Source organism: Lacerta agilis, chromosome 3 (assembly GCF_009819535.1).
Source record: "Lacerta agilis isolate rLacAgi1 chromosome 3, rLacAgi1.pri, whole genome shotgun sequence".
NCBI classification, from domain to species: domain Eukaryota; kingdom Metazoa; phylum Chordata; class Lepidosauria; order Squamata; family Lacertidae; genus Lacerta; species Lacerta agilis.
In genome coordinates this window covers 2915774-2987862 of record NC_046314.1, presented here as the reverse complement: position 1 = coordinate 2987862, position 72089 = coordinate 2915774, and the positions used below count along the sequence as shown (strand labels likewise).

General features: G+C 42.7%; 1 protein-coding gene and 1 pseudogene across 1 annotated transcript; one reads left to right on the top strand and one right to left on the bottom strand.

The window, feature by feature from the left end:
• Positions 1-6077: 6077 nt before the first annotated feature.
• On the top strand, positions 6078-20833 carry LOC117044526 (annotated as a pseudogene).
• Positions 20834-49365: 28532 nt separating this feature from the next.
• Positions 49366-56189, bottom strand: TMEM17 (transmembrane protein 17). Its single transcript, XM_033145625.1, is given in 5 exon segments — positions 49366-49968; positions 49971-50103; positions 52304-52417; positions 53835-53938; positions 56036-56189. Coding segments are annotated over 5 exon segments (651 nt in total). The 5' UTR covers positions 56145-56189; the 3' UTR covers positions 49366-49777.
• Between the last annotated feature and the right edge of the window lie 15900 nt (positions 56190-72089).

Here is a 72089-nt window from a genome sequence, read left to right as displayed (position 1 = left end):
CAGGAGCTGGGACCGAACAACGGGAGCTCACCCCGTGGCAGGGATTCGAACCGCCGACCTTCTGATCAGCAAGCCCTAGACTCTGTGGTTTAACCCACAGCGCCACCTGGGTCCCTTTTGCATGGGAGTGTGCTGTGCTGTAAAAAGTATTTAGCAGTTTCAATCACCAGGCTCAAGTGTGCCAGAGGGGAGATATAAGCCATTGTTGAACTGAAGGGGTTTTTTATCCATGGGGCATGATTTACCAAAGGCTTGATGCTTCTGTTGCACTTCTTCAAAGAAAAGAAAGCAGCATAATGCAAACAGAAACACAAGACCACATAACAAAGACCCCCACCCTGTGGCCTCGTTGAAGTGGTCCAAAGGAAAACAGAACAATATATTTGGCACCAGCTTGGGTGCAGGAATTTCCGGAAGGAGGCATACAAGGCACTGTCCCACTATCTTAGGGGCTCCACTCTAGATTTGTGTAGGGTTTACTCCTTAGCCTTTTCTTTTCCCGAAGATATCCTGCAAAGCACTGGAGGTTTAGGGTCAGAGATTTCCTCATTCTAGATGAGCCACCTTCTCAAGTTGGAGAGCCCCACCTGCCTCTCACTTCCCTCTGCAGCTCGTGCAGAAACCGCCTGCTTGACCATTGGACCCACTCTTGGTCTCATCCACTGAAACCTCCAGAGCCTGTCTTTGCATGCAGGGGGAGTCCCACTTACCAAGGGCTTGAGACCCATCGGCTACCCTCACCTGGTATAGCTGGCCAGTCAAAGCTGTTCCCAGAATGTGGCCACTGTCTTATGTCGACAGCTTCTAGGAGCCACAGGTGAGAGCCGAATGCAGGGTGCTGAAGATAAAGTGAAATATCAAGGAGCAAGGAAATCATCCCCATTGGCTGGTAATTGCAAGAAGGGATATTGTAGATAAAATATTTACCCTTGGGTTTATTTATTTATATTCCATGTACCGGTATTTATAGGCCACACAAAGCAACATACAAGAACAAAAGATAAAGGCAACACAAAAACAGCAATACAAACAATTGTAAAATGTTGATACCTTAAACACAATCACACGTTGTGAGGTTTATTCTATTCTACTGATTTCTCTATTTCACACAAATGTATAACATAAATTTCTTCCATTCTTTTTGAAATGTTTCATCGCCCTGTTGTCGGATTTCCCCCGTTAGTTGAGCTGTTTCCGCCTACTCCATTACCTTTTGTTGCCAATCTTCCACTGTTGGCAATTGCTGTTGTTTCCAAACCTGCGCTAACTATAGTCTGGCCGCTGTTGTTGCATATAGGAACAGTTTCTGATCATTCTTTGCAATACCTTCTCCAACCATTCCCAACAAGAATGCTTCCGGGTTTTTTTCCTAGAACGTATATCTAAAGAGCTTCTTTAATTCATTATATATGTTATCCCAATAAGTTTTCACCTTGTCACATAACCACCACATGTGGAAGAAACCAGGCAAATAATATTTCAACATGCACCCATCAAATAGAAGAAAATAGTTTTCCAAAACAAGAAGTTTCCACCTACCAAGAGAAACGAGAGAGCCAAGCAGCTTCTCTTGAGGAAGCAAACTCCATCCGGACCTTGCAGAAGCATCTGGCCTGCTTCTCCATCAACCCTGCCAGAGCAAAGAATGGGCAGTCACTGTCTGCATGGTAGGAGCCACTGCATCTCTTGGATTTCGGTCTTTCTTTAACCATTCAAGGCCCAAAGCCTCTTTGGGGGCAGGGGGGCAGGGTGGTGTCACTTAAATGGCTGTAATAAATTCCTATGGCTGCCTGATCCCTTCCACAGCACTTGTGGCTACAACCAGCAGGGCTTCTTTATTTAAATACCCATGTAGAAAGGGAAACTTTTGCAAGGGCAGCTTTTCCAGCCTTGAATGGAAAGCTAAAGCTAATGAAACACCTTCTTCTGCACAACTATTCAAACTGCAGGAGCTTCTGGTTAGGCTGCCCAGCTATTCCCGGCCATCACTACTGTTAGCATGCCATTCTTTTTTGTAATATCTGCAACGTGTGTGTGTGTGTGTGTACATGCAGTGTGGGCGTTGGCTAGTTTTCTTAGTTGTTGAAGACCCAAAATATATTCCTGTTCCCAAAAAACTGTTTAGAGAAATCCTACACTTCTTGCATAAATGTTTTGCTTGGGAGGTATGCATAGCCCATCCCAGTCCATGTTGCAATCACACACAAACATCTCATGCCTCTCCCAGCTCCTGGAACACCTTCCCGTGCAGAAAAATCACATTAGGTGCTATGTCAACAATGTCTCTACGGTACAGACGTCAGTATTCATTTCAGGACAGCCTTGCAGCAGGTTAGCAGTGAAAGGAAACAGATGTTCTCTTGTCTGAAAAACATTGGCCTTAGATTACCTTCTCTGGTCTCGGTTCAAAGCTGTGTCTTCACAGAGTAAGACCACTGTTCAAATCTTGATGAACCAGTTTTTTAGTTGTTTGTGTCTATATACCTCTTTGACATCAGTATGTACCCTACAAATATTTGCAGGGTTAGACCCAAAGTTGTGGATCAGATACTTTGCTCTCCTACTTCAGGGGGGAAATGTGCATGGCTTCATAAAACTCCAAAGCAGTTTCACTTTTCCTAATCCATGCCTGTCCCACCACAATCTCTTGGAACAAGTGAGCATGAAAATCCTGGTTTCTAAAGGAGGAGGGGCCTAGGCTCACTTTTTATGGGAAGCCACCCTTCCTAATCCCAGCTAACAGGGCTAGGTATCAGACCTTCATATGTTCTAGAGCAGGGGTCCCCAAACTAAGGCCCGGGGGCCGGATGCGGCCCAATCGCCTTCTAAATGTGGCCCGCGGATGGTCCGGGAATCAGCGTGTTTTACATGAGTAGAATGTATCCTTTTATTTAAAATGCATCTCTGGGTTATTTGTGCAGCATAGGAATTCGTTCATTTCCCCCCCCAAAAAATATAGTCCGGCCCCCCGCAAGGTCTGAGGGACAGTGGACCGCCCCCCCCTGCTGAAAAAGTTTGCTGACCCCTGTTCTAGAGCTCAGCATCAACACTGAAAAGACAATGCTGCCAAATTCCAACCTGCAACTCTTGATACGGCTGCTAGTTTTCCTGCTGTCTTCAGTCTGTGCCTTCAACAGTCGCCTGACACATAGAAAATTTAGCAGCTAGAGATTTTCTTCATCATTCATGTCCATGCCAGGGGAAAAAAGGCTTTGCTTGCTTAATTTCAGAGCAGGGCTGGATGAAAAAAGCAATTCAGTTAAATGCGTTGTAAACTTCATGCAGGGAAATTCGGTTGGCGAAAAACAGGGCTCCACAGCGCCATCTGGTGTCACAGTGTTGTAACACATATAAAGCACATTGTCTTTACAAATGTAGCTGAGACTCAGGAGGCAACTACTGAAGCCACAGGATTGGGATCAGCAGTGGCACTTTTCAATGAACAAGACATCCCTTGTCTTCTATCACCTGGTGTTTGCTCCATGAACAGGAACAGCTTCTGCCCATGGATCCAAGACTCAGGCTGAAAAGTAGTGAGGAGCCCATGGCCCTATAGGTGGCTGAGCTGATACTCTCATTTCCAACCTTTGCGCATGATATATGCTGCATGAGTCTCTTCTTCCACACGCCATCTCTGAACAGCAACAAGGGGCCAGGCAATCTAGAGAGCTGCTTTGGTATTTAGGCTTGCGGTCAACTCATAGCCTGAGCCTATGCATGTTTACTCAGAAGTAAGACCCACTGTGTTCGGTGGGGCTTGCTCCCAGGTAAGTACATTAAACTGGAGCCTAAGGATATTTCATTAAAGTTGCCAACAGTTTCCTGACATTCCATACCATTAGCTGAACTGGCACTTAAGTCATAACTAACTTTCCCCATTGTTTTCAGTGGAATGCGGGTTCAGCTAGCCTAGGCTGCATTCTGAACCCCACTTACCTAGGAGCAGGCCCCAATGAATTCAATAGGCTTTCCTGCTGTTACTGCTTGCATGAAGAGAGACACTGGGCATACAAACTTTCCCTGTGCCTTCATCTGCCAATAAAAGTCTGCCCAGCTGTTCCAGGCACAAGAATCCCGTTGAAGTGTGTTTGAAATCAGCCCCACTAAACGTTGTAAGAATACAATTTTGATCAGTCACCTACTAAGTTGTACTATATTGCAAGTTGCATTTCTTGTTGTTTTGTTGTTGTTGTTGTTGTTCAGTCGTTCAGTCGTGTCCGACTCTTCGTGACCCCATGGACCAGAGCATGCCAGGCACGCCTATCCTTCACTGCCTCTCGTAGTTTGGCCAAACTCATGTTAGTAGCTTCGAGAACACTGTCCAACCATCTCATCCTCTGTCGTCCCCTTCTCCTTGTGCCCTCCATCTTTCCCAACATCAGGGTCTTTTCTAGGGAGTCTTCTCTTCTCATGAGGTGGCCAAAGTACTGGAGCCTCAACTTCAGGATCTGTCCTTCTAGTGAGCACTCAGGGCTGATTTCTTTGAGAATGGATAGGTTTGATCTTCTTGCAGTCCATGGGACTCTCAAGAGTCTCCTCCAGCACCATAATTCAAAAGCATCCATTCTTCGGCGATCAGTCTTCTTTATGTTCCGGCATTTCTTGTTAGGAAATTAAACTCATTGAAACACAATTAGCCAGTTTTTTTTTAAATTAAAAAAATGTTAATACACTTGACATATATATAATTTGGTGGGAAGTAATACAGGAGCATGAAAAAATATTCTCATTTACTGTTAAAGTAGGGAGCATACTGATTTCTTGGGAAATGTCATCTGTGCTGAGTGCTTTGCCCACTCAGGTTATCTGCTTTATTTGGTGCTAAAACAACACATGGCCACCAGGGTGAGCTAGAGGACAAGCTTTATATCCTTTCAAAGCTTTTCGGTACTAATAATGCACCATTTAAAAGGTGGGGCTGTTGTAAGTGCTGTGCTGAAACTTACCAACATGGGCTTGGGAAATCTTAGGTTTTTGGCCTTGGTCCTTTATGGTACGTGTGTCATACATTGTTCTATTATTGACTTCAAAGGGGCTTTAAATTCATACTAAGTCTAATACAGGGGTACCTCTAGTTACGAAGTTAATTCATTCCGGAGGTCTGTTCTTAACCTGAAATTGTTCTTAACCTGAGGTACCACTTTAGCTAATGGGGCCTCTTGCTGCCGCCACACTGCCACCGAACAATTTCTGTTCTCATCCTGAGGTAAAGTTCTTAACCGGAGGTACTATTTCTGCATTAGTGGTCTGTAACCTGAAGTGTCTGTAACCTGAGGTACCACTGTACTATGTAGTAATTGAGAATGCCATTTAACTCCATGGGATTTTCTTTTAGGGAAGTATTTATTTCCTGAATAAACATGTATTTTATTTATTAACAATATTTCTATGCCACCCCATGACTGAGGTTCACTTCAAGGCATCGTGTACATAAAAATGGTTAATATATAGATAATATAAAGCAATATAAAACACATCACATGAGAGATGAATCAATAAGAGCAACAGGTAGGACTTTAAAACTTTAGGAAGCCCCACAAAATCTATTGAAAGCCCCTAAAAAGCTCAGGGTATTCCCACCCCACCCCCATGATTTGCTTGGTGCCAAAAAGCAGTGTTCCCCAATCTGGGCCTCCAGCTGTTTTGGACTACAGCTCCCATCATCCTAGCTAGCAAGGCCAGTGGTCAGGGATGATGGGAGTTGTAGTCTCAAAATCTGGAGGCCCAAGATTGGGGAACACTGCCAAAAAGAATACAGAGCAGGTGCCTCATGAACCTCTCTGGGAATGGTATAAATAGGAACAATTTATTATCAAATTTAAAGGCATGCTTTACCACAACTTAGAGAGTACTGTCCACAGCTAACAAACACCAGCTACTCCCATTTGTTTTTATGTCTGCCTGCAAACTTATTTCTTGGGAGCTTGGCTTATTAAGCAAATTGAAACTTACTTCTAAGTAAACATGCAAACATCCTCTCGAGCAAGTGAGCCCTCAACTATTTAATCAGTGCTACTTGGCACCTTGTAATCTGATTGGATAATGGAGTACCTTTGGGTGGGGAGGAGAATTCGTAAATGGCTGGCCTTGAAAAGTGAGAGAGGTTCCAGCAACAGGCTTCCCTAAGAGAGAGCAAGTGAAGCAGCTGCGGCAGACACGGAATGGTTTAGGAAAGGAGCAACTGTGAAGATGTTTAATGGAGGGACTTGGTAAAACTCTATGATGAAGTTGTTTTCCCCACTGGCATTATTTCTCCTTTTGCTTTGCTCGTGCTCGTTGGGGAAGGATACTACAATCAAGCTTCCAGGGGTTTCCTGACGCCAAACTTTGATGTAGGAAAACATGATGAATGGGTGAGTATTGGCATTGTCCTAAGCGTCAAGTCAAAACACCTTGCCCCAAGAGGGCTTCATGTAAGTGCCTCGTTCTTCCATTTATATCCCATGTTCCTCTGGTAGAAATAGCCATATATGTTAAGTAAACGCACCATTTCCTCTGTAAAGTAAACACTGCACTTCCTGGAGTTAATGGGATTTTGGCACTTAATAAGCAGTGAGCCCTGGAATGGCCGTGAGTAGGGAAGAGCACTTGTATCTGTGCTATACTTGCATAATAATAAGAGCAAATCCCTTGGTTTTCTTTTTAGGCAGACACAACTTAATGGATCCCGGGAATCAAAACCAGGTGAGCTTTAAAATTGACAGTCTGAAGGAGCAAAGATGACTCATTCATGGGTGGTTTGACAGCAATTTTGTACCGTGCACAAGTATTGTTGGGATTTGTGTACTTTGGATCTGGGGAGGGGGTGCAGTGTGGCTGCAGTTTAGGCTCAATACCAAGAGATATTCAAATGGTAATGTAATCCGTAGAGGCTAGTAAGTTGTCTTCCTTCCAGGATGGAGAGTGGGGCTGCTGCAGGGCAAGGAGCCTGTGAGCAATGGATTTCTGCTGCTGCTGTTCTTCCTGACTAAGCCCTTGGCTCTGCTAAAACGAAGAGGGAGAACTGCTAGAGAAATTTCCAGTCCCTGTTTTAATCTGGGAAGGTAGTGGTGTGTTTGTTTCGTATCCCCCACACTTTAAATGCTCAAGTGCCCACAGGGCAGTATTTACAATATGTTTACTTCTAAAGTATCACATCACTCTCATGGCAGAAACAGCTGCCTCTCCTATTCCAGCTTTAGGGTGTTCTTTGAATTTTGCAGATCTGGTGTTTTCATGCCCCTCAGATGACCACCAGTGGGATTCTGTGATTTGACTTATTTTTTTCCAGTTTTCCTCAAGCCAATATTTCAGGCTCAGCTACACAGGTTATGAACTTTGCAGCTGAGCAATGAGAAGATTCAGATTAACGGAGGAACTGGAAGGGCTGCAGCACCATATCCCTGGAATCTCTCTGTGTTGGGAGCACTTGGGAGGGAGGTGTTGGTTCAGTGCCTTGGAGCTGCAAACAGAGCCTTAAGAAGAAGTCAAGCAAAGCAAATCCCATTACTGGATGTGAGGCTCAGATGCAAGAAGATGGAGGCTGTTACTTCTGAAACATATAACCTATAGTTCTCAGATAGTTGTATTTGTGCTCCTTATAGCTTACAGCAAATAGGATAGGAAGTACAAACTTCCAACATTTTCTTCAGCAGATTTTGTCCAAGTGGCATAATGATTGACTGGTTGGTGTCAGAAGATTAGTGTGGTGTTTTCCATACTGTCAGAACCACAACAGTGGCCTCCAGTCACCACCAAGGAGCAAGCGCTGTCAGCTTTTGACTTACATGCCAACTGCACGTATATGCCGAGAAGTAAAATAAAATGAATTTTCAGCTTCATTCTTAATCCTGGATGGTGTGGAGTTGTTTTATCTCTGGAAAGGATGTGTGAAGTGGCCCTGTGATAAATCTTCAGAAATGTTTTCTCTTGCCTTGAAAACTGGCAAATCGCAAGCCACCTTTGTCCTGTTCAGCAGTTGTGTTATCTCTCAAGGCGTGTCCAGAGTCAGCATTATTTTGAAGTTACCTAAACTCAGGCAGGCTTCCACTTGTTCCCCACCAGTGATCTGTCAACATCAGCAGTCGGCTTCTGGGGTGTGTGTTGTGGGGCAGGGGGAGCTTGTCCTGAGCAGATCTTTTGAGCTGTCTCTTTGTCTATTGTAGACCTATAGTTGGCCTGTGAGCAATACGGCTATACTGCAATACAGGTAGAATGCCAACTGCCTGGCCACATTGCCATAAGCATAACTAATACAATGTATGAAGTGCTTCCAGATGCTCAAAGCATTGAATGCCAATAAAATTGCATTGCCCTTAATTATTGCATTGCTCCTTTTCTATCATTATCTAAGCCTCCTAGTGGTGTAGCAGTAAAACTGCTAGCACATTTGCAAAGCTAAGCAGGGTCTGGTATTGGATGGGAGACTGTGTGTTGAGATTTCTGTACTGCATCAGGTTGGACCAGATGATTCTTGGGGTCCCTTCCAACTCTCTTTCTATTTCCTGCCTTTCCCCCTGACAGGACTCAGTGCAGCTATTTAGAGTTAATTTGAATGACAGGCCTATCCAGGGCTTTTTTCAGCCAGAACTTGCCAGAACAGAGTTCCAGCTCTTCTCAGATGGATGCCATTGCCATTCTAAGAGAATGAGGCGGTGTTCATGGTGAGTTCTGGTACCTCTTTTTCTAGAAAAAATAGCACTGGGCCTACCTTTTTGTCTAGATACCTTTTCAACTTTTATCAGAAGCAAAACCTAGTTTTTGTTCTCCAGGGCTTTCCCCTTCTGCCTTGTCCTGTGTTGTGGATCTCTATAATCCAGAACCTAATGTGACCCCTGGAGGTGGGCTACAGATGCAGCAGCCTTGGCAGAGCTAAGCTGGGTCAGAACCTGGGTGGAATCCCATATATACCTGAGCGTGGGCAGGGGAGCAAGAGACAGATCGCTGCTTCTGCTGAGTTCCTCTTTGCACCAGCTCAGTCTCTCCAACTCACACTACCTTAAACAAGTTCTTTTTGCAAATACAACAGAAATGAAAAAGAAACATTAACAATAAAATATTCAATTGATCCTGACTTTTACAGATAAATCAATAAATCACTATGTCCAATCAGTATCCAAATTATATTAACAATTATAGGCAATAAATTCAAACATAGAAAGGGCAGTGAGCTTTCCAGACCACTGACTAGGAGGTGGTGGTTGTTTATCTTTCCATCCTCTTTAAAACCATAATGCCAATACTCCTTGGCTGCAAGGATTTGACACCCACCCTCCCATCCATTCTGAACAGAAGAGAGATGGAAATAACTTCTTTCTGCAAGCAAGTGCAGCAGTGGCTGACATGGGTGCCTTTTTCTGTTGATGAAGTGGTCCTATCTCTCTTTGTGTTATTTTACATGTGGCAGCCATTTTGTGTTATGTCGCGCTCCCATGGCACTTCCTGAACATTTGAAATGTGCACACTGGCCCAAAAAGGTTGGTGACCCATGAGTTACTGTATGTCCATTAGATTCCCTGCCGCCGCCCGCCCAGCATCACTGATTGATTAGAAGCAATGCAGCCAGAAGAAAGGGGATGCACACACCCCTCCACTATTTCTCCAATGAAAATAGGGACGTCCTCTCCTACATCAGTAAGCTTCTTCTGCACACATTGATGTCATATGCACATCGACATTGGTCACCTTGAGCCAATTGCAACCTCTCTGCCTCCCCTACACCACAGGGTTATTGTAAAAATATATTTTAAAAGGTGCAAAGGAAGGGATCCACAGATAAATGGAATGAGATAAAATTGTAGCTATAAGCTACCTTGAGTCCCTGTCAGGGGAAAAGGTGGGATATAAGAATATATATATTATAATATAATATAATGGAACTCTGAAAATGTTCAGTAACATACAAGAGAGTACACCCTATTGAATTCAGTGGGACTTAGTTCTGAGTAAAAATTCTTTGGGTTGCAGTGTAAGGCTGTACAGTCCTGACCCAGTTACCTGGGAGTAAGCACCATTGAATACAGTGGGACTTACTTCTGAGTAGACAATGTCAGGTTCCATTTACAATAAAGGAATAAACACTCCCCGCATTTCCTAAATGCTGGTGCAGGAGCATTGGATTATCACTTGTAGGACTGCTGTCCAGAAGAGATGGATTTGGGGGCATTCCCACCACATGCGGAGGTGTGTGCCTGTGGAAGTGCAGCCTCCAACATTTGGGTGAGGTTCCCCAGTTTCTATGGTGTTAGTATCATCTGTAGGTGAGTTTCAGAGTGAGTTCCTTTCTTTTGGCTGAGATGGATTTAAAGGGAGGTTTAGACTACATTCTAGCCCATTGGGCTGGGTTAAATTCACAGCCTTTGTCATGCTCCCATTGTTCTTTGATTGTGGCAAGGGGTTTTGGGGTTTTGGAGCAGTATTGTGGATATCATCCCTTTGCCGTGTCCCTCTGCTGTCAGGAGAAGGTTTCCAAAGGTGGTCAAGGGCCTAGCAGCTGCTGATTTTACTGCTGGATTGTTTAAGAAGGCATGTAGTTGGTCGTATAATAGCCAGGGTATTTGGGTGTCCCCTAGTTTGTCTTGTATTTCAAAAGTAACTCTTCTCAAGTGTAAAATGCATAAAGATCAAGCTATACAATTTATGCAGTGGATCATTAACAAGGGAAAAATGTATCTCATAGACTCATAAAATTGTAGAATTGGAAGGGACAATAATGGTCATCTAGTCCAATCCTCTGCAATGCAGGAATCCTCCATCCAGTATGAAACCAGACCAGTCCCTACTTAGCTTTGCAAATGTGCTAGCAATTTTATTGCGCTCTTCTAACACAATAAACCAACCATGCTCAATAAATGGATCATCCAAACTTCCATTTGTTCTGCCGCTACTGCCTGGGGGAAACCCGCAGTTTAGTGCTGAATTGGAACAAATGGCAATTGTTTTTTTCCGCAAATTGCCATCTATTCTGATTAGCATGAAAGAGGGGTGCCAAGAAAGCATAGGACAAGCAGAAAACCCATTGGACCCATGCTTTCTAGGCAAGAAGTGTGGATGAGCCCAAAGTGATGGTGATTGTACACCTTCTTTCATCTTCCACCTACAGAATTGGGATTCCCTTGGATGCTGGTGTATCTTCCTGTAACAAGTTGCCACGCTGTGTTGGAGGGTGACGCTGGAACTTTTTCTCCTCCAGATCTGAGCAGGATTCCGGGCAACAGCTGGTGCAACTGGACTATCTGGGCTGGTCCTCACAAGCACATCTTGATTTACATAGAAGGATTTGAAGGGAATTCACAGTGTGAAGAAAATCAGGATAAGGTCATATTCCAAGGAGTCTTGTCAAGTGTTGAAAGCAAAGTAACTTACGCATGCAGAAACCATGGTACTTTGGTGTTCGCTGCACAGGCTGTGGCTGTCCATAGTGTTTTTGTCAACAATGTCTTCTCACAACCATAGTCATAAACATTTTAAAGGACGGTATTATGTATTTGAAGATTATGAAACTTTTACTGGTGGTGAAAGGCCAGTTGTGAAATCTAACAGCAGTGCTGGACTTTCTCCTAAGTCTTTTATAATGCACTCACAGCATATTTTGGATTTTGCAAACAGTAGTAGAAAGCTTAGCAGCGAAAATGGACTTCCTGCGACTAGTAAAGAGAGGTGGCGTGGAAATGGCAAGGCTACAATCTTAGAACCATTCCTACAGCCTACAGTTTCTCTCTTGAAAACCAAAAAAAAAGTTACCTTGAAACCTCTTGACATAAAGAGGATACATGTTGCTAAGCCATCTGTTGATGACATTGGGAATGGGAATGAAACCTCTTCCAGCAATTTCAAAAAAACTCTAGTCTTAGAATCAAGCAGTTTTGAGAATGAAGAAAAAGCAATTATGTACAAGCCAATTGCCTCTTCAGCTACACTACGTGTGTCCCAAAAGGTCAGAATGATGACAAAATCGTGGCAATGAAAGGTCATGGAACTGCCACTGAATCTGTCAGTCTTCAAAATAGTGAGCACATAACCACACGCTGGAAGCCTGCATACATGAGCAATACTGGGAGAACAATATTTGGAACATCTGCCTTGAGTGACACTACTTTTCCACAAATGTTCATGGAAGATCAGAGAACTCCAGTTTCACCTCCTAAAAGTATCCCAGAGAAGAAGCAAGAACAGGTTCCTCACTCACTGCACACTAATTCTGAGTTCTCCAGGAAAATCATGGATGAAATGGAATTTCAACACTTGGAACTGCAGGAAGTATTTACAGGAGAGCAGAGGGACAATCAAGCCTATGGAGAAGAACGGCAACAGTGATAAGTACATAGCAGTGACTACTGATGTAGGAAAAAATGAATCTCGTGGAGCAGCAGCTCACTACAGAAATGCCAACATTCCTACAGCCAAGCCAAAACTTATCTGACCACTGTAGGGTACCCTAATGTGCTGCCTGCTCCTTCTCTAAGGATGCTTAATAGGAAACTCTTGGGGCCCACAACCACTACAGCTACGAATTTCCAGGCTGTTCCCTCAAAGAATTCAAAAGGTACCCAAGTAGAGGCAGTTTCTACTTCGCCTCTCAACGATCCAGTAACCAGATACACAGAGCGACTGCAAAAGAAGAGCACAAACCCAAATCCTTCCTACTCACCTTCTGATCAGGTGTCAAGTCATAAAACTTCATTGAAAGCAGAGAATAATTCCTATGGTAAGTCTTGTTACCTCTAAACTGCTTATCTATCAACTGATAAATGCACAGAGCTAATTGGGGAAAGTACAGAAGAAATCCTTGCTAGCCTGTGTGTTTCGGGAAATCTGGCTTAACTCCATTGAGCAGTGTGTGGTTTTCAGCTTTTTCTAGTGTTCCATATAGAAGGGGGAGTCAGTAACTATTAGCAGACAAAACAAAATTGTCACTCTAAATCCGAGCTGCTTCACACATTGAATTTTCCCCACTCGTTCAGTACTGGTCAGTCACTTTTATTATCAATGGTCACTGCTTTTCCTTTGCAGAATTTTCACTCTGTACTGTTAGTATTTAATTGTGTTTTTAAAATATATAATGGAACCCTACTGTTTGACAAAACGGCAACTATGTTTTCTCTCTCTCTCATTTTCTTTGTGTTTGTGTCTATATCCGCCTACCGACTGATATTCTAGTCCACAAAAGACTATGCCACAATCCATTTGTTGAATCTTTAAGATACCACAAGACAAATGCCCCCAATTCTCTGAAGGCTGTCAGGTGTCTTGTGTTCAGCGAAAAATGTTTTACTTGTGTATATAAACATGTGTGCAAGCATAAAGTATATTTTCATTCCACATGTTGCATATGGGGCTAGGGTGGGGGAGGATTATTTTACAATAAACTGTACATGTGAGTCAGATACACTTCTGACTTTTGCTGTTTATGGGCATTGCACTAGAACTCTCATGTTCCGGATACTAGATTGATATTTTTCCGTTGTCTTTCTTCCATAGAGAGGGATTCTGTTTTGAAGCCCCGTGACAATAATTTTGTACTGGAATCTGAGCACAATCCTGGAGGTAAAATTTCCATATCCCCTTCCTCAAGGGTGGAAGAACTTAAAAAAAAAACTGGCTTTCCCAGTGTAGTTTAATAATACTACTACTAATATAATACTAATAATAATAATAATAATAATAATAATAATAATAAATTTTATTATTTATACCCTACTCATTTGACTGGGTTGCCCCAGCCACTCTAGGTGGCTTCCAACAGATATAATAATATAACAAAACATCAAACATTAAAAACTTCCCTATACAGGGCTGCCTATCAGGGCTGCTGTCTTTGCAAAGTTGTGTAGTTGTTTATCTCCTTGACATCTCATGGGAGGACATTCCACAAGGAGGGTACCACTACCCAGAAGGCCCTCTGCCTGGTTCTCTGTAGCTTCACTTCTGCCAGAAGGCCTTTGGAGGTGGACCTCTGTGTCCAGGCTGAACGATGGTGGTGGAGACACTCCTTCGTGTATACTGGGCCAAGGCTGTTTAGGGCTTTAAAGGACAGCACTGGGAGCCCAATGTAGATCCTTTAAATGGTTGGGTGACCTGAAACAACACTGACTGTTAAACAAATGATACCATTGCTGCAAGTAGGCCCTTTGGGGGCAGGGAACACTTTTCTTTGTACTTATTTCTTTACTGCATTTATATCCCACTTTTTCCTCCAAGGAGCTCAAGGAGATATACATGCTTCTCCTCCTCATTTAATCCCCACAACAACCCTGTGAGGTAGGTCCATCTGAGAGACTGTGACTGGCCTAAGGTCACCCAATGAGCTTCATGGCTGGGTGTGGATTTGAACCCTGGTCTCCCACTTCCTAGTCTGACATCTTCACCACTATACCGCACTGGCTATGGGGGGCTGTTAGCTTTAAACACGAAGTGGCAAGCTGTAGGAATTGCTCTGTTTTTTCTCTATCCTCACTGTACTTTGGCAATCTTTGGGTCTTCTGCAGATCTTCTGTTTGAAATAAGTTTTGGTATAGAAAACAAAGGATGGAGCTCTCCCATTGGAAGTGAGTTGGAAAAAGCTCTCATAGACTCTATTAAGAGTCAGGTAAGAAAACAAATGGCACTGGTTGTATGATAAAGCCGATTGTGTTTGTAATGCTATTATAGTATGTCGATCCTTTTAATAGAGTAGTTTCAAGTCCTCAATTTTAGTTCTTTATTTTTGAGGTGGGGGCACACTTGCCTGTGCACATCATGTTGATGCTGGTATCATGTCAGTTCCACAAAATGAGTTTAATAAATTAAAGTTAGTTAAACATGGGTATTCAGACAAATTAAAGATAGCAGAAAGGTTGGATTTTCACCTTTTTGTGACGAATAAAATGGAAGCACACAGAATCACCAGAAGGCACACAAGGAAATAGACATCTTTGGAGAAATGGTGAGCATTCATTGTTTTTGGAATAATAAGAGGCAACCAATGTATGGGGAGATTTTGTGAAAGAGATTCAGAGTAACTAGGAGATGTTGATATTGAGAAATGGAATAAGAATTTTGTGAGTTAGAAGAAGGGAAAGAAAAGTGGAAACATATTGAAGATATAATGGATATATAATGCATATTTATTACAGGTGCAGTGTTATCTTGAAACACTTGAAGTAAAGATATAAAAACAAAGTGCTATTTTTATATTACATATACCTGCATAGGAAAAATTGAGATCCACCATACCTGGGTGAGGCTTTCGTTGTTATTTTGAACAGGCTATTAATTATGCTATTGGCTCCTTTGTTTCAGTTGCCATTGATTTAACCATTGTTTATCTGTAATATAAACCCACAGTTGGGCATTTTTTTTCCAGGTACAAGAGAAAGTGAAACTCTTCTCAATCAAAGTCAAGGAAGTCAAGTTAAAGGAAATTATAAGGAAAGAAGAAACTGAAACTGACAGGTATGTCAACTTAGCTTTAGATTGCCCTATAATGGTAACAAACTGGTTTAAAGCACCCTGAATTTGCGTGCTATTCTTTATCAGTTGCACTTAATGAGGAAAAGCCAACAAATTTTTTCCAACCCTTCTTCCTTCCTTCTCTGTAGTAAACCTTCAACTTGCCTTCTGTCTTCTTATTCCCAAGCTGAGATAATACCTTTATTATATGTGCTCAGCTACTAGAGAAGGGAATGTTAATGTACTCACTCAATTAAATTAATACTTCCATTTTTATATGTAGACAAATGGCCCAAACCTGATATTCATGTTCTGGCTCCATCTAACACCAGAAGAAAATATATCTCACTTATTGCATTTGCAACTGGAAGACCTTGGTGGAGCATCTGTGGAAGTTGGCAAGGTTCAGACAGTTGTGGTGAGAGGTGTGTAAAAAGAGTTACACTATTTATGGGTGGTATAAAACAACAAGTTAGATAGAAATGGGGAGGTCTGGGATTGGGGAGAGAGGGGGAAAATTCCACAGGCCTTCCTGTCACTAGCTAAAAAAGAAACTTTAATCATTAAGTGAATAAAATTCTGGGCTTGCTATTTTTGCATCAGTGAAGGCAGGAGGAAAGTAGCCATTTAATCCACAGAACAATTAAGCTGATCACACAGGGATGGATTCAATTGAACAATTGCATTAATGAGAGCCAGCACAAGAGGGCTTCCCCCAAATAGGCTTGGGGGGTGGGGGTGGGGTCAGGAGATCCCCCAGAACAGCAAACAGGGGGCATTGTTCTATCATGCAAGCAAAAATGCTTTTGCAGACAGAACGATTGTAATAGGGTGGTGTTGAATTACACCTTAACATTGTGTCAGTGTCTGCTAAATCAATTTAGAAGTCGATTACATGGCATCAAATGGACTGAAACTTCATTCTAGTTGATATCAGTTGAAGGATGCAATCCAAGTATTGCATGCAGTTTGACCCACATAACTCTCTGAGTGTTTGTTGTGGGGGAGGAAGGGATAGGAGATTGTTAGCCGCTTGAGACTCCTTAGGGTAGTGATAAAGCAGGATATCAAATCCAAACTCTTCTTCCCAACAGTTGCTTCTCTCCAAATCATCTTGTTTCTCCATCTGCCTTCCCCTCATGGAGTTTGAAGCACATTTGCCTTTGGCTTCTAGCACTTTATTTTACAATGACAGGTCCTGCTCCAAAGCAAGTCATTGTTGAAACCATGTACATGAAGTCTATGGGTTATCCCCTCAATGTCCATGACCCAGTTGCACTATGCATTTAAAGCAGTATCATACCACTTTAAGAAGTTATGGCATCCCTGGGGACTGCTAGGAGACCTCTATTTCCCCTCACAGAGCTACAATTCTCAGCATGATTTTGTTGGGGAAACTAGTCATTCATTTTCAGAAAACTGTCTTCATGAGTTTCTGCATGTAAGATGGTTTTGAAGCTGGATTGTTTACACCCGTGCAAAGATAAGACAGTGAAGTCATGGACACGCGCATTATGTGAGAGTGACTAAGAGAGTTTCGGTTTTGATCTGCTGAGATGATGCAAGCAGATCTGCCGCTGTAGGGATCCACAGTAGTTTCTGTAAATAGCAACTGTTAAGTTTAATGACAGGCAATAAAGTAATCTGTCTAGAACAATCGTGTGTAGCTCATCAATCAAGACTCAAGGCCAATTTCCTCATGCTTAGCTGCAGACTGTATTTCAACTCTCTAAAAGTCCGGTCGGAAGTGTGCTGGGCAATCTGTTTATGGCAGCCTTCACACAACACAACAGCCAATCCTTTCCAGGGAATTCTGAGAATTTTAGCACTGTGAGAGGAACAGGTCTTCTTACAACTCACAGCACTCTTAACAAACTACAGTTCCCAGGATTCTTCTGGGGAAGCTATGACAGTTTAATGTGGTATAACAATGCTTTTAGGTGTATAGTGCAGATGGAGCTTCAGGGTTGTCAAGTTAAAAAGCTAGTGGTGGTGAAGATTGTCCACCCTTGACATTTCAGCCAATTTTGTTGACATTCTGGTGCGCCACATGCAAAGTACATGCTTGAGCAGGATTTCTAGTGCAGCCGTAATGGAGGTTGTGCAGTGCTTCCACCTGTGAGGAAGTGGTTGCAACATACTGGTTGAGCCAGTGTGGTGTAGTGGTTAAGAGCGGTGAACCAGGTTCGCATCTCCGCTCCTCCACATGCAGCTGCTGGGTGACCTTGGGCTAGTCACACTTCTCTGAAGTCTCTCAGCCCCACTCACCTCACAGAGTGTTTGTTGTGGGGGAGGAAGGGAAAGGAGAATGTGAGCCGCTTTGAGACTCCTACGGGTAGTGATAAAGCGGGATATCAAATCCAAACTCTTCTTCTTCTTTTCTCTTCTACTTTAACCATGAAGAGATCATTGTGAGTGAAAGATTTGGGTGTGGGGTGGGGTACCATAGAATGAATGCTACAGGAAAAGTGGGAGGGATTTTTTCTTAAATGCCTACTTGAAAGAGGTGAAGAAAAGGAGAAGATGGGAAATTAATCAGCTATAATACTTCAGATACTGCTTGTAGTGCTCATATCTAAAAAGGTAGCTGGCTAATAAAAGAACAAACTTAGTTGGTCTCTAAGGTTCTACTGGAAGGATTTTTTTTTTTTTATTTTTTGCCTTAACATCATGAGAAGCCAAAGCTTAAGGAAAATCTATTTTATTCCATATATATGGAATGCCATAGCATTGCACACCCCAACATTTTCATTTATATTTTTATTATTTTGACTTGTCCTCTGTTTTCAGAATTGTTTGTATCAGTTGTTTCTAGTTTATATCTGTCTAGCTGGGATTGTGTAACACCTTTTTCTTCTTGCTTCTCCTTGCACCTATGTGACTTAGGGCTGTCGTCTTGGAGTTTATTCTGCCAATCCATGGGAGACAGAAGTAATGAGTGGCCGTATACTAAATTCCTACTTAATTGGTTAGCTTTGGCTTATATGACTGGTAGTCTGAAATGCTATTCAAAGTTTATAACCACGTTACTGCAGAACAATGTTACTCTCTCTTTCCTGCCAGATGTGAATGAATGCAGCTCTGGGATTGGGCTGTGTGGTGACAAGGCAATCTGTCTCAATGGATATGGTACATATATGTCAATGTAAAGAGGTTATGAGGATCATTCTCCAAAAAAATCAGGAACTCTGTGCTTTCATAATCCACGGACAGGTATGTATTTATAAATCTGCTTTGGGATTTATTTATTTATTCAGTATTGGGAATTAGAATGAGAATACTTAAGGATATGAATAAAAATAATGAATAAGAATAGTAAATATGTTATGCTGCTTAACATAACAGCAGTTTACATTAAAATGTTAAAACTAAAATATAAATGCTTATCACAAAATAAAACAGAGACACTTGGGACCATTAGAAGGTGCCCCTTCTCGTTCTATGGGATATCAGTTCGGTGCACATCTGAATCTGGAAGGTGTTCTCTTGCTCGTAGTGGGATGTGCATGTCGAAGTATATTCCTCTTCTTAAACCCCAGCCAGCTGGCACAAGAGTGGGCTCATTCTACGGAAGGGTTTTTTTCCCTTATGAACAGTAAATCTTGTAGACTCAGACAGAAGGTGAGTTTGAAATAATTGTCCATCTTAGAAGAACTGCGCTATTTGCATTGGAAATTCAATCTGCCAGTTTACCGTAGCAACCTCTTAAGCTGTCAGAGTAAGATTGTGCCTTTTTAGTTGTACCGTGGCTCCTGAAAGTCTTTGATGTAGTTATGCTTCTGTTCATATCACCTGAGAATATATGGATGAAGGTGGACACAGTGTTTAAAAGCAGTCACGGTGAGTTCTTCAATAGTGTGAGCTTAGCCTTAACAATTTGCATGACAGACAGATATTCAGGCATGGGTGCCAGCAAGCCTTATGCTGATTCAGCCTTCAGTCCTGCATTTTGCTTCACACTTGGTGAGCTGTCTTCCTTTTGTTTCAGGTGATGTGCACTTTGTTCTGTTATGTTTTTCCTCGACCTTATAAAAAAGAAAAAGAAAGAAACAGCAAAACATTTTGATAGTTGCAAAACTGCTCTAAGCAGTGTAATGAAGTGATGGTTTTTAACCTATGGGTGTTAATGGCAGTGGCGTAGGAAGGGTGGGGCGTAGGGGGGCGCTCTGCCCCCAGTTCCGGGGGATGGGGGGTGACACTCCCCGGCGCCTCCCCCGCCGCCTGGCACCCCGTCCGTGCTTCTTTACGGACGGGGCTGCCCGACCCACCACTCGCTCGCCAGCTCGCAGCAGCACCGGCCGGATCCTAATGCGCAGTGCATCCGCCGCGGTGTGGTGTCACGGCGCACGCGCCACGACGCCCCGCCCCCAGGGGGGTGCCTCCGCCCCACCAGCCTGGGTGGCGAAGAGGCTTCCTCCGCCTCTGGTTAATGGACAGGGGGCTTTATCCCAGATTTGCTTTTAAACAAAGAAATTCAAACTGCATCATGCAGCAGAAAGCAGGGCTTTATTTTCCAGAAGAGGGCAAGTTATGTTTGCACTGTGTGTGCAATAGAACTTCCAAATTCAGCCTAACTATGTTCTAAAAACGTTATGTCTTCACCCTAAGATAGTTAACTCCTGTCCTGAGTGTGGAGGGCATGAAGTGTGAATGTTGGTCTCCTAGATCCTTGACTTGTTCTATAACGTGTTGGCTGATCTCTTTTGAATGTGGAAGGCAATTTTGTGCGCAAAAAGCATTCGGGAAGGAACGAGTTCAACAAAGCAGTTTTATTTGTCTTGCAGGCATTAGCTCCTTGTTCCGCTATACCGAGATTCTTGTCGGTACCACTGTTTTTTTCATCTGTGCTCTTGTAGTGGTGATCAGTGTGCTGTGCACCATAGTAAAAAAAAATTTACTAAGAAGGACTTGCACTTTCAAGAGGCTGCTTTGCCTGGGACATCTACATCATTTGACCAGAATAACATCCACCCTCTCCTTAGTCTAGACCCGGCCTGTTAAAACTCAGAGCCAAGTCGCCAGAGCAGCCTTTACAACACAGAACTAGCCCCAGCGAAACGTACAGAGTATCTATTGAGCAGTCTGAATGTTTATAGAGAAAATGCAATATAAGTTGCACCCCCTTTCCCCAATTCATACTTAATCTCCTTTCATTTCTCGTTAGTGAATAGATGCAGCTTTTTGTTTCTTAGCAGCTCTTACAGATTTTTTTTTATCACCCCTTGTCCTTTGCCTATTTCCCCCGGTATCTTAATTAAAATGTAACTCTTGCAGTATTTTTTTTCTTCAATTTATGGGCAACTGTATTTTCTGCCTGGCTTTATATATAAACAGCAATGGATGACTTCTGTTCATGACTGTTAATAACCTGATATCCTGCTCTTTGTGTAATTGTGTATCTTGGTTAATAGTCAAAATAAATGCTTGTGGCAATGGAAAGGCTGTTGGGATGTTTCCGGACAACCTGTTTATTCAGGTGTTCATCCTGAATATTTTCAAAAAGTTTGTGGGTAGCTTAGACAACACCAGCTATTTGTTTAGCATATGTTGTGGTCTGTAAACCGAGGGGAGTCCCATCCCCTGCCATTCTCTCTCCCCCCAGATTATTATTAAAGTTTTCACAAAACATTAAATAGTATCTAGAGGAAATAGAATCAAAAAGACAAGAAATAGAGGACAGAGAAGAACAAGAAAATAGAACAAGAGAAGAAAAAAACAGTAATAATCATAATAAAACACAAAATTATATGTATATATCCCTCTGTCATAATTGTATGACTAATCTTCAATCCACATACAAAGAAGTGAGTCTAATAATAATAATTTATAATAATTTATTTACACCCCGCCCATCTGGCTGGGTTTCCCCAGCCACTCTGGGCGGCTTCCAACAGAATGTTAAAATACAATAATCTATGAAAACATTAAAAGCTTCCCTAAACAGCTCTCACTTCCCCCTTTCTCGGCCTCACACCCTGAGAAAAACCCCTGGCCTGTTTTTCACACTGTTCCCTCTCTTCTATCCATCACCTCTGCATGTATCTTCCTTTATCCAAATATAAATCTTCAGAAATCTAAACATGTGTAAGAATAAAATCAATAGAGTGCTATCAAAAATTAACAATCAGAAAGAAAACAGTGAATAAGAGGGGAAAGGGGGGGAGATTAAAAGGAAAAAGAGGCTTTCGATTCTCTATCTGCCAATTATTTGTATATCAATTATTCAAATATTTAGCATATACACTCCAGAAATATCCAGCTCCCCCCCCCATTCTGCTAGATGGTAATCCCAAATTTTCTTCCCACATCCAGAATCCATATCTTCTCACTTAGGAAGTTCAATGTAGCTCTTCATTTACACATTGTTACCTTTGATCTGTGTGTCCAAAATAATCTCTCTCTAGCTCTCTTGAGTGAGTTTCTCCTCAGGTGTTGCAACCTTCCCAGTAATGTAGTAATTTATATTGTTTGCCTGATATTTTTCCAAGTTTAAACAGATATGGTTCAAGTTTGCCACCTGCGGATTCTACACACCACCTCCCATTTGTCTTATCTGTGTCCTGTAATCTGTATCTTCTGTAATCCATTTCTTAAGTCAATATGCCGCGTTTTAAGTATCCTTTGCACGAATTCAAGGATCAGTGATGTCTTTGGTGTAGCCATGACTCATTAGGCTGTCTTTGCTTCCCTGTGTCATATGACACAGTTTAAAATTCCCACTTTCATTTTTCATCAACTCGGCACAAGGAAACAAGGATTTTAAAAAGATGTAAAAAAATAAATTACTGTATAAGCAATTCTGAGCTCCAGTCCCTTTTAATATTTCCAGGCAATAAGTTATTTAAATAGCCTGAGAATTCCCACTCTCCCTGGTATTATGTAGCCTTAAATAATTTCTGGAATGTAATTGTGAAAGCAGAGCTGTGTCCACAAGGTGGCGATGTTTCCCACAGGAAGAAGAGCTGAGCTGCTTTCATATTACAAATGGCGTTAACATTCTCCAATAGATTTTATTTCATGAAACAATTTGCATACAAAGCAGCCCTGAAGACTTTTGTATACAGCCCCTTACCCCAATAATTCCTACAGTAACCCCTGAATATGTGCCAAACCAGCAAGGCAAAGACAGCAGCAAGTCTCTGCAGAATGCACAGCAGTGAACAAAGCACCCTGTTCTTTCTTTAAAAAGTAAAGGTAAAGGGACCCCTGACCATTGGGTCCAGTTGTGGACGACTCTGGGGTTGTGGCGCTCATCTCGCTTTATTGGCCGAGGGAGCCGGCATTGTCCACAGACAGCTTCGGGGTCATGTGGCCAGCATGACTAAGCCGCTTCTGGCGAACCAGAGCAGCGCACGAAACACCGTTTACCTTCCCGCTGGAGCGGTACCTATTTATCTACTTGCACTTTGACGTGCTTTTGAACTACTAGGTTGGCAGGAGCTGGGACTGAGCAACGGGAGCTCACCCCATTGTGGGGATTCAAACCGCCGATCTTCCGATCAGCAAGCCCTAGGCTCTGTGGTTTAGACCACAGCGCCACCTGGTACCTATTCTTCCATAAGCCCTTGCTAAAAGTAAATCAAAGATCTAGTAAAATCAGTCACACAGGTTTGTTGTGAGGATAAATCCCACGGCCCCCCGTACCCCTGTTCCCTCCAGCCCTGATATTCTTGAGTATCGGCTCTTTTAAATATTTGAAGCTGTTGTAAATGCACCATTCTAAATACTATGGAAATTAATCATAGCTCTAGCTGTAGTAAAAAGTTGAAGCCCTCGCGCTTGTGCCTAGACCAGAAACACTTACCACCACAGTATTTTGCTTCACCCCCACATCACACTTCAAATGTAACAAGGCAATCTACTTAAGGATTTTGCATATGACAAATCTTAGAACCAAGAGCCTGCATCAAGAAGCAAAGGATAATGTAACATCACAAAAGTGTGTGTATGTGAGGTCTTTATTTTCTGTTTCTAAACTTTTTTTTTTGCAGTTTCTTTTATTCATTTTGTGACTTAACAAAAGTCTTTGTTTCATTTCTGGGTTTGCTAAGCAACTTGAAAAGGTTCAAAATTTCTGTATCCCAAGTCTTCCTCTCATATTTTCATGTGACAAGGACTGCATGCCCAATTGACCACTGCTAGCCGGCTCATGAAGAGGCCATTGTTGAGCTCAGAAAGGCCTGCCTGTGTCCTGGGGACTCTGGGAACTACGAGAATCGTTGCTCAGCACTTTGCATACCTCGCCTCTGCTAGCAACTGTGCCAGGATTCATTCAGCTATGTGAGCCCTACTGTGAATACCACAAACCAAACGGGGCACATATTTAATCCACAGTCTTTCATATTCACACACGCATGATCACATTTTCATACATTTTCCCCCTCAACACGTGTAGAAAATCATGCTTAAATACAGCTATGACAGACCTACAGCAACTGAAAGAAGCAAATGTCACACTTCGCTCTGAAAATTTTTGGAGTCCACAAGTCTGCTTCCTGGGGCATATTACTAATGCAAATGGGATGAACTCAGATCCAGAGAAGATAATATCATTTGATAAATCCCCAGTTCTTAAATCTACCACAGAGGTCAGCCAATTTTAGGGAATGGTGAACTTCTTGGGATGATTTTTGTTAAGTATCGTATTTTTCGCTCCATAGGGCGCACCGGACCATAGGGCGCACCTCGTTTTTAGAGGAGGAAACAAGGGAGAAAAAATTTTCATACATTTCCCCCCTCAACACTTGTAGAAAATCATGCTTAAATACAGCTATGACAGACCCTACAGCAACTGAAAGAAGCAAATGTCACACTTCGCTCTGAAAATTTTTGGAGACCAACAAGTCTGCTTCCTGGGGCATATTACTAATGCAAATGGGATGAACTCAGATCCAGAGAAGATCACATCATTTGATAAATCCCAGTTCTTAAATCTACCACAAGAGGCCAGCCAATTTTAGGGAATGGTGAACTTCTTGGGATGATTTTTGTTAAGTATCGCATTTTTCGCTCCATAGGGCGCACCTCGTTTTTAGAGGAGGAAACAAGGAAGAAAAAATATTTTTCTGGTTTTCCTCCTCTAAAAGCCCTGTTTTTTTGAGGATCAGCTAAAAGTTTTGCAGCTTTTTTGCAAAGGGAAAAGCCCTGGTTTTTTTGAGGATCAGCTAAAAGTTTTGTAGCTTTTTTTGCAAAGGGAGAAAAGCAAAGCTCCTTTTGCAAAGGGGGAAAAGCAAAGAGGAAAAGCCCCATTTTTATGGGGTTCAACTCACATTTCTGCAGCTTCTGAAGGAAAGGGAGCCATTTCTACAGTTTCCAGACAGATAATCTAATCAGCCAGTCACATGTCACTGGGGAAACAAACAACCTCCCTCTGCAGCACATTCAACAATGGAGGGTGGGGCTGAAAGGGAGCCGGGACTCTTATCTCTCTCCCGATCTCTTGCTGATCAGCTGCTGAGCGGGGTCCTTTCAACCCCCCTTTTCTCTTTGTAAAATAAAAAGCACTATCTGCTTTTGGCCCCTGGGCAATTTGGCTCTAGGGACCACCATTCGCTCCATAAGACGCACAGATATTTCCCCTTATTTTTCAGGACGAAAAAAGTGTGTCTTATGGAGCGAAAAATACGGTATAGTAATTTAATTCTCTGAAATTGTGAATGCTTGTATGCAGTACTGTGTTAAATTTGATTGGTTGGTAAATAAATTCTAGAGAGTTATCTAGTAGATTTCATGTGATTGGCTAATGTTGGTCACATGGATGGTATCTATTGATTGAGAAACTCTATTTTATATGAAGCAAAATTACTGTGTTTTAGAATGCACTGTGAACACTGCTAAATCCATAGTGGACACCAGAGTGTTGGGCCTGGAGAAAATAATCAGTTTGGTGGCTGGGACTCTTAACAGAAACAGAAGAGAGAAGAGATTTCTGGCTTGCATTCAGAAGGGTAGCACCCACCATGTACCACTAACACTGTTGCACAACCTCTCTCATTACCAGGGAAACTGGTATCTTCTGCTCATGGACTACTATTTCTCATTTCCAGAAAAAGCCACATTGGCTGATCTGACTTCTAATATGGTTGTCCAACATTTCCACGCATGGGGTCCCACAGCTTGTGAGAAGTGATAATGGACCTCAATTCTTTACTGCAGAGGTTTTCAACCTTTTTGAGTCCACGGCTCCCTTGACCAACTACATTCTTTCTGCGGCACCACTGTGGGGCTCAGGAGCCCCTTGCCTGCAGAGGTGGCAGCTCCTCACCCCTTTTCAAACACCCTCCCTTGTGGAGTGTTCCCTCAGCATCCTCTTCTCTCTCCTTGGGAGTCCTCTGGGCAGCTGCTGCCATGCTGTCTCTGAGCTTTCCCCACCCCACCCCAAAGAGAGGTGCCTCCTCACACTGCCCCACAGGGGCCTGGGAATTGTCCGTCCATTCCCAACAGCAAGGGCTGGCTGGTCTCCCTCACACACTTGCTTGCTTACTCTGAGGCCACCTCAGCTCCTGGCAACCAGCACCCCCTGGCTAAGCCCCAGAGGCACCATTCGCCTGTGGAGCTTGCAGCTAGGGCTGGGGCAACAAACAGCTGTGCAAGCCTTCGTGAGACAGAAATGCAAGAGGGTATCAGAGGAGGGGAGGAGGAAAGAGGGACATAGAATCATAGAGTTGGAAGAGACCACAAGGGCCATCCAGTCCAACCCCCTGCCAAGCACCCCTCACCATCATTCAAGCCCCCCAGGGTATGCCCCCCAACAAAATTGTGCCTGGGGTGATGCCCACCCCCTACCACACCACGCTATGCTCTGGGTTTCAGTGTGTCTTTTGATTGGAGTCATTGGCTGAGGTTCTAGTCTTGTTTTCTTTGCATGCAGGGACCCCAGTACAAGAACTGGTAACTGATCAAAGTAAAAATTATAACATACTTTATATTATATTCAACAGCAGCTGTCTTCCCCCCCATCATTCCTGGAGGATGCAGACCCCATTAGCTATCAAACATTGTGATGCTCTAGCCTCGCTGCACACAACTTGAGCTACACAAGTAACTCAAAGTTGACTTGACTTGACTTTCAGAGTATCGAAAATTGGTATTTCACTCAGAAATTATCACAAAAATATTTGGCACCAACTTATTTGAGAACTGACGTGTGTGCACGTGCTTGTGTCTATTATTTATACATTTGTGTGTGTGTGCATCCTGCATTCAAATTTAGATGACAACAAAAGATAAATCATGTACCACAGAGTACATCTGTTTTGTCCATATTATTGTAACGTGATACAAAATTGGCTGTATCTTTTGCATTTGTGGCAAATTTTCAAGAATTTTCTTGAACTAAATAAAACAAAAACAAAAACCTCCAATTTACACTTCTGGTCTATTTTGCACACCCCCCCCTTTCTTCCTTTATTTTGGCTAAGCAACCCACTCTCCATAAAAAACAGAGATAGCTTTGTTTAATGCAGAGACACAGCTGGAATCTCTTGCTGCCCTCCGTTATGCGGAATTATCTTCGGTTAATGGTTTGTGCCCACATCCCTGTTATTTATTCCAGCAAACTATGAGCTCAGCAATAAAGCAGAGCACCACTGAGATAATAAACTGAAGCGTTAAAAAAAGTAATGCTTCCTTCTTTGAAATTTGATTCTTTCCTGTCTGCTATCAATTCATGGGTTTTGTGATGAATACAATTCCACACATAAGTGAATAGCAATCAGATTTGGAAGTGACACAAAGCCTATCTATAGACGGGTCTCTTTTGGAAGCATGTGATTTGCTCCCCCTGGCTTCTGCCATGAACTTAGTCCTGTTCTAGCAGCAGTAGTTTGATAACTGTGTACGCATAATGGAGTAACTTTTGTTTCAGTACAGTATAAGTCTCTTCTCAAGTTTTTCCAGGCTGGAGATAGACATTAGATTTTTCAGAGATTTGAAGGTTTGGAAGAGGGGTAGCGGCTCCTGAAGTGCAGGCTCATTTTGCTTATGTCTGTTTGTATATTGTTGCAAAAACCTACATAACAGTTTGACTGGAGGCAACAATGGGACAAAAAAAATGCAGCAAGTGTACAGCAAGGGAAGTGATCCCTCTAGCAAATAAATTTCTATTTGCTAGTAATTATTGTCCTTCTGCAGTCTAATTGCAGTTACATTTCCTGATCCTTTACTACTCAAAACAGGTATGCAGTTTCACCCCAAAGAGTAAATCTGCACTCGTTTTTCTTTTAAAAGGGTGTGCAGGCACGCAGGTCTTCCACTGATCAGGTGCGTTAGGTGAACACTACCCAGAGAGCAGAAGGGGGATTTTTCTGGCCCACCTCTTCACAAGATGCAGTAAGATACTTCAGCACTGTACCATTTTTCAGCCTTGTCTTGAATGTGGTATGACAGAACTCTCATTTGCAATGTGTACACTTTCCTATTATGGTTTCTAGTCATTTTGTTTTGTCTTACTATAACTTCTGTTCGATTCAGCCCAGAACATCACTGCACAGAAAAAACTGAACAAATATACCCATAGGCAGGGATAATTCCAATATGACTCCATTAAACCTCTGAAAAGTTATTGAACATGTTGACCTTAGCTGTGATTCCTACATTGCAGGAGGTTGGAAGCTGCACAGAGAGCCTGGGGCAACCCAGCCAGATGGGCGGGTAGATAATAATAAAAAATTATTATGGAATAGGACGTCCATATTTCATCAGAGAAATGTTGGAGGGCTGTGTTACTCCATTACCTGGCTACTTCTAGGCCCAAAATTTTTCTCAAGATGCCCAAAAGTGATAATGAATTTAAGATCGTAACCCACATAATCATGTTCATTATGAATGTTTAAAAGTATGAAAAATCTTCTCTGCTCCATAATACATCACACACATTTGCCTTCAGTTCTTGCTATCTTTTCCAGTTTTGTATTTTGAAAACTGGCCAAACTACGAGAGGCAGTGAAGGATAGGCGTGCCTGGCGTGCTCTGGTCCATGGGGTCACGAAGAGTCGGACACGACTGAACGACTGAACAACAACAACATTTTGAAACAGGCTAGGCCTGAACAATATGATTGAAATGTGAGCAATCAAAATAGATGTGCTATTTCCTAATTTTTCTCTGTGTTCAGTTGGGCTTTCTCGTGGTTTCAGTGCATCAAAGGCAATTTCATGGAGCCATTTACTATTTCTCTTCTGGGACAAATGCAGCTTTTTAAGCTTTTGCTATCACCTCTATGTGTTAACCATGAGAAATGAAAGGACAATATTTCTTGTGCCAGAAAAGGGGGATGCCAAGGGCACTTGCCTAAAATAAAATAATTGCCATTTCCTTCCTCATGAGTGTGCCTGAATGAGGAAGGGAAGCATAGTGTGACACTGCAATTTTCTCAGGCAGTCGCTTGCTATGGCACAGAATAAATGTGCTTCAGCCTGCTGTCAGCTGTGTCTCCAGCTGCTTTCCAAGGGATTGCTGTTGATAGTCTGGGACAAAGCGCACCAGTCCACGTCACGGGCAGATTTATTTTAAAACCAGTATGTGCAGTTAATTACCATGCTGCGGAATGCTAGAGGAGCATAAGGGAGAAGCAAATCGAAGCTGCAGCTCACATAGCAGCTGCTGTATGGACGCCTTTGCAAATAACTCAACACAGCAAGTCATTCATGGCAGCAGGTTACTACCATGGGAAATGACGGATTTCTGCATCTGACCATGAATGCCCAAGTGTTTGTTTCCTTTAATTTATTACGTTTCTATCCCACACTTCCCCCAAAAGATCCCAGGACAGCAAACAATAAAACAGCAAAGAACTACAAATATTTGGAAACATATATCCGCACACCTAAACAGATCCTCATCCCTGCTATAGAAATTCCACCACAGGGCTGATCTGCAAATAGCGCTTTTGCCTGCATCAAAAAGGCAATATGCTGAGTTTACCTTTGGGCTCAAAGTTCTGTTACGAAATCACAGTAATATTTAACAGATGGATTGTCGTTGCTAAAGAACCAGAATGAAGCTTTAACAGAGAGGGATGCTGGCAAAAAAACAAGTTTTTAATCCCTGGCCTTGTCACATGACCACATTTAAGTTTAATACTATAGGCTCTCTAAGTCACTGTTGAGCAGCTATAGAACAGAACATCTGTTTGTACTTGCATGTATGCATCAGAAGTAGTTGATATTATCTTTGTATTTTGTTTCTCTTGGATTTTTGTTTTGCCTATTGTAAACAAAACTGTTCTTTCGAGGCCTTTGCTGTATCAGTAGTGCACATTAAGAAGTTCTGAATTAGGTGGGTCTCACCGTTTAATGCTACTGTCTACAAGTATTCTACTGATGTACCTGAATGCCTGTGGCAATCACATTCACCCTCATATCCATGGAATGAAGCTTGGGAAATTGCCCTTTGGGGAAAAACTCCATCAAAAATTGTGTGTGGTCAGAGGGAAGAAACTGCCCTGAGACCACCAGGTATAGGGCGGTATATAAATTATTAACATACCGGTAAAATCAATTAAATAATAATATAATTAATATAAATTCAATTAATTAATATAAATTCAATTAATTAATAACGTTTGTAGCTGGGGGGTTTTTACAGTACAAGCAGAGCAGATAACATAGACCAGTATTGAAAGCCTGTGGATTACACCTCTCATATTGGATAATTTATAAGATAATTCTCAATAAGGATCTGTACTAAGAAATATTGCATGCTATTATTGCTTTATGTTTATTTGGTTTTTATTCATTTTATTGAAAATAATAATAACATAATTGATAATAACAACAAAATACTACATTGTGTTTAGGTTTATGCTTTCTTTGGGGGAAGTCGTGGCTGCCCAGGGGACCTCAATGGGCTTTAAACGTAGAGTGTGGGTATCTGGAATGGATACTTGTCGGTTGAGGGTATTTGGGAAGATCTCAGGGAGTCAGGGGAGCAGAAGAGAGCTTTCCCAAAGATGGCTTTGCTTGATCATCTGATGGGAGTAAGCAAGGCTTCAACCTTCTTGGTGTTGTATTCTCTGCTTGGGAAGTTGAGGCTTAGAAAAGGGCCTGTTCCTCAAGGTAGCAGCATGCATGTCACAAAAGCATCCAAAGAAGGCCTTTTCAGAGTGAGGCAGGGAGGTGAATGTTATGTATGAAGTTCTCACCCTAGGCCACTATGGGTGTGTGTATATAGTTCATTCTGTTGCAGTTTTCACTCAGGTCCGCACATGCAAATGAGGGATTGAAAGTGACATTCAGGGATTGGGTAACTACAGAAAGTTGTTACTGTTGCTTGTAGCTGAGTTCTATATAAGCAGGCTGCTGAGCCCTTCAGTTAAGTCCTGTTCCAGCCTGAGAATAAACAGAGCCGCTTGGAGAATCACTGTGTCGTCTGCTATGTCCACCCACTATTTAATAATGAATATGATTGCTTCTCCAAATTTTAAAGTTCCCCAAAGACTTTTGAAGGTGAATAAGGCGGTACAAAACATGAGTGGAGAGCCACCATGGAAGTGCACTTATTGCATTTGGGTGCTTCCTTCTTCTGTGGATTAAGTTTTGAAGAAACTGTTCTGGTTTTCAACAGAAATTTGATTTACCCAGTACTGACTGATGAGTTCTTGTGTCCTTCTTGGAAGAGGGATGTGCAAAGCAGGGAGTGGGTGGCTCAGAGCCCAAGAAATCCCTGTTTTTTTTTTCTTTTTAAATAGCAATAGCATTTTGAACTCTATGTGATGGAAATTTGTTTTTGCTGCTCACCTTAATGAGAGGCTCACTCCCATGCTCCTAATACTAGCCAGAATCTAATAAAATATTAAGAGCTTGTCCACTGATTTCAAGCTGGCTATAGTGGAACTTTCAAGTGTACTAGGTTCCTTCTGAAGCTTTCCTCTGCAATGAGAATTGGATCAACTCTTTGGAGAATGGTGTCTCTGTGTGGTTTTTATTCACACTTTACTACGTTATGACTTTGTACTTCAAGAAACACTTGCAGCTGAATGTTGGAAACTCTTGACCTCTGTCCAGAGAAAGGTAGCTGTGTAAACCTATTGAAATCAATGGTTCAAGCTATTCCAAAAGGAATTTAGTTAATATGATTTCCACAGTATATCTAACACATATTTGAAAGCCACATTGGCCCAGCTTAAGAATGAGGGCTGGGTTAGTTTAGATAAATTTTATTTAGGATTTGCTCCAGAACTGTCATACAATAAAATGCCAAAGAGAGAGAGAGAGAGAGAGAGGAGAGAGAGAGAGAGAGGAGAGAGAGAGAGAGGCAGGTTAGAATTTCCCAGTGGAAATATTCTGCTTCCACCCAAATGCTGATATTACTTTAAAAAAATCACTAGAAGAAAATGTCTTGGGGGAAGCTCTTCAAACCCCATGTGCTGCAGCAGCCAAAGGAAGTGCCATCAATATATAGTCATAACTTAAAACTGCCCAAGCCCAGTATTGTGCAGTTTAAGCATAGCAAAGGCCTGACTCATATATTTTCCCTCGAGCACCTGCTTTTAAAAAAGTATCTGTAAGAGATTTTGGCTTCCAACTGGAACAAATATGTATTAGCACAGCCAATCTCATGTTGTGGTTTACCTACTTTTAAACGGGACCGTGAATGTTTATGTAGCCATGGGAGAACTAGCCAGGAACTTTGTGACCTGGACTGGAATGTGTGATGCAGTCTACTAGTTAAGAGGCTGAGCTGTAACCCAAGATGACTTGACTTCAAAGCTCATTGCACCTGCCAACTTCCAAGTTGTTCCATAAGCAAGGACTGAAAAGAGTCCAACTCTCCACCCACATCTCCACTGGAAGACTTTACAAGGGCCTTGCTGGCAGGTGCTCCCTGACCCCAGATTCATGTTCCATCCTAGCCATGGGGTGGAGGCAAGGCAGGGATACCTGCATGCTGGGGGGAAGGGAGCACTGTTATTTAAGCACAAAAGTAAGATACTGTGGCTTGTTAAGCAAAAACCATGTTTTATTGGAAGTGATGTGATAAAAGAGAGACCGTTTTACATATGGGAACAATTAATGCTGTGTAAAAGAAAACATACAAACCTTAAAGCAGTTTACAAAAAAATAATAATCATTTACAAAAAGTATCTAAGTTCTAAGTTCTGTCAGATGAGTGCTCCATGTAGGCCACTGTTATCCACTCATGTAAAGTTTTATCTTTGTACCAGTTACAGGTGGGTAGCCGTGTTGGTCTGCCATAGTCAAAACATAAGAAAAAAAAATTTCCAGTAGCACCTTAGAGACCAACTAAGTTGGTCTCTAAGGTGCTACTGGAAAAAAAAATATTTTATCTTTGTGAAGGTGCACCAACTGCTCCAAAACCAAATAAATAGAACATGTGTGGCATTTATGTGCTTAGTGTTGGTGACAGATGCTCTTAAGCTGGTGACTGTTTATCCAGCATTTCCATGAACAGCTTGGGCAACTGATTGAGCTAAAGGGCTAAAACTATGTCCAAAGGAGTGAAATACCAGCAAGCCTTTAGTTAAACACTGACCACTAGAGGGAGAAGGTTCTCCCAAAATAGGTTTTATAGTTACCGGTATTTCCCATTGTTATGAGCACAGCAGGATGAATACTGGATGCAAATAGGGGAGGCATTTCTAAAAGACAAAGCTGTGCCAAAGTTAATGGCCTTTGGCTGCACTCCAGCTTTCAGCTCCTCCCTGCTAGTCACAAATTAATATTGGTACATTAATGTAAACCACAATCCAGGCAATATAGCAGCCTCTGGAGCTTGGGTGCTGCACTTAAAAGCAAAAGCTCAATACGATTGGATTTGGCCCTGCTTTCTGGACTTCTCCAAATGCATAACACAGATTTGTGAAAATTGCATAGATCAATGCAAACATCAACAAATTTAGTGCAAAATAATGGAATATATTGTTATATAAAGGCAAAGTTTTGTGCAAAGCAAGTTCTGCAGCAGACAACTGGTCATAATTCTGCTGACCCAAGCAGGAAATGTACAACTTGTTAACTATTTGGGTCTAAGAAAAAAATATGCTGCAGAAAGCAACAGAAGTAATAGAAGATGGCTTTAAAATTATGTGAACCACCTTTCTTGGTCATTTCTGAGAGGTCATCTAAAGCTTCACAACTTCACCAATGCTAGGGCTGAAGTTTTTCTCAAATAAATGCTAACATTGCTGTTCTTCTAAGGAATCCTTGTTCAGCCAACCTATATGTTCCTAACAAAATGGAGAAAGAAGACGGAGGCTATTTCTGTTTTATGTCTGGTATCACAGTTTGGTTTCCAGAGGTTTTTCCTCCATTTGGATGGAAACCTTCATAGCAGGTACGTATTGCCCCTTGCCCTGACTTCAGGCAAGATCTCCACAATGCTCTTGCCATCATGCAGACTCCACCTCAGTGTGCTACTGGTGTCTCCACTTGCCCCAGTATTCTAACTCTAATGTGGGTACCACTGAGTTCAATGGGACTTATTCCAAAGTAATTGCGGCCTTTGACTTTTAGTTCATGCATACTGAATTTAGTGGTATTTACATCTGTGTAAACCTGCATGGGCTTGGGCTAAACAGTTGCACTGCTAAGCATACTGTTATGAGTTTGTGGGCGCCAGACACACATAATTCCTGGATTTAGTAAGTGTTAGTGTTTAATCAATGCTTGGAAAGTTAAACTAGAAGTCAAGCTCTTAATAGTAGGGTGGAGTTAGCAGTCCCTCCCAAAGTGCTGGCTCCACCCCTCTGATAGCCAATCAGAGAGAGGCTCCACCCCTCTGGTGGAATTCTGATGTACTGCATCACATACTCTGGTCTGGCTCAGCTGTCCATCACAATGGGCCATTAACAGAGAACAAAGACAGGGAAATGGGCTATGAGCAACGCAGAGCCTTTGACAGCCAGCAGATGGGAGGAAGCCCTCCCTAGACTCTGAGAGAGACAAAGCAGAGTGGAGAGTTTAGGACTGCAGCTGGGGATGATAAAGGCTGGAAGAAAATAGATTCTGCCTGTAAAACGCAGCAAGCTGAAGAAAGGCTGAGCCATGGCTGGTGTCTTTCTGAAGCCATTGCTGTGGCTATGGGAGAAGCAAGACTCTCTTGGAGTGTCAGTGCTGTGAGCCCCTCCATTATAGACTCAGGTTGTATTATGTGTAAATAAACCACTGCCATAAAGACACCACATTCTGCTGGGCCTCATTTCCAATGAAAAACATGAAGCCTGAGTAAGTACCTGGAGCCCTAGAATCTGACACCGCCCACAGATTGCAGTGATGTGCAACAAAACATGGTAGTGTGTTTCATTGTTATTGACAGCCATCTTCTCAGTAAATGAATGCACTTAGGATCAGAGGGTAGCAATTCCAGAGAGAATAACTTTTTGTCCTTGCAAAATATAGCTCAGAAAAAAAAACATTCCTGGGGAGAAACAGCATATACTTTAGATAGTGCTGAATCCCAAGTGATTAGCTTTTAATTATTATGGTGTAAATTACTTAACAAGTTGGTACTTTTCGTGGTAACTGTTATCACATGACATTTACAGAGCTCTCTGAATTTCACAGTCACTATGGCAGCAGCATAATTACAGATCTTACACAAATGGGTATTGTGCCAAGGATCTAACACCCCTTTTTTGGGGGGGGGAGCTTAATAGCTAGAACAAGAGCTTGGGGATTTAGATAAGAACTACCAAACTGAACTAGATGACTCTGATTGTTACAGGAGTTTGCACACATCCACACCCATTATATTTCAAAAATTGAAAATGCAGACAAAAGTTGTTGAGATCGTCTTTGCTTTTGGGCGGGGGGGGGGGGGAGTTTCCACCCGGATGTGCTAATGAACTCAAAGGAAAGTGAGCCTCTTTGGATCACTCCCCACTCTTGCACCCTTGGGGGTAGGCAATGGATCACATCATTTTATTTTAGTATTTCTTGAATATTTTAAAATACAAGGCTAGCTAATTTATCAATGGGTATAAGGAATTCCGCTAGATGGTGTTTGAGACTCCATTACATTCTGCGACTGAATCACTGAATGTCCTGTGAGAGAAATAATACAGTGCTAAACCCAAATTTGCCACTGGATCAAGAAAGGACTTTGATTGCCTAAGGCACATGGGAAGGAAGGAACTCCCAAGTAGAGATCTGGCATATCATAATCAGACATACACGAAGAAAGGATTTCACCCTTTTCTACTCAGAGAAGAATATATCAATCTTGCCAATCAATGAAGCAATTTGTATTTGAATAGGATTTTCTCTGTGAGAGAATTCTTTTATTTTTAAAAAGCAATCTATTAAATTCCATACTTTTGTTAGAACTAAGCTTTTATAAAATCCTTCCCAAGCCCACTGTATCTCTTTCTGTTTTATACTCCCATTACATTCTTTAGAACTGTTCTGGAAGTATTGGTAAGTGAACATCCTGAGGTTTCTGAATTCATGCAATTGAAGGAGGGAGGCAAAAGGAGTGTTTTTCTTTTGACAGTATGTTGTTGTTGTTTAGTCGCTTAGTCATGTCCGAATCTTCGTGACCCCATGGACCAGAGCACGCCAGGCCCTCCTGTCTTCCACTGCCTCCTGCAGTTTGGTCAGACTCAAGTTGGTAGCTTCGAGAACTGTCCAACCATCTTGTCCTCTGTCGTCCCCTTCTCCTTGTGCCCTCCATCTTTCCCAACATCCGGGTCTTTTCCAGTATAGTTTAGTTCAAAACACTTTCTACTGATCTTGATTGGAGCTTGGAACAGCCAGAGGTGGAGTTCCTTATGTAAGTCCTTGAAAATATTTTCCTCTTGGCATGCAGTTTCTTGTATTTTCAAGGGCAGATCTTCCTATCAGATAGGAGTGGCCTTTTAAAACTCTGGAATGATTTGTGTTTCTTGCTAGGCGTGGATTGTGGAATCTGGCTTGGGAACTATGAGAACACTAATGTTTTAAACAACTGCCCTCTTATTCAGATCTTGAAATCCACTTATGACAAAGGATCCATATCGTGAATAGAATCATAGAATCATAGAGTTGGAAGAGACCCCAAGGGCCATCCAGTCCTACCCCCTGCCAAGCAGGAAACACCATCAAAGCATTCCTGACAGGTGGCTGTCACGCCTCCGCTTAAAGACCTCCAAAGAAGGAGACTCCACCACACTCCTTGGTAGCAAATTCCACTGCCAAACAGCTCTCACTGTCAGGAAGTTCTTCCTAATGTTTAGGTGGAATCTTCTTTCTTGTAGTTTGAATCCATTGCCCCGTGTCCACTTCTCTGGAGCAGCAGAAAACAACCTTTCACCCTCCTCTATATGACATCCTTTTATATATTTGAACATGGCTATCATATCTCTCCTTAACCTTCTCTTCTCCAGGCTAAACATACCCAGCTCCCTAAGCCGTTCCTCATAAGGCATTGTTTCCAGGCCTTTGACCATTTTGGTTGCCCTCTTCTGGACATGTTCCAGCTTGTCAGCATCCCTCTTGAACTGTGGTGCCCAGAACTGGACACAGTATTCCAGGTGAGGTCTGACCAGAGCGGAATACAGTGGTACTATTACTTCCCTTGATCTAGATGCTATACTCCTATTGATGCAGCCCAGAATTGCATTGGCTTTTTTAGCTGCTGAATCACACTGTTGACTCATGTCAAGTTTGTGGTCTACCAAGACTCCTAGATCCTTTTCACATGTACTGCTCTCAAGAATAGTACTGCCCCTTCCAAGAATAGTAACTTGACATGTGTGGCTCATGCCAAAGCTTAGCCAAAATGCAGAAAAGGCGAAAACATTTCTCTTTAACCAGGCCTTTGACTGGCTGACCATACTATTGCATTTTAAATGTTTGTGTGGGGGGGGGATATCAGTTGGTTTGATGGTGGTGGTGTATTTTGTGTTCCTCGTTTTGTATTTTTCTGTTGTGAACCACCCTGTGATCTTTGGATGAAGGGCTGTATTCAAATTTAATAAATAAATATAAAAAAACTGTTTTTAGTATTGTGTTTTAATTGTAACATGCACTAGGACCTTAGGGTGAAGGATGGATTAAAATAATAATGATGATAATTAAAATTAAATACAAAGGGACCAGTCCCACCCTCCCACCCTCTTCCAGCCAGTTGCCTCCCTCCCACTTTGCTGTTTGTGTTCCCATATTGAGGCTTCCACAGTCTTGGGGGGTTGCTGTTTTTGTCTCCTGAGAGAACCCTATCCTCAGGTGAGGCTGTGGAGACAGGAAGAATGAAAAGTGGCAGTGGTGTGAGGCTCTCCCCTTGTTATTGTTCCAAAATTCATGCTACCTTTTTCCGCTGTTATTGAGTGCAGGACTAAACCCTTAAGGAGGGAAGGATTCCCTTCCCAACCCAAGATGGCCTAAATTTTCTGCAGGTATCAGTACTGTCCTTCTGGGGTTACATGAGCAGTACAGGCATCCCTCAACTTATGCATGTTATACGCGCATAAACAAATAGAATCACAGAATTGTAGAGTGGGAAGGGACCACAGGGGTCATCTAGTCCAACCCCCTGCAATGCAGGAAGCTCAACTAAAGCATCCAGGACAACCCAGGAAATGGCAGGAGAGAGCTGGAGAGCTCCCTACTTTACACGATTTCACGTAAGCCCACGTAAATACAGGGATGCCTTATATACTATTTGCACAGTGGTGCAACTCAGTGTGCATGCACACGAAAGCTCATACCAAGAACAAACTTAGTTGGTCTCTAAGGTGCTACTGGAAGAAGAAGAAAATTTTATTTTTTATTTGTATAAATTAACAATGTTGGTGTTTCTCTTGTACTGATGGTGCAATAGAATTTAGTAATGACCCCCATCCCCACCAGCAGGTGGAGATCAGGGCTAATAGGATTGCACTGTTAACAGGAAACAGAGTTGTCCCTTGCGTGGCAAGGACCTGGACCCCCCAAACACACGAAAACAACTATATTGGGTTAATGGGATAAACAAGGCCACAACTTTATTGGTTACAGATGTGAGTGGTATTGGCTTAGGCAGTTGAGTGAAGCAAGACTATAACCTGACTCCTGCACGCCTGCAGGAAGTCTCTTTGATGGGTTAACCACCGGAAAGGGGGGGGAGCCCTCTGATGTACATCAAATGAGCCCCCCCCCCGGGTCACCGTTAGGGATGTGTCTTGGCCCTAGCCATGCCCAGGCTTCGGACAGGAACCACACACCCCGGACCCCTTTAACGGGATACCCTTACCGTGGAGGGGCAGGCAGAGGCAACAACCTCCACTCCCATAAAAGGCTTAAAGGTAAAGGTAAAGGGCCCCCTGACCATCAGGTCCAGTCGTGTCCGACTCTGGGGTTGCAGCGTTCATCTCGCTCTATAGGCTGAGGGAACCGGCGTTTGTCCGCAGACAGCTTCCGGGTCATGTGGCCAGCATGACTAAGCCGCTTCTGGAGAACCAGAGCAGCGCACGAAAACGCCGTTTACCTTCCCGCTGGAGCGGTCACTATTTATCTACTTGCACTTTCACGTGCTTTCAAACTGCTAGGTGGGCAGGAGCTGGGACCGAGCAACGGAGCTCAACCCGGGCAGGGATTCGAACCGCCGACCTTCTGATCAGCAAGCCCTAGACCCTGTGGTTTAGCCCACAGCGCCACCTGGGCCCGTCATAAAAGGCTTACCCAATGCCTGACCTCACACAGTTGTGACAATTGCTACTACGGTAGGTAGGTGAAAACCACATGGCTAGAGCCAATTATGCTGAGTGGAAAAATTCCTACCCGGCCCCAAACCAGGTGACCGACATAAATCATAGCAAGGTCATAGTCGAACACGAAAAGAGGGTGGTGGGCTGGGAGATCCAATGACTGGAAGCAGAAACAAAATAGGAAATTCTTTCCAGTAGCACCTTAGAGACCAACTGAGTTTGTTCTTGGTATGAGCTTTCGTGTGCATGCACACTTCTTCAGATACACTGAAACAGAAGTCACCAGATCCTTAAATAGAGGGGAGGGGTATTACTCAGAAGGGTGGTGGGAATGGGTGATCGGCTGATAAGTGTGGAAAACCTGTTGACGACTCTAAACGGCTGCAATTAGTCTTGCAGGGAAAGGCAAGGGTGAGATGGCTAAAGATAGCTTTGTTATGTATAATGAGATAAGAATCCAATGTCTTTGTTCAAACCAGGTTTCTCCATGGTTTTAAGTTTGGTGATTAGTTGCAATTCAGCCACTTCTCTTTCCAGTCTATTTCTGAAATTTCTTTGTATTAAGACAGCTACTTTGAGATCTTTTATAGAATGTCCTGGGAGATTGAAGTGTTCTCCTACTGGTTTCTCTGTCTTGTGATTCCTGATATCAGATTCCTGGTCTCTAAGGTGCTACTGGAAAGAATTTCCTATTTTGTTTCGACTATGGCAGACCAACACGGCTACCCACCTGTAACTGGAACTATGGAAGCAGAAAAGCCAGCATTCCCAGCGGCACCAACAATTAAGCAGGTGAAACCCCACCCCTATGCACGCCCTATTGGTTGGGCTGAAGGAGACGCGGCCGGGGACCCTGCTGACGTGGGCGGCTTACCCCCGCCCACTCCAGGGTTGCTATGGAGACCCAGCTCCCGCCCACAAAGCAGCCCCTCCCTAATGGGGAGCTGACTTATCTAACAAAAGTGGCAAAATAATCAAATGTGTTTGCTTTTTCTACCAATTTGGTCTGTGGAAAAGGCCTTTGTTACTTTTAAACTTTTGACTGTTTCATGTTATGCTGCTTTCATGGAAGATGCTGCAATTGTTCTTTGAATTTCCCATGGCTCCAAAACAATGGTTCCATATTTTCAGAATATGTTTTCTTGAGCTCCTGTTCCCTTTATTTTCATGTTCTTGAAATGATGCTTTCTCTAGCACACATGAGAGGAAGCCCAAAGTTTCTACCAACCTATTTACTTATATGTCTTCTTTGGGGGGGGGACACCCTCCCCACCCATCAACTATGGGCTGCATCAATAGGAGTATAGTGTCTAGATCAAGTGAAGTAATAGTACCACTATATTCTGCTCTGGTCAGACCTCACCTGGAATACTGTGTCCAGTTCTGGGCACCACAGTTCAAGAAGGATACTGACAAGATGGAACGTGTCCAGAAGAGGGCAACCAAAATGGTCAAAGGTCTGCAAACAATGCCTTATGAGGAACGGCTTAGGGAGCTGGCCTGGAGAAGAGAAGGTTAAGGGGTGATGTGATAGCCATGTTCAAATATATAAAAGGATGTCATATACAGGAGGGTGAAAGGTTGTTTTCTGCTGCTCCAGAGAAGCGGACACAGGGCAATGGATTCAAACTACAAGAAAGAAGATTCCACCTAAACATTAGGAAGAACTTCCTGACAGTGAGAGCTGTTCGGCAGTGGAATTTGCTACCAAGGAGTGTGGTGGAGTCTCCTTCTTTGGAGGTCTTTAAGCGGAGGCTTGACAGCCATCTGTCAGGAATGCTTTGATGGTTTTCCTGCTTGGCAGGGGGTTGGACTGGATGGCCCTTGTGGTGTCTTCCAACTCTAGGATTCTATGATTCTATGAACTCTGCATTGGTGACAGTTCATTTGTGGTACTGAACCGACCAGTGTAGCATTTACCGGTATGTATCATTGTAGCAAACTGCCTTAAGCATTTGGAACATGCCTAAACAGCTCAGGGCCCTTTCGTACAGTTTATAACATGCGCCATTATGCTTCAAACTAAGTCTGATGCGGAAATAGATATTATCAGGGCCTAACAATGCAGTTTGGAAGGCAACTCTATTACAATTGCTAACAAACCAGAAAAGCAAAAAACTAAAAAATAAATAAATCCTTTGCTTTTGCCAGAAAAGGAAGAGGGGAAATTGTTGTAGCTTGTTTTTCACTCTGAGACACTGGATATTTGGGGGTGGGGGGGAGGTGCTGTGCAGCTTAGGTGAATACAGTGCTACCTTGGTTTATGAATTTAATCCGTTCCAGAAGTCCGTTCTTAAACCAAAACCGTTCTTAAACCGAGGCGCGTTTTCCCTAAGGAGGGCTCCCACCGCTGGTGCCCTTCCACCGTTCGGCTTCCATTCTTAGACCGAGGTAAAGTTCTCAAACCAAGAAACTATTTCTGGTTTTGAGGAGTCTGTAACCAAATCGTTCTTAAACTGGGATTGTTCTCAAACCAAGGTAGCACTGCAAATTGTTTTGCTTTTTGACTAGACTCCGCTGCTAGACCCACCCAAAACAACGGGGCTTCACCAACAGGGTCCCTTATCAGACCTGTATACAGATGATCTATCCCAACCCTGGAACTTGGCAATGGTGCAAACTGTCAAAAAGTGTTAGATCAAAGCACTTGATATCACAGAAAGGGATAAATTTCAAGGTAAAATCCTTATTTGGGATGGACTTGTAGTATGAACAATAGAAAAATGGACTCCACTTTCTGCCCATTGGATTGTGAACTGCACTTTCGTTGAATTAGAAATTGATTTTTATATATATTTCAGCAGTGGCGGAGCTTCATGCTCTGGCACCGGGGGTGGGAAGCAGGCAGGGGCGGGGCTGGTGTGTGCTCTGGGGGCAGGGGGCACCGCCTGCAGGGGCATGGTGCACGTTCTGGGGCGTGGCATGCTGAGATGGAACCCTATCGGGATCCTGCTGCCTGGGGTGTCCCGCCCCCTACGCCCCGCCCTTCCTACGCCAGTGTATTTCAGTGTGCTTGCTTTTTACAATACTGGAGAAAAGGGTTGGCAACTGTAACTTCTACTTCTAAGTAAATATATAGGTAGATTAGGGCATCAGGTGCATTAACAGGTTGGGCTACAGTATTTTGTCACCCTAAATCGGAAGATTGTCTGTGTGTGTGTGAGAGAGAGAGAGAGAGACAGACAGACAGACAGACACTTCAAGATGCCTTTTCTTTAATGAAAATGGCTTCTGGGTGCTACCAAAGGAATCACTAAAGCACATGGCTATAGTAACTGACTGAACAACTTGTTTAAAAATTATGATTTCCCATTTTTCTCTCCATTTTAAAAAAATGGGTCGCTTTTTGTGCAAAAAGTGACTAATAAATGATAATGACGATAATGATAGTATCAGAATGCAGTTCACCGAAACAACCATTTAAAGGAGAGAACAGGTAATAAAACATCCTGTGAGCTGAGAATAAGTAAATTTAAATAAGTTAAACCAAAATGATGAAAAGTTGTGAACCTGTAAGTTTACTTTGAGGAAAATACTAATTTTAGAATTTTAAATGTTTGGGGTTTTGCAGCTACTGATTTTATGCTGAAATTTGTAATTTCTCCAAGGAGCTAAACAGAATTGTGGCCCATTTCCGACACAAGCATGCTGGTAAACATCACTAGCTGCATCTTTAATGCATGATCCGTATTTCTTTGTTCAGGTTTAACGTTAATTTTTAAAATGTTTACATACACAGAGGTGAGTTAGGTTTCTCTAAGGCATGAAGGGCAGGATCTAAATGTCCCTCCTTTTTGCCAGGGAAGTAGCAAATAATCTTTCTAAGAAAACGATTTTATGCTATGAACTGGCTGTCAGCCAGCATGGAAAATTCCAGCCGCTCGCTTTTTATTAACTGGTATCAGAAACAACAAGCAGCCTCAGGAAGATGGCAGCAGGCCATATGGCAAAATTAAAAAGCCATCTCCCAGCCTACCAGATAACAGAGTTCATTGTTTTAAAAATGCAAGTATAATCATAAACAGTCAACCACAATCTCCTCAGTCAGCCTACTGTACGCTGCCAACTGCTGTAAAACTGCAATACTAGTATAAACCTCCTTAGCTGAACAATTCCCCATACAATCCAAATTAATTGGGTTTTCCCAATCAGTTTTCAACGACCACTTCCATTTATCCCATTGTTTGGGTTGTTGGATCAGTATAGCAGTTTCCCTCATGAATCTTAGTGAGGATTGCCATATTTGTGGAATTTCCTGGACATTCTGGGAATACTGCAGTCGGAAACAGTGTCCTGGCAGAAATTGGCAAAATGTCCAGGAAAATCCAGACACATGGCAACGCATGTCGGCAGTTTTTTCTTAAAGACAGCTCAAAAATAACTTTTGTGTCCGGATTCTCACTCTTTGAAATATGGCAAGCCTATCTTAGTATTGAGGGCACCAGTAGCAACACAGCCTACACTTCCATGATTCTATGAAATACGGGGCAGAATCCCAGCCTAACCTAAACACCTTAAAGTCCCATTGTTTGCAAAGTCTGACTTAAACATGCACTTCCATTGCTCCTGTTTATTATTTAAGGTCACATAGCCCATCTTCCATCCCAGAACTCAAGGCAGTTACCATGTGGTTTCCCATCAGACACCGACCAGACACTACTGGACCTGCTTCACTTCAGCATGGTTGCTGGCTGCCTCACATGGAATCAAGGGTCTGAAAAAGTGCTTTGTCTGGATTGTGTTCATGATATTTGACAACCTTATCTACACACTGGCCTCACTCATGGGCATAGGCAGACTTTATTTTAGGGATGGGGCAGAACTGAGTTATCTGCAACAAAATTGGTGAGTTAGTTAAGTATTTATATTTATTTACAGTACTTGATTTAAGTGGGGCAGCTGCCCCCCGCCCCCCAGCTAAGCCCATGGCCTCACTTGAGACTGTGGGTTGCTATGAGTTTCATCATGATAAAGTGGAGGGGGGAATCCTATGTAGAGTGCTTTAGGCCAGTGTTTTTCAACCACTGTTCCGCGGCACACTAGTGTGCCGCGAGGTTGCCTGGTGTGCCGTGGGAAAAATTGAAAAATTACTTTAATATAGTCAATATAGGCACAGAGTTAAATTTTTTAACATTTTCTAATGGTGGTGTGCCTCGTGATTTTTTTCATGAAACAAGTGTGCCTTTGCCCAAAAAAGGTTGAAAAACACTGCTTTAGGCGACACCAACGCTGTATTCTCTCCACGTGGGTGGCAATGTGGTCTAAACCACTGAGCCTTGAGCATGCCAATCAGAAGGTCAGCAGTTCGAATCCGTGTGACGGATGCTTTCTCCCAGCTCCTGCCAACCTAGCAGTTCGAAAGCATACCAGTGCAAGTAGATCAGGGGTAGGCTGGATGCAGCCCAATCGCCTTCTAAATCCGGCCCGTGGACGGTCTGGGAATCAGCGTGTTTTTACATGAGCAGAATGTGTGCTTTTATTAAAATGCATCTCTGGGTTATTTGTGGGGCAAAGAATGGAGGAATTTTAAGTTGTATTTGAAAAACCATTGTATGATAGAAAGTTAGATATAACTGGAGGATAGGATAGGTTGTAGAGTAGAAGATAGATAATTAAGATAGAAGATGATAAGGATTAAGATATAAGATTAATCAATTAGGCAATGTAATAACATAGGTTAAGAGTTATAAGATTAATGTTTTAGAAATTAGAAAGCATATGAATATTGGGAATTTAGGAAGTTACGAAAAGGTATTCACAAGGGACGCAGGAGGAGGAGGCAGGAGGAAGTCCCACTACAATGTGAGGATGTAATATTAGGTATAAGAATCATGTATTGTTTTTATTTGTTGTTTATGTAGTTTTGTTATTTGTATGTTATGTTTTGGTGTAAAACCTTAATAAATATTATTATTATTTTTTTAAAAAGGAATTCATTCATATATATTTTCCCCCAAATATAGTGCGGCCCACCACATGGTCTGAGGGACGGTGGACTGGCCCAAGGCTGAAAAAGGTTGCTGACCCCTTTAGTAGATAAATAGGTACTACCGTGGTGGGAGGTAAGTGGCATTTCCATATGCTCTGGCTTCCATCATGGTGCTCCATGCAGGAGTGACACAACCCATAGTTGAATTCATCTGGACTTAAACATCCAGGGATCCTTTACCTTACTTTACCTACCTATTCTCTTCCTATCCTTCTAACGCAGGAGTGGTGAACCATTTTTAGTCCAAGGACCACATTCATCCTTGGCCAACCTTTCGGAGGCTAGATGCTTGCAGTGGGTGTGGCCAAAAGCAGCTGTGGCCATCTCATACTCTCACAAACACAGGTACGCAGAGAAAGAGCACCCCTCCTCAGCTGATCCATGCAGAGATTGGAGTCTTTACCCTGCCCCATTGAATCATTGAATAATCAGATGATTGGACAGGAGTCAATTTGCATCTCCATCAGGATGCTGGCCTGGACAGAACTGTGTCAACATTCATTCATTCATTGGTGGGGGGAACTGTCTAGTAAAAATGGCCTGTAGGCACCAGTTCTAAAGGTGTTGAAGCACAGGATGACCAGGTGAGACCTGTTAGGTTCTGGAACTCAGAGCATAACGTCTGCCTCTCATTACAATGTGCCTTGTATCTCCTACATTCCTTAGTTGGTATTTTGTCATTCGACAAAACAAGGGCAAAATACTAACTAAAATTAATTTTTTACAAGCAAAATGTGCATATAGTACAGTACATCAAATGTGCAACCTTAGCAAACGATGGCTACATATACTAAAAAAAATAAAAATCAATTTATCTCATGATTTACATAGGTCATATTCACGTGGTTAGCAACTTGGTCCTAAACGTAGCTCTCTCTGAAGTAAGGTGCTGAATTCAATGGGACTTCCCTTCTAGAAAGACTTCCCTCTGGGACTGCACCATGGGACTTACTAAGTTTTCTCCAGTGTAATTTCAGTTTCAATTTACTTTTCCAGAAAACTTCATAACCCTTTCAAGGATTCTTTTTTAAAATATATTTTATGGCTCTGTTTTTAATCTTGGCTTATCTCTGTCATATTTCATGCTCTATTCCACTTGGGGAAGTAGGATTCATTACTGAAGAACAAAGCAATCCAGGGCTTTTCTTCATTTCAGTCTTTTATATACATGGCACAGGTTCAATCCTGTTGCATTTGACTCATTCTGACTGCTACCAGACTAACCCTTTTTTGTGCCTCCTTTTCACTCATTCTTGTAATTTTCTTTACCCCCTCCCTTTTTTGTCCGTTTTGCATCCCCCCTCAAGCCCCTAGTGTGCATTTCACCTCCTCTAAGAGGTTTGATACTTCTCTTTATGCTATTTCATCCAAGCTGATAGTCCAAAACACTAAGACATGCCAGAGGTTAGCATCAAACCTTCACAGCATTGCATTTTTCTCATCAGCAGGAGAGAAATCCAGCATTTTCCAATAAAAGGCTATGTCCCTTGAAGATCGCCGTTATTGATAAGAGAATAGAAAATCAGCCTGTAAATTTGCCATACCAATAAAATACTATCTTCTGAAACTTTCCCCCGTAATGCTAATCTCCTGACTAGAAGCTCATAACAACTATGCGGAATAAAATAAATAAATTCCCTGGGGGTAAAAATAAATGAATGAACTAACCACATAATCATCTATTTAAGAGGAAGACCTGAAAGAGCCCCGTTGGCATCCTTGCATGGAATATAGCACTATTTGAAAATATACAATACCACCAGTACTGTCATAAAACAAAACCTAGGTATGTCACAGGCATGCTAATTGCATAGGATTAGGTACCTATATACTTGAGTATAAGCCTAGTTTTTCAGCACATTTTTTGTGCTGAAAAAGCTGCCCTCGGCTTATACTCGAGTGAGGCAGGCGGTGGGGGCGGCGAGAAAGAAGCCCTTTCTCTCCGCTCGTGCCGCCACCTGCTCTCCCCAGTCAACCATTCCTTAAGAAGTGTACAAGAATGGCGGTTCTTTACTATCCCCAGGCAGCTTGTTCCATTCCTGAACTTCTCGCATAAATGCAAACTTGGCAAAGGAAGAAGAGGAAGGAGCAGCCGAAAGGGCTGCTTTCGGGCTGCTCGTTCCTCCTCCTCCTCCACAGTGGCAAAGGTGAACCGGCTTATACTAGAGTCAATAAGCTTTCCCAGGTTTTTGTAGGAAAATTAGGTGCCTCGGTTTATATTCGGGTCGGCTTATACTCGGGTATATACGGTATTTCTTATGTAAATTTGTCTTGAAAAAGCTGGAAAATGTAAATGGGTGCCAGCTCTGCTCTGCTAATCTAAAACAAATGCAAGGTGCACATCAGCGTCAAGCATTTAATGAACCCTAATTATGAGCGATGAGATGAGCGCCGCAACCCCAGAGTTGTCCACCACTGGACCTAATGGTCAGGGGTCCCTTTACCTTTACCTTTAATTATGAAGTCTGGGGGACGCGGGTGGCGCTGTGGGTAAAACCACAGAGCCTAGGGGTGAGCGCCCATCGTTCAGTCCCTTCTCCTGCCAACCCAGAAGTTTGAAAGCATGTCAAAGTGCCAAGTAGATAAATAGGTACCGCTCCAGCGGGAAGGTAAACGGCGTTTCCGTGCACTGCTCTGGTTCGCCAGAAGCGGCTTAGTCATGCTGGCCACATGATCCGGAAGCTGTACGGCGGCTCCCTCGGCCAATAAAGCGAGATGAGTGCCACAACCCCAGAGTCATCCGCCACTGGACCACTGGTCAGGGGTCCCTTTACCTTTAATTATGAAGTCTAAAGCTTTATAATTAAAAGCAATTCTAGAAACACAAGCACCTGAGCAAGTTATTGGGTGATATCTCTGGGAAAGTGGACTCTCTCCATTACACCTACCCAGAATTGTGGGTATGCAAGATAGCAGGAGAGACAGGGCAGCACTGAACCCCCGCTTTCCACAAGACTTTACTGGCAGTGGATTTCTGAGCAGCTGGAATGATTTCATGGTTGCCACTGCAAAGCAGGCCCTGGGTGAGCTTCAGTTATAGAACCAGTGGTGGGGAAGGACATGTCACACAATATACATTTTAATGGCTTGTAACAGCACTTCTTAAACTGTGTTGCATTGTTGGATCACTATTCCATCATGTTTTGTTGCCTTCACAGTCATATCGCTGTAGAGCGGGTGTAAGGTTTTCAGAATTAAAACCTATCCTCAACTGTGTCCTTTATTCAACTTTCCTTAAATAGTTAGAAATTAGTTTGAGAACCCAAACTGTGTTACATCCAATTCTGAAAAGCTGAGAGTGGGAGAAAACACTTTTGAGATGGATGGAATTGTGTAGTATATGGGTAAGTATATGGGTAAAGGGACCCCTGACCATTAGGTCCAGTTGTGTCTGACTCTGGGGTTGCGGCGCTCATCTCGCATTACTGGCCGAGGGAGCCAGCATACAGGTCAGCGGTTCGAATCCCCACAACAGGGTGAGCTCCCATTGCTCGGTCCCTGCTCCTGCCCACCTAGCAGTTCGAAAGCACGTCAAAGTGCAAGTAGATAAATAGGTACCACTCCAGCGGGAAGGTAAACAGCATTTCCGTGTGCTGCTCTGGTTCACCAGAAGCGGCTTAGTCATGCTGGCCACATGACTCAGAAGCTGTATGCCGGCTCCCTCGGCCAGTAACGCGAGATGAGCACCGCAACCCCAGAGTCAGACATGACTGGACCTAATGGTCAGGGGTCCCTTTACCTTTTACCCCACTAATATATTTATGGGTAATTTTGTATTCTGGAGCAAGTGCCATAAGCACCATCCCCTCCGGTCACTTCTTTCTAAGAGAGAATGAAGTACACACATACTCTACTTTTCCAATGGACCTGGACAGAAGCTGGATCCAGTAGGATTGATACAAGCCTTAAAATTCAAATAAAATTGAGAGCGGAAGAGGGGAACAGCTTCAGTCTTCCTCCTGCAGTTTCAAGGGCTTGCCACTAATGTTGAAACCTTTAGCCTTGGATGTAGATTGTAAGGTAGTATCTGTGGATCTTGCACACTTTCATGGAACTATCTCAAAATGAAACTCTCTTTCAGATAAGTCCATCAGGCAATTCTGTTTTGGGTTATAGAACGAAGGTCATAGAGAAGCAATACACATTGGAAGAGCTGCGGCTATCACTTGCAAAGTGTCATTCACGGGGAATGCTAGCTTGCCATAGCCCAATTGCAGTAAAATATTTCAATAGCACTATATTAACACCAATTTATTTTTACATTCCTTTTGCAACAGGTATTGAATATTAAGAACTCACATTTAAAAATTAAGCAAAGTATAAAACGCAAAGACCTTCAGAGGTCCAAAAGAACAGTGAATCTGAGGGCTGCTGTCTGATATAACATTTTCCTCCACTGAAAAATGTCTAAAGTGGAATACATGCTAAAGTGTTACAGGGGAAGGCACAAGATACCATGGGCGAGATGTGTAGAAAGCTAACCTTCTGCTCATGAATTTTGCCTGCAAATACATGCAGGTTTTACATTCCAGTGTCACATTTTTTATGTGTTAGTATTTTTTTTAATCACAACAGAATTGGGCTCACAGTGAAGACACCGGTGGCAATGCTCATTTTACAGGTTCCTTGTAGAAGAGTAGCTTTTTTGATATCTGGAACAAGTTCAGATTCTCAGAAACCCAAATAATTAAGGCAACAGAACCAAGGAAGATGGGCAGTGGCTGTTCCTGCATCAAGCCCCACTGGCAGATGTCCAACTAGAACCTTGTTGAGCGAATTTCCTCCACGCGTGGCCTCATATCCCATGGAGTCTCCACTCTCATTTTAGCCAGCTTAGGTTATCAGAGCGAATGATTATCTAGCTGGTCAAACTCATGAAGACGGAAGCGAGTTGCCAGTTGGTTCACCATTCTTCTGAGGGCAATGAATGCAGTAACAACCTGGAGACAAGGAAGACTACAAAGACGATATTCACTGCTCGCTCCAAGGGTTGGATTTTCAGACCTCCATTTAAAAGCAGGAAGAGAATTAAGGGCAGTTGTAAAAGGAGACTCAGGAGCCAAAAGCCAGCTAGTTCAGGAACCTATTAAAGGCAAAGAAATAGAGAGGTGGAACGTGTTGTATCATATACTAACCACCTGGCAGCATGACGACTCAGTAGTAGAAAATTTATTGGTCAGACTTTTCTAACACCTGTGTCCAAAGTGTGAACACATGAGAAACTAAGAGCCACAGGGATTCATTAAGCGGCTTTTCAACTTCTGCAGAATTTCTACTTCTATTGTTGTTGCTGCAGCTTTCAAGAGAACCCTGCCAACGAAGTGACTTTTCACTCAGACCCAACCCCACCAGATGTTTCACTCAGACATCTCAGCCAGATGTCATTTCACTGACAGGGGGAACAGAATACAAACAGGACTGGGGACAGCCGGGGGGAAACGAGGGAGTGGATGTAAATTGCTAGCTTCTGTCTCTTCAACAGGAAACATTGCCCTTTAGCTGCCCTGGACAGCAACAGAGGACAAATTGTATTGCTCACATTCTCATCTCTCTCCCCCTACATTGGTAGGAAATAGGGTCACAGTTGCAGCAGCAGGTTCTGACCTTACAGCATTTTTCAGGATAAAAGAGATAGGATTTTACACAAGCAACGAAAGTCAGAATGAAGAGACCATGATTAGGAGAAGGAAGTGAGGGGTGGGGTGGAGATGTCCACTAGCACCACAATCCTAAACATGTAGGGCATAATCCAATCAGAGGTGTACATAGGCTTCCTTGCGCCTTGGCTAGGAGCTGTATTGCCCTCCTCCCTGCCATCCCTGTGTGCCCAACAGCCCACAGCAGCGGAAGAGCAGCTTGGAGAGGCATGCAGAGGGACAGACGGGCTCCTAGCCCACTCTGAGTCAGAGTAGAAAGGTGTGTGTTTGTGCCCCCCTGGGCCTGAGCCCTTGGTGGGGCTCAACCTAACCAACCCCTTAATCCAATACAGACTTAACAAGGAAGCAAATATCATGGTGGGGCAGAGCTGTTTACCTGAGCTCCTGGTAGGTGAGGTGCTGCTGCATACAGGGATGTGGGAGGGTGGGGAGGGTGTTGTGGTGGAAACACACTGGATTGAATTGGTCACTGCATTTGCAGTGTTCTGACCTTGCCACTGTCTTGCTCCTCTCAATAAGCAGCAGAGCCTCACCTGCATGGAGGTCAAGTAAGTGCCTCTGACCCACCATGCTGTCTACTATTGCTTAAGCACTTGAAATCAACATGCTTAAGCATCTTGTATGTAACATTTTTTCAGTAGCTAGGAAAACACGCTCTGCACATACTCAGGAGCATTTCTTCCCTTTCTTACTAATCCATGCAACTGCAAGGCAAAAAACCTAATCAGATTAAGCACTGAATAGAATTTTAGAATGCTGGAATTGCAGGCAGCATGTTAGACTGATCCACCAGGCGCTTCTGTGCTTGTTCATTCATGAGTAAATCTCAATGTATTTAATGGGATTATTCCTAGGTAAATGTGCATAGGAAAAGTGCAGCCCCAAAGTATTAACCTTATTCTTTGTTAGACAGTTCCATTTCCTTCCAGATCCACATTATATCCCAGGTTGGTGTTTTTTACATTTCATTCCAGAATGGCATTTACTAGTACTAGCATTGTGGGGTTTTTTTTTAATACCTAACATTTCTGTAGTGTATTTCAAGTATTCAAAGTGCTTCACGTACCCTTTTTCAACTCTTACAACAGCCCTGTGTGGCCAATAGCATTACTCCATGTTGCTTTCCCCTGACCCATTAAGACAAGATCTGTTTTATGTATTTGAATGCATCAATTCCCTCTTTTATTTTTTAATGTGCTTTTATATTACTGCTTATTGGTTTTAGAGTATGTTGCATTTTGTTTTAACACTGTGCACCACTTAAGAGAATTCAAAAAGATTCCGTTTATTAACGCTTTTAAAAATATTTCAGAAGAGGGTAGGAACATACGCTAGAGAGCAGTGGTTTGCTGAGACTACCTACTGAGCACCTAACTATTAACCAGGGGCTTCCTGGCTTTCACTTGTCTTGGCCACTGTGCTACAGAAGCTCTTCCATACAAGTGCCTACAAAAAAACCATGTATGAGTTTAACCAGCATGTCTGTGTGGTATCTTATCTCCAGGGGGAGTCCAGCTACTAAATTTGTTGGGGGGAGGCTGTACCTAAGAAAGGTTATTGAATATTAATATCTATTAGTCCAAGATAGCTGCTACTGAATTGCTCATGGGTGTGAGCCAAACTTACCTTCTCCTGCAAATTCCCCATGTATCCTAGGTACAAGCGGATCATTTCAATCAGAGAGGTCAATATGATGACTGTCACCAAGATGAACTTGTAGTAGTCTGGTAAGACTGGATACTAGAATTGAGAAATGATGAAAAATTAACTGCAGACATACCTCGTTTTGTTGCGCTTTGCATTACTGCAACTTCACAGATAATTGTGTTTTTTTACAAATTGAAGGTTTGTGGCAACCCTGCATCAAACAAGTCTACTGGCGCCATTTTTCCAACAGCATGTGCTCACTTTGTGTCTCTGTGTCACATTAATTAAGGTATGTACATTGCTTTTTTAGATATACTATTGCACACTTAACAGACTACAGTATAGTGTGAACGTATTTTTATATGCACTGGGAGACCAAAACTTTGTGTACTCACATTTATTGCACTATTTGCTTTCTGGCAGTAGTGTGGAACTGAAACCACAATTCCAGTTACAGGTAGGTAAGCCGTGTTGGTCTGCCATAGTCAAAACAAAATAAGATAAAAAATTTCTTCCAGTAGCACCTTAGAGACCAACTAAGTCTGTTCTTGGTATGAGCTTACCAAGGACAACTTAGTTGGTCTATAGTGCTACTGGAAGAAATTTTTTATCTTATTTTGTTTTGAACCCACAATATTTCTGAGGTATGCTGTACTACACTGGCCAATTGACTGTCACATTCTTGGAATCCATACTATACTGAGATCTAACTATTCGTCCCCCCCCCCAAACAAAAACTTGCCTGCTTTGTTCTAAACCTGTCTGCAAACAGGGGAGGGAGAGAAGGAATGGAGAGCTATCTCTGCTGAGAAGTGAGGCCCTTCCTCTCATCAACTGTCACCTGACTGGCAGCAGTCATTGCACCAGGTTGCAGCAGAGGTGGAGAGGAAAGGGATGGAGGGTCACTCCATCAACACAGCTGAGGCCATTAACTGTTTTCTTCTCATCTCCTTGAACTTTTCCACTATGGCTGGTCACTAGAATAACTTATAACTAGGAACCTATAACAGAGTTTGCTTACTCAGGCATGTCCAAGTCCGTTTTGGGGGCCTAATCCGGCCCATCGGTCGGTTTAATATCTGGCCCCTGTGGCAGTTTTATTTCCAGGGGGGAAATCCTAAAAAACCTCAACAACTTCAATCCTTTAAAAAGCCCTCATAGCCCTTCACTTCATCAAATCTGGCCCTCTTTGAAAAAAGTTTGGAACACCACTTATTTCATCCTACCTCCTATCCATTTTTCCTTTGTGTGATTGTTCTTTAGGTTGTAAACATTTGGACTGCCTTGTTGCACTGATATGCAAACTGCTTTGGGAGCATTTTTTGGCTGAAGAGTGGGATACAAAATTCTTTAAATAAACACCACTCAGAACATTCACAATCTTATTATAGAAGTACGGCTATTACAAGGTATAAGATGCCCAGTTATTAGTCTCTCTCTTGCAGAGTGTGTACAGAACAATAGCAATGCAACAGGATTATAAGAGGTAGCAATTGTCTTCTGAACTCACCTTCAGCTGCAGCATCACTATACTGCTGACCCACCAAAATGGGAAAAAGCAGAGGTTGAAATAGAGGGACATCTGCAAGGGCAAACTGGAAACGATTTCATTATCTGGAGAGACAGAGAGGAAAGAAACCACCAGCCACTTCAGACATTTTCCCCTTCTATATGTTGAAGGCTACAACTTTATGCACAGTTACCTTTGAAGTAAAATATGCATAGGTTTCAGTTGAAAGAGATGCTTCTGAAAAAAGCAGTTCTAAGAGACACGCTTGAACTTCTAAGCCCCAATAATCCGTTCTTTCTTTCTTTTTTGTTTTATGCAATGTTGTTTTGGTTTTTATTTAGATTAATCTGTTTTTATTGCCGAAAAGTTTCAGTATTATTTTTTTTAAGAAGTAATGGTACCACTCTATTCTATCTTGTTCAAACCACATATCGAGTACTGTGTACAGTTCTGGGTACCACAATTAAGAAGCATATTGACAAGCTGGAATGTGTGCAGTGGAGGGTGGCCAAGATGATCAAGGGTCTGAAAACCAAGACTTATGAGGAACAGTTGAGGGAGTTTGGTATGTTTAGCCTGGATAAGTGGTGACTGGGAGCCATATTCAAATATCAAAAGGCTGTCACATGAAAGATGGAGCAAGCTTCATTTCCCCTGCTCTGGAGGGTAGGACTGGAACAATGGCTTCGAGTTACAAGAAAAGAGATTCCAACTCAACATCAGGAAGAACTTTCTGACAGTAAGAGGAACAGACTCCCTTGGAAGGTGGTGGACTCTCCTTCCTTGGAGGTTTTTAAGCAGATGTTGGAAGGCCATCTGTCAGGGATACTTTAGTTGAGATTCCTCCATTGTAGGGGGTTGGACTAGATCAGGCATAGGGCAAACTCGGCACTCCAGCTACAATTCCCATCATCCCTGACCACTGGTCCTGTTAGCTGGGGATGGTGGGAGTTGTAGTCCCAAAACATCTGGAAGGCTGAGTTTGCCTATGCCTGGACTGGATGATCCACAGAGTTCCTTCCAATTCTATGACTTATAGAAATCTTTTTCAGTTCATTCAGGAAATCAGCCATTATTTCTCAATTGATTCTGGAAGTTCTTGCCTCAGCAAAAGTCTTGCAAGCTATTTCATGTTTTCGTAGTGTCTAAATACTACTTCCTGAATCTGCCTTGTTTCTTTTAAGCTTTTATTTACACCACACTGCTCCATCCACTGGGCTCATTAAAGAATTTGAGATGAGATTCCTGCATTGCAAGGGGTTGGAGATGACTCTCGGTGTTTCCTTACATCTCTACGATTCTGTGATTCAGAAAAAAATTAAATAGACATTTGGATGCGCTAGAATTTTTAAAAAGCACATTATATGCCTCATGCTAGTAACATTCAAAATTACACAAGTTGTTACCCGCTTTTACAAAAGCTCCTCATGAGAAGCCACACATTTTTGCAGAGTTGAAGTGGACAGTGGCCTGAAATGAAGAAACCCATTTCCACTAGGAGCTGCTTCTTCTTTGCTGTGTTTTATTGATTTCAGTTACAAATAAATTAGATATAAAGTAGAGAAAAAATAATAACAGCAACAATAACAACAGCAGGTTGGAGTATAGAGCCATCACAAAAAGTGAAAATGTAACAAAAGCAATCCCAGCTGAGGTGGCTGTAAAGTCAGATGAAAGTGTCATTCCATAATGTTCCCTGTGTTGCTGGTGGGCGGAAGCTAATATGCAGATCCATTAAAGGGAGGCCACGTTGTATAAAAGCTTGTGTTTATCTTTCCAGTATGGTGCTCTTGTTGTAGTAAGGCCATTAGTTTATCCATAAGTATAGAGTCCCATATCTACGACAGGCAAGCTTCAAAGAGATTTGTACGGAGTCCTCCAATACCTGACAATTATTAATGTGGCAGCAGTTAACGAATGAATAATAAGGTATTTATTAGGCATTCCTTGGGCTTCTTAAGGAAAATAAGACAACAGTGCTCCTTTATAGAAACACGGCCATCACCCACCCACCCAAACGGTCTGGGAGGAGCATTCACTGCAGTCTCCACTGCAACTGCAACAGCCCAGGCCTATTCTGCACTGAATCCCCGCCATCCAGCGCCTTTCCATCTCGACTCCTGGCAGCCGTCCACGTGGCGTCGCCGCCGCCGCCATCTTTGTAGCTGGCCCACTGAGGCGCCCTCGCCCGCGTCACTCACCTGGAACATTGTCGGTGGCGCTGTTCCCGGGTCCGGTCCGGTTGTTGTCCGTGAAGACGGTCCGGCTGAAGGAGCTCAGCCGCCTCCTTACGGGCTCCGGCAGCGACATAAGTGCACGCCGGCGGCCTATGCTCGTTGCTACGGCAACTAGACGCCGCCCGGCGCCCCGTGCGCAGCTGCGGCGCCGCCTCCTCTTAAGAGGCACCCAAAGAGACCCGCGCAACTCGGCACTTCAGGTTCGTCCACGCAGCGGCCCAAGCAGGTTGTGACGTACGGAGGAATCGGTGGAGTAAAATAAAAGGCACGCTTGTAACGATGCGCACCTCCCCCTCAAAAACAACAACAACCCGCATTTGTTTTGACAGGGGTAGTGGGAGAAAGGTTTGGGGCTACTACTTGGTGGAGGGGGAAGAAGGTACGTAACATGAGAAGGCTGTTTGGCTTCCATTTAGTCTCCCGTAGCAAGAATGTGCATTCTGCAAACGCGGCGCTCCTCCTCCAGCCTCTTCATTCCGAGCAATGCTGTGCAGCTGGCAGAATCTGAACCCACATCTCTCTCCCTCTACTTGCGATTTTGGGTTGCAGCTCTGGGAAAGCCAACTCCGGCATCTCAAGGAAACAGCAAACTACACCTTCAGCAGCAATTTAGTAGTATATTGTATTATTATATATATTACTTATACCCTGCCTTTTTCTCTGAAAGGACCTCAAGGCAGCGGTGGAGCGTGTGCTGACCCCTGCGATTTCCCCAGATGCGGAAAACTCGACTGCATAGTCTAGGGCAGGAGCTGCTGCGGCCGAGGGGGGGCTGCTTCAGAAAGCATGGGGCCGAGCAGCTTTCCGCTTACCCCGCCGCTTTCCTCCAGGAAACCCTCTCTTTACCGCTGAATTGGAGCAAATGTCATTTCGCGGAAAACCCGAAACTGGATGTTGAAAACATGAATGGGACGTTTACCTTCAATTCAGCGGTAAAGAGCGGGTTTTCCTGGGGGGAGGGGGGAGGGGCAAACGGAAGTGCGGAACAGCAGGGACCATAGCTGTCAACTTTTCCCTTTTTTAAAGGCAAATCCCCTTATTCCGAATAGGATTCCTCGCGAGAAAAGGGAAAAGTTGACAGCTATGGCAGGGACACAGCCATCAGCACTCCAAGAGAGAGAATCGGAATTAAACTGCGACAAGTGGTATTGAAAAACAGTATGGAGCTGTGGTGGTGCTCTCCGTACACAGTTCTAGCCAGTGCTTTTTTCTTTAAAAAAAAAATGTTTAGGAGTACTGTACTCTCATTTTGACTCAAGAAATTCACCATTTTATAGTTGAAATCGGGGGCGGGGATACAGTAAATGGACAAAAGTACAAGATTCGCAAATGTTTAGGAGTATGTGTCCCCCTGTGTCCCCCCAGTTCCAGCCAGACATCTTGACTGTTGTAGCTGTAATGAGGTTTGCAGTACATGCCACTCAGGGGCTCACGCTCAACCCAAGACAAGTACTAATTCTTCTGAGCCAGACAAAACATTCAGTGGGTGTTAAAGTGTTAGTGACATAAATAGAAGATGTCTAACGAACTGATCTTCAAAACATGCTGCTGGCATTATGTACTCTGATTTGTTACACATAATAGCTAAGTGTCATACATAAGAGAACCAGTGTGGTGTAGTGGTTAAGAGCGGTAGACTCGTAATCTGGGGAACCGGGTTCGCGTCTCCACTCCTCCTCATGCAGCTGCTGGGTGACCTTGGGCTAGTCACATTTCTTTGAAGTCTCTCAGCCCCACTCACCTCACAGAGTGTTTGTTGTGGGGGGAGGAAGGGAAAGGAGAATGTTAGCCGCTTTGAGACTCCTTCGGGTAATGAAAAGTGGGACATCAAATCCAAAACTCTCCTCCTCCTCCTCCTCCTCCTTCTTCTTCATACAACACATGCTACTTGTCATGGTGTTGGCAAGCTGAATTCCCCAACTTGTTCTTAGTGAACTCAATAGTATTGACTGGTGGGAGCTTGTGCATAAGTGTATTTATTTCACTGTTACTATCTAGTTAATACAAGCTTCAAATGTAGCTCTGTTATACCTGTCCATCTAGAATCCATCTTAAGCAGTTGATTATGTGCTTGCAGAATTTTTGATTTGCTGTGATTTTTTTTAAGGCTTTTTGAAACAACACTGAAACCCCCTCAGGGTTTGCTGAGAGTTAACAATTTATGGTTGTGAAAAATGCTCTCCATACTCAAAACAAAGAGCCATATCAGCGTAAAGCATTATTACTATAATTCTAGGTCTATGCTGCTCCACAGGGATGAAAGATGCATAAGGCATTTTGACTGGAATTCAGAAGCAGCTCTCATAGTGTTCCAGCTTTTCCTATGTTATGATTATGCAGAATGCATTTTGGAAGCTAAGAGTTGAAGTATTGCATTTAACTGTCATTGTGTTGAGATTGCCTAGCAATATAAATGGCCTTTAAAAGCCTGACTCCGAAATGACAGAACTGTGTATGATTAAAAACCATGAAACTGCAGGTGAAGCAGCATTGAATGACTCTTAGGGACAAAAAAGATATGCAATGCTAAATGTGTCATTACCAAGCACATCAAAGTTTTAAACATTAAATAGCAGGTGCAAAGGCTCATTTTCCTCAGAACCGCAAAGAAGGGGATTGGCTTCCATGAACCTGATCCTAACCAACAGGGAAGAATTGGTTGATGAGGTGATGTGGATGTTGGAGAGAAATTCCTACTCCCTCGTAAAAAGGTAAAGGTAAAGGAGCCCTGGACGGTTAAGGCCAAGGCAACCAGCGTTTGTCCACAGCCAGCTTTCCAGGTCATGTGCCTAGCATGACTAAACCGCTTCTGGCACAATGGGATACCGTGACAGAAACCAGAGTGCACGGAAACGCTGTTTTACCTTCAACAAGTCTCCATCCGTTGGCAGTAAAACAAACAAACAAACAAAGGTTCCAAACAACTTAAAAAGAAAGGTACAGTACTTATTTTCCTTAGGAAAAGGATCGTGTAAAGATGCAGACTGTAAAATCTCCCTTTTGGAGAGATTTGGTTCATTTGGTTTTTCTTGAAGCTGGGAGCCATTGGCTGTATGGGTCATTTGCTTTTTCCATGAAGCACAGAGAGAAAAAGACTGAGCGTGGTGGAGCAGGGCCTGTTGAGAGCCTGCTAAACCACACCCACATGTAAACTGAGTAGTGGGAATGTTGGGTTTCATGATGAGAAAGAAAAACCCAAACGTAGTCAGACGTGCACCATGGGTTACTGGAAAGCTGAAACTTTAAAAAATATAATGGCTTCGACAACTTAAACTTTGCCTAACTCTGTGTTGGATTATGGCAAGTATCTTCTTCTGTCTCTTTGGTGATCACTTGTAGCCAAGTAAGATTGTCTTCCATGAACACAGTCTTAACAAAATAGAAAAGTCTTTCCAGTAGCACCTTAGAGACCAACCGAGTTTGTTCTTGGTATGAGCTTTCGTGTGCATGCACACTTCTTCAGATATCTGAAGAAGTGTGCATGCACACGAAAGCTCATACCAAGAACAAAACAAATAAAATGTGAAAATGTGAAAGTTTACACAAAATAAAAAATAAAAAAATTCCTTCCAGTAGCACCTTAGAGACCAACTAAGTTTGTTCTTGATATGAGTTTTTGTGTGCATGCACACTTCTTCAGATATCTGAAGAAGTGTGCATGCACACGAAAGCTCATACCAAGAACAAAACAAATAAAATGTGAAAATGTGAAAGTTTACACAAAATAAAAAATAAAAAATTCCTTCCAGTAGCACCTTAGAGACCAACTAAGTTTGTTCTTGGTACCAAGAACAAACTTAGTTGGTCTCTAAGGTGCTACTGGAAGGAATTTTTTATTTTATTTTGTTTTGACTATGGCAGACCAACACGGCTACCCACCTGTAACTAAGAACAAACTTAGTTGGTCTTTAAGGTGCTACTGGAAAGAGTTTTTTTTTATTATTTATTATTTTGTTTTGACTATGGCAGACCAACACAGCTACCTACCTGTATTCAGTCCTTGTTTCAATTCACCTACTATGTGCATAAGCCCACCTGTGTATAACTTTAGGTTATCACCTGGGCACCCATCTAGGCCATCAGTCGGTGGTGTGCTAACATTACAAGCAAATGGCCCAACTTGGACCAAAGACCACCTGACATATGTAGACTTAAATGCGTGGACAGACACAGCATGGGTAGGAGCTATACAGTACATGTGTTTCATGTTATTCTAAAAAAATGAGCTCCAAGATCATTAATGAGAAGGCAATTGGTATAACCAGTGCAATGCTGGAATTTATTTTTCTTGACAATGGAAACACAGAAGAAGCATATCCATTGCAGTTCTTGCACATGGTGAATTTCAGGAAAATCTCTTTCCTTTCTGACAGTGTGGAGTTAGAACAGCACTGTTTCTGGGTTCCCTCACCCCTCCGCTAGAGCAGTTGACAGATTACTGAGTTTCAAAAGACTCTCTCCTACTCTCTGACCTTACGGCAGGATCTTGGCTGCCTTCAGGAGCTATTGAAAGCACAGATCCAGGACTTTCTTTATAGCATTTCTTTGGCTCACTAACTGACAGGCCACAACAGGAATCTAATGAGGAACACATACCAAATTCTTGGACAGAATGACCAAAAGAAAAAATGCTGTTAATATTTTTCTATATGACATCCAGATTGGGGGAAGGGACAGGGAGGTTAGTGTGGTTTATTTCTTTTCTTTAAGCAGAAAAAAACCTATGGGAGGCAGAAGTTAGGAGATGGTGGTTTCCGCAGCCACAGCGCTGTGCTTCTCCAGCGGTTTGACTTCACCCTCAGAAACACACTGCATTGTCTCTACATCAAGGGATGTTTGTATGTAGATGCATTCTGATATTTTGTTCACGATTCCAAGATTTTTTTGATTGGCAGTTTAAACACCAATAAAGGAAGAGCAAAACAAAATGTAAGAATTGGGAAACCTTTTCGACATAAAAGAAATACCTCATTTCCATTGTCTCTTCTGATCCCCTACCCAAGTTTACTTACCAACCAATGAGAAAGTTTAAACCCAAATGAAATATAGCACTTTATACTGTCAAGTTTCCAGTCACTGACTATGGGTGAACTGGGGCTCTCAGTGATACTACTATACACAACATCACAGAATGAACCTGTGGCTCTCCAGATGTTGGATACCATCCCCCATCAGACCCAGCCAGCATAGCTATGTTGAGCTTGCTGGAAGAAAGCATAGCTCCTCTTAGGGGGATAAGTTATAAATAGGATGATCCTAGAGCAGTGCTGTCAAGTATCCCGTTTTCCCCGGGATTCTCCCTTATTTTAAGCAGTTTCCCGCTGCTCTCCCTTATTTTTTATTTCCCTTAAATTTCCCGTTTTTAATGGAAGCAGCTCCTCCCCTGCTGGCCAGGGACTGGATGGGAAGACCTCGCCTATTTGGAGAGAAAAGCCTCAGCCCTCAAAGCAAGTGGGAGCCGTTTCCCGTGCTTACAGGGGGGTGTATTCCTCCCCCTGCATCAGCCCCTATCCGCGGCCGCCGAGCCCCTCAGCCGGCCAATAGGGTTAGCTGGCGGGTGGAGCCTGGCTGCCTTTGAGCAGCTGCTGCTTCCTGTCCTGTTTTGATGGGATCAGACAAGAAGACGATGGGGCTCCATTGCGTGGAGCACATGGCTGCCCTCCTCTTTGCTGGCTGCCCTCCTCTTTGCTCCGCTCTGAGCCCGAGGCCGCTTGGAGTTTACATTGCTGCTCCGCCCACTTTTGCTTCTGGCTCCGCCCACCACTGACATGTGACTGTCCCCGGGATAGGTGAGACTGCTGATCCCTTATTTTCAAATCCGAAACTTGACAGCTATGTCTAGAGTTGCCAGATCTCCAGCATCCCAAAGCCAGGACTCGAGGGGTGGGGGGTGTAGAGATGCCATGGGTGGAGCCTCTTGAATCGTTATGGGGCTGCCAGCTCTCAAGACAATTAAGACCAAAAGCCTCGTTTCTTAACTTAAGGATTATCAGGAGATAAGAGAACATGTTCATGATTGGCTGCAACATCATCAATTAAATGAGGTTTTCAAAGAAGACAACAAGGAAGGATTTGGTTACACCATATCTAGATTTCAAAGAGAAATTGTAGATGATAACAGTAAATTTCTAAAGAAAAGGTATAATTTATTGTTAGAATGGGAGGCTAAAGATTAAGAGGTCAAATATGTAATGATCAAATGGGCACAAGATATAGGACATAATATACAAATGGAAGACTGGGGGAAAACTATGGAAAGTTAATTTAAAATTTACTGATTGTATATTGTTAAGAGAGAATTATATGAAAATGATGTATCGTTGGTATATTACATCTGCAAAAATGGAAAAAAATGTATAGAACAAGCTCCAATAAGTGTTGGAAATGTAAAGAAAAGGAAGGTACGTTCTTTCATAGGTGGTGGAATTGTAAAATAATTAAAAACTACTGGGAAATGTTCTATAATGAAATGAAAAGAATATTTAGGATAACTTTTGTTAAGAGACCAGAAGTTTCTTACTAGGTATTTAAGGTCAAGATTTGTCAACAGACAAGAAGAAATAATTTATGTATGCCACAACAGCAGCTAGGATTTTTCTAGCCCAAAGATGGAAAACTGATGAAATACCAACAAAAGAACAATGGCAGGAAAAACTGATGGAATACACTGAAATGAATGTATTATAAACCAGAAGGGGAAGTTGGGAGAAGTCATGGGGGAGGGGGGAACTGCGAAGTTATTTTGTGATTATATTGTCAGGAGTGATTATGTAAAAAATATTTGTAAAACCCAATAAAAATAATTTATATTTAAAAAGCCTCGTTTCTAAAAAGTCTGCCTATCCCTGTTTCCCAACCTGTGGGTTATGACCTGTAAGTGGGTCATGGGCTTCATAAGTAAACCCAACATAATTGTTACTTTTAATCCTTAGCCGGTATAATGAATACTTCTTTAAACTTTTTGTTTTGTTGCAACCAAACACCAGAATGGCTGGAGTCTTACATTTTAACAGCTCTCTGGAACTGCTCTCTGGTGGCTAGCAGTGGCTGGGCTCAAAGGGACTCAATGTATGGGTATCTTGTGAGGGGTTATCACTGGATTTGCCAGCAGCATTAATTAACAGTTCAGCCAAGGCTTATTTAATGCCAGAAATTTGTCCACTACTTTTCTGCTGAAGAAACAGGCCTTCCAAAAATTTACCTCTGAGGATCCTATCACATGACAGTTCAATTAGTTGTTGTTCTTTTTGTACAGACAACAACTAATTGAACTGCCATGTGATAGTATCCTCAGAGGTAAATTTTTGGAAGTGAATTTATCTGAATTTTGGTATCATGTTATCAAAATTTATTGGTAGCCAAAATGGGCTTTATCACGAGAGCCAGCGTGGTGTAGTGGTTAAGAGTTGTAGACTCGTAATCTGGGGAACCGGGTTCGCGTCTCCGCTCCTCCACATGCAGCTGCTGGGTGACCTTGGGCTAGTCACACTTCTCTGAAGTCTCTCAGCCTCACTCACCTCACAGAGTGTTTGTTGTGGGGGAGGAAGGGAAAGGAGAATGTTAGCCGCTTTGAGACTCCTTCGGGTAGTGATAAAGCGGGATATCAAATCCAAACTCTTCTTCTTCTTCTTTTAAAATATTCACAATCTGTTATATTGAATGCTTTGACCATAGCAAAAAGGTTGGGAACCACTAATCTAATGTGGTAACATTTCAGATTGATGTATTAAACATCAAACAATTTGATCATTAACAAAAATGAATGGATTTTGAATGCCTGTATTGTGGAAGCAAAACCCATGCAAAGAATAGTGCGTTTTGGAATAATTGTCACACACCTAAATGGTGCATGACTAGACATGGTGGAAAGAGTCTGTCTGCATCATCTATAGCTTGATGGCTGTGTGTTGCCATCCAAGCCTCAAACTCATAAATCAAAGCAAGTGTCTGCCTCCAGCATTGGTTTAGCAGCACCTCTGACATTAATTTGTAAGGCGGGGAGGGGGGGAGTATTCTTAAAACTCAGGAAGGGAAAGGTCTGGAATGTAGTGTGGAATGTGGTGTCACCAGATCAAATCTTTGAAAATAAAATGTATTTTCTGGGTCTCAGGAATAGTCACAGAGTAGTTGAACACCCAGTACAATAACCCCACCCAATGACTGAGAAAGTGCATTGGAAACCCCATAGAAAAGATAAAAACATAATGACTTTCCAGTGAGAACATCTGCTGCTGCTGCTGCTGCTATTGTTACTGTATGCATATAATTTCTCTCTCTCTAAGAGTTGTAACTAGGCCAAATTCACCCAAAATGTTTCCACCATTTTTAAAGCAATAGTAGCACTGAATCCATTAGTACATCAGGCAGAGCACAGTAACAATTTTGCACTCTATGTATCCTTAAAGTGGAGTCTTACCTTGGTTCTCGAATATAATCTGTTCCGGAAGTCCATTCGATTCCCGAAACTGTTCTAAAACCAAGGGGCAGCTTCTGATTGCAGGAGGGTGGGATATAAAAAAGGGTTTTTTATTATTACTTATTATTCCTTTGTAAGAAAATATGAAATAACGTAAAACCATTTTTTGGGGGGGGGATCAATGGAGGGGGTTGACAAGAAATTTTCCGCACTGGGTACCACCTGACCTTCCCATGCCTGGGGGGGGGGACAAAAAAAAATTGCCCCCGGGTACCAATTTACCTTGCTATGCCCCTGCCTCAGCTGATTCAGGGTTCATCCACACTTCTGCCAGTTCCATGCCTAGAAAGCATGGGTCTGAGAGGTTTTCTGCTTGTCCCACCGCTTTCCCCAGGGAACCTGCTCTTTACTGCTGACTCAGAGCAAACGTCAATCCATGGAAACCCCACTGATGTTTGCTCCACTTCAGCAGTACAGAGCAAGGTTTCCCAAGTGGAAGTGTGGATGAGCCCTAAGTGTCCCCTGTCCTGACTGATAAAGTGTCATGGTGAGTTAAGCAAACTGAGTGGGCTCTGCTTTCCACATTCCTGCTTGTCGAGTTCCTCCAGGCTACTGTTTGCAGTTTGTATGCTTGCAAATCACCATACTTGTACTCTTTTGTTTTCTGACTGTCTGAAATCATTCCAGAGCTCCAACTGGAATGTATTATTAAATACTCTTCTTCTCACAGCAAAACCACAAGAAAAGAATATTGAGTTGTCTAATTCAATGCCAATATATCTGTGAGCCTCAGCAAGGCTGCCTGAGTGAATTGGAATGATTTTTCCACTTCTAATTTATCATCTAAAGCAGAGAGTCAAGGATCTTGCTGTGGGTGGAATGCATGAGTCTCACTTTGGGTATTAATTACATCAGAAACAGGAAACGGGAAGCGTAACTCACACTCTGCAATCCAGTCATGTGAAATGTGAACTAGCCCTTATGTATATCCCTTGTAGTATATGGCATGGGCAATTGGGCACGGCAGACTAAGAAGCCCTCTGCTTATTTTTTTACTTATTGCATGCACCACTGATGTGACACAAATGCTGTGTCCAGACAGGGGCACTCTCTTGAAAATGCACTGCTCAGATCTCATGAGGGTCCTCCCATTTTTTCGCTCAATATATTCATTGCTATTTGACATCTTGCTACCCACACCAAAATGCAGAGCTGTCAGAAAATACCGTGCATATGGGTTTGTTCATTTTTTGTCCCTCCCTTCAATAATCCCTCCCTCCGTTATTTTACAGGTTGAAACTGTAGAGTCTTTAAAAAAATGTAAATATGATCAACAAAGAGGGAGAGGGTCTGGTAATTGTTGCCAACTAGGATTTCTCCCAAAACACTACCAACCTCAGAAGAGAGATTTTTCCAGGGACCACAGCAGCAGCAGAAGTAAGGTTGTTGTTGTTGTTGTTGTTGTTGTTGTTGTTGTTGTTTTAAAGCAGAATCAAATTTAAGGAAGTGTGACCAGTTTGGTTGCACTGGGCATGGAACCTCAGGGATGCTGCAACTATGATTTAGAATGGAACGTGAGAGCTGGGGAGGGGGTGCGTTGAATTTTGGCATTGCACAGAGTGCCCCAGAAATTTGATATCCCGAGGTTCACCACTGGCATGAAGAATATCTGACTTGGCAGTGCCTTTGCAAAGGATCAGAGGACTGTAAAAGTAAAGGTAAAGGTACCCCTGACCAGTTGCAGATGACTCTGGCGTTGCGACACTCATCCCGCTCTATAGGCCGAGGGAGCCAGCGTTTGTTTGCAGACCGCTTCCGGGTCATGTGGCCAGCATGACTAAGCCGCTTCTGGCAAAACCAGAGCAGTGCATGGAAACACCGTTTACCTCCTGCCAGAGCGGTACCTATTTATCTACTTGCACTTTGATGTGCTTTCCAACTGCTAGGTGGGCAGGAGCAGGGACCGAACAACAGGAGCTCATCCTGTCGCGGGGATTCGAACTGCCAACCTTCTGATTGGCAAGTCCAAGGCTTTGTGGTTTAGACCACAGCGCCACCCGTTCACAAACTGAACATGATTCAGCAGTGTGATTTGTCAGCAAAAAAAGCTAAGGCATTTTTAATGTGCATTAACAGAACTTTAGTTTCCATGTCACGAAAACCAAAAGAGAATAATGATGGGGGGGGGGGGAGGGAGAGAGATTACAGCATTCTTCAAAGGGCTGTCACAGAGAAGAAGGCAAAGAGTTGGCAGGACTAAATCTAATAAGTTCCAGTTACAAAATGATAGATTTATTTGAGCATGAAGAGAAATTTACCAATGGTAAGAGCATTTGAACCATTACCCACAATGAGTGATTTATTAATTAAATGTATAACCCCACCCTTCCTCCCAGAGTAGTACAGGGCTCCTCCTTCCTGGAGGTCTTCAGGCAAAGGCTTGACAGCCATAAACTGACAAAAGTCTGAGCTTCCATGTAGGCAAGTCTTCCAGAATAGCACACACAAACTGCACTGAATGACGAAATAATTGCATTTATTTGTTTATTTAAAACATTTTTCTAGATCATTTTTCTATAAGCTAAAAGAGCTTTACAATTTACAACAGCAAGGCTGCTAAAAGCAATCAAAACAAAACAGTAACACAATGAAAAGAAAGAATAGCCCACACAAGCAACTCATCCAAATTCCTGCTTGAAAATGAAAGTTCAAAACTACTGGACTTAGCTATGGCACATAATTAATCAAACAGCAAGGATCAGACTGAAAATTGATGTTTTAGCTATATTATTACATTTTATAACAGATATGTAATCACAGCAGTCCTCTTTAGGCATTCAAAAATTCTCAGCATGTAGGAGATGCAGAGTCCCACAGACCAGCCCCACTTCTCCCACCCCTGATTTTTCTGAATTGAGCTGCAAGGTCTTAAGCTTGTTTGCATGCATGCAGAGTTACAAGCCTTCATGCAATCCAGAGCCCTATGTCACTGGGAGTTCCTGAGCACATGGAAGCTTTTCCTTGCATTCAGACAAACATGCTACCTTCAGACATGGCCAACTCAACATGGCAACACAGTATTCTGTAGTTTATTTTTTAGTTTATTTTTGCCAGATTGTTATTGTTGTGTTGAAGCACCTCTGTGTTTGAGTTTAGAAAAGCAACAACCTCCTTACAATTTGGTAATGAATTATGTATCCAGAGTGGAGCTGTTCTCTTAAAACTTGCTTTCATAAAGCCTTGCTGAATCACTCAAATTAAATATGGCCAGGATTTTTCCATTACTTTTTTATGACTGCGTTTCAAACAGTGCCCAACTGTAAACCTAAACCAGTAATTGATCTCTCTTAGGAAGCCAGCTGCCTTCTACTGAGTCAGATGGCTGGTCCATCTAGCTCAGTAATGTCTTTGTCCATGCTAAAACCCCAAATGGTATCTTCTAAGAAGCCTGACCATGCACAGAAACTCATATTCCTAAAAAGCATGTAGTTTTATACATTCATTTTGCCCTCTTACACTCCAGAACTTCTGTCCTCTTATGCTCCACACACCTCTCTCTCTCTCCCCCTCCCCCCACACCCTCCCAAGTGCACCTCCCCCCTTCTCTCTCTCTATTAAAAATAAATTTATTTAGTTTTTCAAATTTTGAAATTTAAAAACAACCGTCAAACAACCAAATAAAAGAGAATTCTGTAGATTCCCCTGGACTTCCCTCCTCCCCTTTGTGGGTCCTTAGTTAATTTTTTCGTCCTGCATCTTCTCTATTAATCCAAATCTATTAAATGGTGCAGATGGTGACAGCACTCATGGAATTAACAGACGCCTGCTTCTTGGGAGGAAAGCAATGACAAACCTAGACAGCATCTTGAAAAAGCAAAGACATCACCTTGCCAACAAAGGTCCGTATAGTTAAAGCTATGTTTTCCCAGTATTAATGTACGGAGTGAGAGCCTGGACCATAAAGAAAGGCTGATCGCCGAAGAATTGATGCTTTTGAATTATGGTGCTGGAGGAGACTCTTGAGAGTCCCATGGACTGCAAGAAGATCAAACCTATCCATTCTTAAAGAAATCAGCCCTGAGTGCTCACTGGAAGGACAGATCCTGAAGTTGAGGCTCCAGTACTTTGGCCACCTCATGAGAAGAGAAGACTCCCTAGAAAAGACCCTGATGTTGGGAAAGATGGAGGGCACAAGGAGAAGGGGACGACAGAGGATGAGATGGTTGGACAGTGGTTCTAGAAGCTACCAACATGAGTTTGGCCAAACTGCGGGAGGCAGTGGATGGCAGGAGTGCTTGGCGTGCTCTGGTCCATGGGGTCACGAAGAGTCCGGACACGACTAAACGACAAAAACAACAAAACAACAATTAAATCTCCATTACAATCATAATTCAATGTTAAACTACAAGGGTTATTCCAATCCTACTAATAATGTTAATTGTTTACAATTATTTTTAAGGTAAATTAAATATCTCCCCCCATTCCTTATTAAAGTTTTGGTCTTCCTGATTTCTGATTCTTCCAGTCATTCTTCCATTCACAGAAGTGTGAATGTACCGGTAACTAATTTCAGTCTCCTACTAGATTTCATTGCAAACAGCTGATCAGGGTGAATATTACCTGACTGTGGTGGTTGTGTATATGCAACTCTGGTGGACCAGACAACAGAACATACAGTAGAACCTGTTGCCATGTGCTATTCCTCAACCAGTTTGAATAATGTGTGACTATGAACCCTAATTGGAACATTTACTATGAGGGACACTGCAGGCTTAGGATTTGGGGCCTGTTTGCAGTTTACTGCAATGTTACAAACATGCTTCATTAAAAAGCCTGAAGAATAAAGTAATCAGCGCCCACACTTCCTGTTCAGCCCCCTGAAACCTGGCAACTTTTGCATGCTGTTATACAAATATTTTCTCACAGACTGCACAACATGCAAGCTTGTACTGTCTTAAAATTTATCTCAAAAGGTACTATCTGATCTAGCCTTTAAATAACTGTTCCCTAAGACTAGCATAAGATTCACCCAGTATTTTTTTTAATAATAAAATGTTAGCACATTCTGTTCTAAATCTCATTATCATAGAATCATAGAGTTGGAAGAGACCACAAGGGCCATCCAGTCCAACCCCCTGCCACCATCAAAGCATTCCTGACAGATGGCTGTCAAGCCTCCGCTTAAAGACCTCCAAAGAAGGAGACTCCACCACACTCCTTGGCAGCAAATTCCACTGTCGAACAGCTCTTACTGTCAGGAAGTTCTTTCTAATGTTTAGGTGGAATCTTCTTTCTTGTAGTTTGATTCCATTGCCCCGTGTCCGCTTCTCTGGATCAGCAGAAAACAACCTTTCTCCCTCCTCTATGTGACATCCTTTTATATATTTGAACATGGCTATCATATCCCCCCTTAACCTTCTCTTCTCCAGGCTAAACATACCCAGCTCCCTAAGCCGTTCCTCATAAGGCATCGTTTCCAGGCCTTTGACCACTTTGGTTGCCCTCCTCTGGACACGTTCCAGCTTGTCAGTATCCTTCTTGAACTGTGGTGCCCAGAACTGGACACAGTATTCCAGGTGAGGTCTGACCAGAGCGGAATGCAACTATTCATTTCACCAACACAGGTATCTTTTATGGCAAGTGATCTTTCCAAACCTGACTTTGTCCAATCTGCAACACGGAGTGCACTTTATATGATTAGCAAACTCATTCACTGACTGCTAATCATTTTTCATAACCGAAAGGGCACTACTCATGCATGAGAGGGAAGCATAGAAACATGCTTGCAGAAACCCCAAGGTTTGCTTTTGTGCAAAAACATTAGGGGGCAGGGACATCCTAAGGGGGGGGGTGTCAAAAAGGCCCATTATGGCTGAGCATGCTCAATGGCCACAGAACACTGGAGGGAGATAGAAAACCAAGATAAAAGAAAATTGAATGGAGTTTCCTGGAAAAGGACATGGCTGGCTAGAAGAATGCTGGAAAGGAGCACACCACATTGCACCCCCGCTTGTATACTTTTTTCTATGCATGTCTGCTTTCTGTTGCTGCTGTTCTTTCTCTGCTTGCTTGCTTGCTTCCTTCTTTCTTTCTCTAGCCCACTCATCTTTATCACTTAAAAAAACCCTTTAAAGGTGGAGGGGGGATGCCACAGATGGGTAACTCATCTTACAGTGGGATCATGGACTGCTTGTATTACCCAGTGTAATTAGCAGAAAGCTGGACTTGAACAAGGCTTCATGAAATATATTGGCAATAATTTTACATACAAAAACGATATGTAAACATTATTATTTTATTATTTGTTGATAATTATAAAAAGAGGTGCCCTTGTTGAAGTGTACCGGCTATGGGCTTCTTACAACAGAGGAGCACTGATGCAGTAATTGCAACACTGGCTTCTTCATATTCCAAATTTCAATTGAAAGCTCTCTCTGCACTTATTTAGAAAGGCAACTTAAGATAAGCCGTTTATCTCTGTGTCAAAAGCACTCATTTGTCCCCGATGAAGACCCAGCACATGTCAGCAAGAGTCTGCTGGCCTTCATCTGGGCAAAACGTGGCACACTTCAAATCAGTTAAACAAGGCCAGCGTTTTCTGTCAGTGGCTTAGTGAAAGCAGGAAAAAATCGTATTGTCTTGTCAGCAAGCATGCCCACCCCAACCTTCTGCTGTCAGGTCATCATATCAAGATGCTGATAAAATATGAATTGTGTGTGGAGGGGGGGGGGGAATCTGTTACACTCTGCAACCAGCTGCCACATCAATCTTGTTTTGTTGGCAGATGGAGAGGCCCAACAGCAATGAAGGATGTGTGGCTCATTCTTTCATAAATAATTAACATACAGACAAATAAAAGCCAACAACCTTATAGTGCTACAAAAATGCAGATGTTGTGGCTGGGGATGCAGCCTGCACATGCCTGAGGGCCTGCCCACACTTCCAGTTGTCCTGAGCTTTTGAACAATTGTTCAGGACCATTACCACTGTTCTGAGAACCTTTTCATATATCTCAGTGCTGAAATGTGAAAACCAGGACTTATTGCTGTATCAGAACAAATGCAGAGTCATGGGCAAATGACCTAGTAGTTATTTAATGGTAAATTATAGTAGTCTAATTCACCTATGGAATTTCTTGCCACAAGTTGTAAAAGTAAGTCATCGCTACATTAGACAATTTGGAGGACAGAAAGAGATTGCACAAAGGGTGTTCCTCCATGATGCTTAAATGACTCTTAACTTAGCATTTCTCTCTCTCTCTCTTTCTTATTTGAAACATCTATAGACCACTAAACATTGTACAATACCATACTGGTATACAAACGCAAAATCACATACAATAAAACACTTAAAATACAGTTCCCATAAAGTTCTATCAACAAATACCGTTGGTATAAATTCATTTCTCTGGGGAAATGCGCAGAAATTTTAAAATGTCTTTAACATATGGGGAGCTGTGGTATGATCTCTTAGAGTAATCAAATGAAACTTTAACACATGACATGTTAGAAGTATGTAATTTTATCAAGACAAGTTACTTGTTGTTTACTGTTGTAACAATCGTTTTCTCAAAATTTATCTTCTGTACCATGAAAATAAATA